This window comes from Coenobita brevimanus, chromosome 105 (assembly GCF_032717465.1).
Source record: "Coenobita brevimanus isolate Jiangsu-jjx chromosome 105, ASM3271746v2, whole genome shotgun sequence".
NCBI classification, from domain to species: domain Eukaryota; kingdom Metazoa; phylum Arthropoda; class Malacostraca; order Decapoda; family Coenobitidae; genus Coenobita; species Coenobita brevimanus.
Genome location: NC_137058.1, coordinates 4,929,386 through 5,001,474, shown reverse-complemented (window position 1 = coordinate 5,001,474; position 72,089 = coordinate 4,929,386). Strand labels below are relative to the sequence as shown.

Below are 72,089 nucleotides of genomic sequence, written 5' to 3'. Positions count from 1 at the left end.
ATCTGTCAGGGAGTTGGAAGTGACCTCCCAGTCGCGTGGGGTGAACTCGATAAAGAAGAAGAAGGTGGCCGTCGACGTCCACCGTGTGATAGGGTATAGACGTCCAAGCTCAGTTTGGATGTCCATTTTGTGCTGCACAAAACGTTCACGGGTCCCCGTGTGATACCTGCTTTACGGTCAGCATTCGGCACGAACCCTACCTCAGGTCACTTTTATCCCTTTCTTGGAGCACCCCTATCCCGTCACTGTTTTTCCAAGACGTGTGTGTGTGTGTGTGTGTGTGTGTGTGTGTGTGTGTGTGTGTGTGTGTGTGTGTGCGTGTGTTATGCCTTGGCGCCATCATGTATATTTCGCCTCGGAAACAACACGAGGCCTTATAACATTTCATCTGTCCTCGAAGCCGAGGCCCAGGACAAAGCGAGTTTTGAAGGATATGGCCAAAGTCGAAGTCGAGGACTTGGCAACGTGGCCATGAGACCGAGACCAGGCCGATTTAACACACACACACACACACACACACACATACACACATATACAGGCACCTTTACAGTCTTTCTTTCTCTCTCTCTCTCTCTCTCTCTCTCTCTCTCTCTCTCTCTCTCTCTCTCTCTCTCTCTCTAGTACATCACATAGATGAATATTTTTTTTCTAGAAACCGATAATGAAGACGGAGAAAAAAAGCGAAAATGACTTACAACAAAATATGCAGTCACCACTGTTGTTAGCTCACTGTATATTTACAGGACTGATCCAGGCATGTAAATATACGCGTTTACGTCAGTTTTGATCATATATTTCTTGTTATGAAAAAACAGTTTTGGCAAACATTACTTCCTCTAACATCTGAATCCACAAATCAAAGTTTGTCATTGGAGGAAAGTACTTTCTATAACTTTTACTATAATATACATACATATATATATATATATATATATATATATATATATATATATATATATATATATATATATATATATATATATATAGGAGAGAGAGAGAGAGAGAGAGAGAGAGAGAGAGAGAGACAGAGAGGAGTAGACTGTAGCACCAGTCGAGCAGGGCAGTAGCCCCAAGGTGGATGGAAAGCTGATGACAGGGAGAGATGGAGTTCCGGCTTCATCAGCCCCAGGGACTAGTTCCTGACCATCCCCCTTTGCTGAACTTTTTCAGTGTTTCAGTAACACAGAGAGTAGGCCAGCATGCTCTCCAATACAGTTTTCTCTAACTGTCAACATCAATCTACATGCAAAGTACACACTACACTACCTTTTCAAAATTAAAAAGAAAAATGGCGCAATATAACCATGCCTCGGAGTCCCCAGGGGGGAACCATAAATGCCCCCACCATCAGCCCCTCTCCCGGTGACGACTCAACGTGCCCCGTACCACTGTTTGACTCACTTTTTCTTCATTTCTGCAACATTCGCGGCCTTTCCTCTAACTTTCTCTCTGTTGAACACCACTTGTTCTCCTCTAAACCCCACCTTCTCTTTTTAACAGAGACTCAGTTGTCTGAGGCAACTGACAGCAAACCCTTTTCTGTATCCTCCTACTTTCTCTGTACTCATTTCAAAGCCAAAGGTGGCTGTTGTGTATATGTAAGAAACGACCTATCTTGCTCTCGTGTTCCTGAACTTGATTCTTATGAATTCTCTACTCTTTTGCTTCAGCTCTCCTGTCATTCTCTGACTAAATATATCTGCGCTGTTTACTTATCTCCGAACTCTACTGACTATGAAAAATTCTTCGACTGTCTTACTTCTACGATGGAACACATGCTATCCATTTCTCCTTTCTCTAAAATCTCCATTCCAGAAGATTTCAATGTTCACCACCAACTTGGCTCTCCTCTCCTTTCACTGATCCACCTGGTGAACAAGCCTACATCTTTTCTATCCTTAATGACCTAGGGCAGCTTGTACAACACCCTACCCGTATCCCTGACCGCCTTGGAGAGAGCTCCAACATACATGACCTCTTCCTTACAACTCATCCTTCTGCTTACGCTGTTAATCTTTTCTCTCCGTTGGGCTCCTCCAATCATAACCTGTCTTATCGCTCTGGTACGGCCTGTGGACCCTCCAAAGAAACATCGTCTGTGGCACTTTGCAGCTGCAGATTGGGAGGCCCTCAGGCAGCACTCCTTTGATTTTCCCAGGTATGATTATTGATTCCATTGCCGGGAGCCATCTGAGTGTGCATTGTGCATTACGGAGGTCACTCTCTGGGGCACGGAAGCATACATTCCTTTCTCATATCCTTTGACTAATGCAAGAAAGTGGTTTAATCACGCTCGTTGTAATGCCGTCCGCAACAAGGAGAGGACCTATAAAAGGTACCAGAACCAACCCACCCCTGAATCACATTTTTTTTTTTATGTTTCTGCCCGAGTTCATGTTAAGTCTGTTCTTCGCTGGGGTAAAAATAATGTCATCTGTACTAAATGCTCTCAACTCTCCAATTCGAATTCTTCCCGCTCCTTCTGGCACCTTGCCAAAAACCTTTCTAACAAATTTACCTCATCATCCTTCCCTCCTCTTCTCTACTCTGATGGTTCTGTAGCTATTTCTTCTACTGATTAAGCAGATCTCTTTGTTCAGACTTTCTCCTCCAACTCCACCTTAGACGATTCCGGTGCTGTTCCTCCATCACTTCCCACCTCTGACTTCCTCATGGCTGAAATTAATATTTCTTCAACCGGTGTATTTCCTGCCATCGCTGGCCTCAATACTAACAAGGCATATGGGCCTGATAGAGTCCCTCCTATTGGCCTCAAGAACTGTTCTTCTGTGCTTACACCCAGCCCAGGTAAACTCTTTCGCCTTTGTCTTTCAATTTGTACCTTCATGCTGGAAGTTTGCTCTCATTCTCTCAGTGCTCTCATTCACCAAGTGCCAGATAGATAGATATATGCATAGATATACACACACACATACCGTATATCATGATAGACGTTATAAAAGAACAGAAACGGAGGTGGGGAGGCCATGTAGCAGGAATAAGGGATAACTGATGAAGCAAGAGGCTGACTGACTGGACACCAAGAGACTGGAAGCGTGGCAGAAAAAAGCCAGACAGGAGGAGGAGAAATAAGATATAGAAATTTGCAGGGGAAATGTGGCAAAGATTGGCTCAGTCAAGGAATTCGTGGAGAAGGTTGGGAGACGCCTTGGTCCAACAGTGGACTTGTAGTGGCTGCTGCTGCTGATGATGATGATGATGATGATATACTGTATATATACACTTATATATACACACACACACACATACACACACACACACATATATATATATATATATATATATATATATATATATATATATATATATATATATATATGATGGGAGATCTGAATGCTAGAGTGGGAAATGTAGCAGTTGAAGGCGTAGTTGGTATGCATGGTGTGCATGGAAGAAATGAAAACGGGGAACGAATGATAGCGATGTGTGTTGAGCGAGAGATGGTGATTGGGAATACGCTGTTTGAGAAGAAAGATATTTATAAGTATACATGGGTGAGACAGGAGGGTGGAAGGGTTGTTGATAGAGCTTTGATGGACTATGTGGTTGTGTCTAGGAATATAATAGGAAGATTGTTGGATGTGAGAGTTCTGAGAGGGTAGGGTGGAGGTATGTCTGACCACTACCTGGTGGAGGGAAAGTTAAGAGTAGGTAAGAGATGGGTGAGAGCTAGGAGGGTTAGGTGTGGCAGGGAGGTCTTGAAAGTGAGTGAGTTGGATAAAAAAGAGAAAAAGATAGAGTATCAGGAGAAATTGAAAGATGAGTGGAACGCAGTGAAAGATTGGGAAAATGGCAGCATGGAGGAGGAATGGCAGTTGTTTAAGAGTGCTGTGGTGGGGCGTGCAGAAGAGGTGTGTGGTGTGAGACGTGTGGGTGGTGGTGTAAGAAAAGGAAGTGAATGGTGGTGCGAGGAAGTAAGTATGGCTGTGGCTGAGAAGAGACGTGCATATGAAGTGCGGCTGCAGAGGAAGGATGAGATGTCATATGAATGGTATAAGGAAAAGAGGAATAGAGCGAGAAAGGCTGTGCGTGATGCTAAAGTGGCAGCAGATGAGAGGTGGGGTAGGCGGCTGACAGAAAATTTTCAACAGAATAAGAAAATGTTTTGGAAGGAGGTGAAACGGGTGCGAAAGGGAAAGTCTGGGAAGGCAGAACAAGTAAAAGCAGAGGATGGAAGGATGTTCATTGAGATGGATGCAGTAAGGAAGAGATGGGCAGAGTATTTTGAAAGATTGTTAAATGTAGAGGAGGAAAAGGTGGCTGAGATTGTGGCGGATGGGAGGGTGCAAGGAATAAAAGTGTTGGGAGAGTTGAATGATTCTTTGATCACGAAGGAGGAAGTGGAGAAGGCAGTAAAGGAGATGAAAACAGGGAAAGCTGCAGGTATGGATGGGTGTGCTGTGGAATGCCTGAAGGGTGGTGGAGTGACTATTGTTGACTGGTTAGTAAGATTGTTGAATGTGTGCTATGAGAAAGGTATGGTGCCAATTGACTGGGCAAGTGCTTGTGTGGTCCCGTTGTATAAAGGCAAGGGTGATAAGTATGAATGTACTAGCTTTAGGGGTATAAGTCTGTTGAGTGTTGTAGGTAAGGTGTATGGTAGAGTGTTAATTATGAGAGAGAGGGTACAGAGGGAGTGATTGGTGATGAGCAGTGTGGCTTTAGGAGAGGGAGGGGATGCGTGGGTCAGGTGTTTGCTGTGAGACAAGTGTGTGAAAAGTATTTAGCGAAAGGCAAGGATGTGTTTTGGGCATTTATGGATTTAGAGAAAGCGTATGATAGAATTGATAGGGAGGCTTTGTGGACTGTTTTAAGATTGTATGGACTTGATGGTAGGTTACTAAAACGGATGAAAAGTTTTTATGTAAATAGCAGAGCGTGTGTAAGAGTGGGAAATGCTGTGAGTGATTGGTTTCCCGTGAGAGTGGGGCTGCGACAGGGATGTGTGATGTCGCCTTGGTTGTTTAATATTTACATGGATGGTGTTGTAAGGGAGGTGAATGCAAGAGTTTTAGGTGGTCTGAGTCTGGTAAATGTTGATGGTGGAGAGTGGAATCTGAAGCAGCTGCTGTTTGCAGATGATACTGCACTGGTGACTGATTCAGAGGAGAGGTTGAGACAGTTGGTAGAGGAATTTGGAAGGGTGTGTGAAAGGAGGAATTTGAAAGTAAATGAGAATAAGAGTAAAGTGATGAAGTGTACGAGGTTGATAGATGGTAGGGGGATGAATATAGTTTTGAATGGTGAGTTGCTTGAGGAGGTAGAGTGTTTTAAATATCTAGGGTCACATGTTGCTGTGGATGGAAGAATAGATGCAGAAGTGAAGTTTAGAATAAATGAAGTAGGAAAGGTGCTGGGAGGAATGAAAAAAGTGTTTAAATGTCGTTCACTTAGAATGGATGTAAAGAGAAGGCTGTATGAGGGTGTTGTGGTACCGACTGCATTATATGGGGCTGAAACATGGAATATGGGTGTAGCAGAGAGGAAAAGTTTGAATGTAATGGAGATGAGGTGTCTGAGGAGTATGTGTGGAGTGACGCGTATGGATCGGGTGCGAAATGATGAAGTGCGAAGGAGAACTGGAGTTGTTCGGGAGATGGCTGGTAGAGTTGAGCAGAGAGTGTTACGATGGTTTGGGCATATGGAGAGAATGGATAATGAGCGATTAGTGAAAAAGATAACTAGATCTGATGTGAGAGGTGTAAGGCTGAGAGGAAGACCACGAATTGGATGAATGGACAGTGTGAAGAGAGCGCTGGATGCGAGAGGGATGTCCGTTGAGCAAGGAAGAGTGGCTGTGCGTGACAGAAATGGGTGGAGAGAAATTGTGAATGAATAAGTGATGACGCAGCCCTGAGGGGATATTCTCCCGCATTTGGTCTGATCAGCTAGTCAGGTCAGGTGCGGGTAAGGGGATGGGTCTGTTATGATGTGGCAGGGGTAAACCAGTTCTGCTGTCGGGCCCTGCTGCGGATGTCACTGATTGCATTCCGCAGTTGACCCTTGTGCGGTGTGGTGCGGTGAGGATCTGTCCGTTCTCCCCTTTGGGGCTAAGATGCAAATGAATGTGTTTGAATGGATGAGTAAATGGAGAATGTGTCGTCCTGTCTCGGCTACCTCCCTTTCCTTAAGGGAAGCAGCCTAGGTATATATATATATATATATATATGTGTGTGTGTGTGTGTGTGTGTGTGTGTGTGCGGGAGTAGGTGAGAATGAGAGAGCAAAGGAAGGAGTATGTATAGTTGTGAGTAAAAGATGGAAGAAGAGCATAAGACAGTATGGATCAGTTGGGTCAAGGATTGTGTGGGTAAAGTTGAAAGTTGGAATACAAATGTGGGCGATTGTGTGTGTGTATGCGCCAACGCAAGATCGTGCTAGAAGAGTGAGAGAAGAGTTCTGGACAAATGTAGAAGTGTGCATGGAAGAGTTTGGAAGGAAAGAGAGAGTGTTTTTGATCGGTAATATCAATGGTAAAGTTGGGAATGTGAAGGTGGATGGAATAGTTGGTGAGTGGGGTGTGCCTGCTGAGATAGACGAGAATGGGAGTGCGTTAGTGGACATTTGTGCTGGGAGGGGTTGGTGATAGCCAATACCCTCTTCAGGCATAAAATGATCCACAAGTATACATGGCGAGTGATGAGAAGGGTGGGTGGTGAACTGAATGAAAGGAAGGCAATGATTCATTATGTGTGTGTGGATGAAAGGATGCGAAGATGTGTAATGGATGCAAGAGCTTATAGAGGTTGGGGGAGTGGACTTTCTGACCACTACTTGGTTGTGGCCAGAATTAGAATTCAAGTAAGATGGAGGAATAGAAGAAGGGAAAGATGAGAGGGAGGAGTAGTTGCAAGGAGAGTGGAAAGGTTACAAGAGGATGAGAAAAAGGCAGAGTATAAGAGAGAAGTGGAGGAACGATTGGGCAAATATGAATTGGAGCAGATGGGAGACGTGGAAGGTGTGTGTAGGATATTTACAGAAGAAATATGTGCAGCATGTGATGTGGTGTGTGGAAAGAAGAGAAGACGGAGGGGGGTGCAAGGAACAGTGTGGTGGACTTAAGAGGTGAGACAGGCTGTGGCACAAAAGAAGAAAGCATACAATGAATGGATGAGAAATAGGGGCGTGGAAGAAGTTGAGAGGCGGAAGAGAGAGTTATGTGTAGAAAGAAAGAGAGAGGTGAAAAGATTAGTAAGAGACAGTAAGAAGAGAGTGGATGAGGAATTTGGAAGGAATTTGAGTGTAAAGTGGAGGCACTGTAAGAAAATGTTCTGGAAAGAGGTGAAAAGAGTAAGACAGGGTGGAAATGAAGTTAGCAGGGGAGTCAAAGATAAAAATGGTAGATTACTAGTGGAGAAGGGAGAAGAAGTGAGCACATGGAGAGAACACTTTAAGGAATTGTTGAACATAGAGGATGGAAGTAATGCGAGTATAAGTGGCTGGGGAATGGCTGGGAGAAGGAGGGAGGTGAGAAGTCAGGAAGAAATAAATAGGATATAAGTTGTGGAAGCAATGAAGAAAGTTAAATCGGGGAAAGCCCCAGGAATTGATGGAGTGTTTGGTGAAATGCTGAAGCATGGGGGATAGTAGTAAATGGATGTGGAAGATGTGCAGATTGGCCTGAGAGGAAGGTAGAGTCCCGGAGGATTGGAAGTCAGGTATAATTATTCCCTTGTACAAAGGAAAAGGGGAAAAAGAAGTATGTGGTAATCATAGGGGCATTTGTCTTCTTAGTATAATAGGAAAAGTGTATGGTAGGATACTTATTGACAGAGTTAGAGAAAGAACAGAGAAATTAGTTGGAGAAGAACAGGGAGGCTTTAAGAAGGGAAGAGGTTGTGTAGATCAGATATTCATTCTTAGATCTTTAGTGGAAAAGTTTCTAGAGAAGGGAAAGAAGTTGTATGCAGCTTTCATGGATTTGGAGAAAGCATATGACAGGGTGGATAGACAAGGATTGTGGAAAGTGTTAAGAATATATGGATTAAATGGGAAGTTGTTGAATGCTGTGAAGAGTATGTACGATGGTGCGAAGGCTGCAGTGCGTGTGGATGGTGAACTAAGTGAATTTTTCTCTTTGAAAGTTGGGTTGAAACAGGGATGTGTCATGTCTCCATGGTTGTTGAATCTGTACATGGATGGGGTAATAAAAGAGGTACAAGGTAGGGTAGTGGATGTTGGAGTGGCTCTGGTGAGAGAGGATAGTGTTCGGAAACTCCCTGTACTGTTGTTTGCAGATGATACTGTGCTGTTGAGTGAAGACGAAGGGGAGCTGCAAGGCTTGGTGGATGAGTTTGGGAGAGTGTGTACGAAACGGAATCTGGAGGTGAATGTAGGGAAGAGGAATGTGATGGTCTTTGAGAGAGGTGAAGTCAGTGAATGTACAGCGAGGTTGGATGGTGAGGAATTGGAAAATGTGAGTGCGTTTAAGTACTTGGGTAGTGTGATGAGTAAGGATGGAAGTTTGGAGGGTAAAGTGCTTGAGGGGGTGCAGCAGGGAAGAGAGGTTGCTGGTTCTTTGAAAGCAGTGATAAGAAACAGGGAAGTGAGCATGGAAGTGAAAAAGTTACTACATGACAGTATTGTGATACCAACTCTAACATACGGAAGTGAAGCTTGGACGTTGTTGGAAGGACACAAGTCAAGAGTGAGAGCAGTGGAAATGAGTTATTTAAGAGGAGCCTGTGGAGTCACATGGAGAGACAGGCTGACAAATGAGGATATAAAAGAGCGTTGTGGTGTGGATGTGGATGTGATAGGAAGCGTTATGAGGAACACACTGAGGTGGTTTGGCGATGTCGAGAGGATGGAGGGTGAAAGACTGACGAAGAGAGTGTATGTGAGTGAGGTGGAGGGGGGAAGAGGGAGGGGGAGGCCGAGGATGAGATGGAGGGATGGGGTCGAGAGGTATATGACAGAGGGGGGTGTGAGTTGGGAGGAGGGCAGTGAAATGGCGGGGTACAGGGCGACTTGGAGGCGATTTGTTTGTGGCCAGCCCAAACGGGATTGAGGCGTCTGGAAATATATATATATATATATATATATATATATATATATTGTTACATAGCCTATGATTTCATCATCCTTTGTGTAATTCTAACGTACAGTATGCTGCATGTTTGATCACGAGCGTGTTCTACCTCACTCCCCCCTTCTACCCTTATAGTAGAGGAAGTCGTTCTTTCTGTTGTTCAGTGCAGGATTGTCAACTCTTTGTCCCCTATGGCTTCATTTGCACGTCCTTCTTACAAGTTGTATCAAGCTCTGCCGGCCCCTATATAATGAGCTCAGTCTCTGCATTAATTGCCACTTAGATCTACTTCTCATTTTGTTCACATCTCTGTCCTCCCCTGTACAGTTGTTATTGTTGTGAGTGCTCAGGAAGTCTCCAACCATCTAGCAGCTGTGTAATTTGAGTATAAGTGTTATTACATTTTTTCCTTGTACTGTATAGCATAAGGTGTTGATTCGTAGGCCTAGTGAAGTTTTTGTGATTGATGTGGAGTTTTTATGTTAGTCATTATTGATAATATTTTGTATCTGTAATAATATATCTTGCATTCACTGAGCATTATCCGGTTTTCTCATTTTATCAGGGCTGACTTAGATAAATTTACACTTGCTAATTTCGTGTTAATAGAGGCTATTGCAGTTAACCATATATGTAACCTTTTTGCCATTACATTATCCTTATGAGTCCTGAATGTTTAATTGTTACTTTGAGCATTAAACTTTAACTTGTAATTTTACCTAACTCTTTTGTTTTGAACCTGGAACTTTGCGGGACAGTTTTCTCTTTTCCGTAACATAAATATGGCGACCCTGCCAGGATATTCAGGATATTATCATAAGGATATTGCTTGATATTTTATGACTGTGATATATTCATGATGTCTACTATTACTACGCCTGATGAAGCCAAAGATTTTTTGTCAAATGTGCAAACAGTGTGTGATGTAGAAAACAGAACAAAGAATGAACTTAAGCTTGTTGCTCAACAATTGGGAATTGTTGTTCGCTCTCATCATTCTAAAGATCAAATTGTCGACATGATTAATGAAAGCTTGTTAAATGTAACTCCTCCAAATAAGCAAATGCAGATTGAAATAGCTAAGTTACAGCTAGCCCTGCAGGAGGCTGGTGCTAAGGAGGCTGAATTTCAGGCAAATGCTAAGGAGGCTGAATCTCAGGCTCGTATTCAGGAGGCATAGGTACAGGCTCAGGCACAAATTGAACTTCCTAGGATTCAGGCAGACCATGAGTATCGCATGAAACAAGGTGGAACTGGATCATCAAGCTCTGATGATTTTGATGTGGCTAAAAATGTTAAACTTGTCCCTCCTTTTAATGAATCTGATTTAACAAAGTATTTTCAGTTGTTTGAGAGGGTAGCTACAGGTTTTAATTGGCCCAAAAAGTATTGGCCAGTACTCCTTCAAACTGTTCTCACCGGTAAAGGCCAAGTAAGTTATGCATCTTTGCCTCAGGATCAATCTGATAATTATGATGTAGTTAAGAGCTTGATTCTTAAGGCCTATGAGCTTGTTCCTGAAGCCTATAGAGTAAAATTTAGGACAACTTGTAAGCAAGATAAGCAATCCCATGTTGAGTATGCAAAAATCAAAGAAGATCTGTTAGAGCAGTGGTTAAATTCTAAGAATGTGGATTCTGATTTTGATAAATTTAAGCAGATGATTTTGCTGGAGGACTTCAAAAGGTGTATTAATAATGATGTAAGCCTATATCTTGATGAGAGAAGAATAGATAATTTGTATGATGCTGCAGTTTTAGCTGCTGAATATGTTCTCACTCACAAGAGATATTCTAAAGAAAAAAGGAAAGCTGAGAGTAAGTACGTTGCCTCTACTCAGAGTACAGGTAACAGGAAAGAGAATAAAGATGATGTTTCACAGGAAGTAAATACCAGCTCCACCTCTAGATTTCAGAAAAGTTAATGTACTTATTGTAGTAAGCTTGGTCATACTACGGAGAAATGTTTCAGGAGACAGCGTGATGTGAACAAAAAGGAGTCTTTAAATATTCAGTCAATTGGTCTAGTGTCCACCCTTGAGAGTTCCCAGAAATCTTTAACTGAGTTAACTGAACCTGCTTTGAGGGGTAAATTAAAGTCTCATGATGAAGCTCCTCTTTTGAGCAGTAACGTGGGTGACACTCTCAAGAGTTCATGTGCTAATTTCCTGTCTGATGGTTTTGTCAGTCTTCTGGACAGTAATGACAGGAAATCAGTTAAAATATATCGTGATACAGGTGCTTGCCAATCCCTTATGCTGACCAGTGTTCTAGGCTCTAATTTTAATTCCTCTGATGAAACTGTAATCTTACAAGGTGTAGGGAATAATTACTTCTCTGTCCCTCTGTGCAGAGTGAATTTAGAGTCTGGTTTTGTTAATGGTTCCGTTATGGTTGGTTTGGTTGAGACACTCCCAATGTCAGGTGTAACTTTCTTACTTGGAAATGATATTGGTGGAAGTTAAGTGTGTCCAGCTCCTCAGTTGTCTAGTGAGCCAGTGGCTGCGACCCAGGATTGTGATGTCCCTGATGTGTTCCCTGCATGTGCTGTCACTAGGGCTAAGTCTAAAGGTACTGGTGACTTAGAGGATAATGATGATGATGATGTTATCCTAGCCGACACTTTTCTTGCTAATTTGGACCACTCACCAGATGAGGCAGTACCCCATAGTGTTGATAATTTGTCTCGTCAAGAGTTGGTTGAGTTGCAGGTTGCTGACTCTGAGTTGAAAGGTCTAGCTAACTCTGCTTGCAGTGAGGAAGAGTCAGCTGGAGCTTCGACTTGTTATTATATAAAGTCAGGAGTACTTATGAGAAAATGGAGACCCCCAACAGCATCAGCCGACTGTGAATGGGAGGTTGTACATCAAGTTGTCATCCCTCTTGTTTGTAGGCAGGATATCATTAGAGTGGCTCATGATACCAGTTTGGCAGGACACCTTGGAGTGAGGAAGACTGTGGCAAGCATTTTGAAACACTTCTACTGGCCAGCTATCTTCAGGGATGTTTCCTGGTATTGTAAGTCTTGCCACACCTGTCAAGTTGTGGGGAAGTGTAATCAGACCGAAAAGGTTGCACCTCTAGTTCCCATTCCTCCTTTTGAGGCGCCATTCACCCGTGTGTTGGTGGATATTGTGGGCCCTCTTCCTAAGACTTCTTCAGGATTTTCTTATGTGTTGACCCTGATTGATATGGCTACTCGTTATCCTGAAGACATTCCACTTAGAAATATCTCAGCAAAGAACGTGATTAAGGAAATGCTAGGGTTCTTCACAAAGTTTGGTCTACCCAAGGAGGTACAGTCAGACGGGGGAAGTAATTTCATGTCAAATGTTTTCAAGCAGTCTCTGAAAGAATTGGGCATCACCCAGATCACGTCTTCAGCTTACCATCCCCAGACCCAAGGAGCGTTGGAGAGATATCATCAAACACTCAAATCGATGCTCAAGAAATACTGTTTGGAACATCAGAAAGACTGGGATAAAGGTCTTCCATTCGTTGTATTTGCCGCAAGAGAATCTCCAAATGAATCACTGGGCTTCTCACCCTTTGAACTACTGTTTGACCATGAAGTAAGAGGACCCCTTAAGCTACTCAAGGAATGCTGGTTGTCGGAGGAAGATGACGTCAACCTGCTGGAGTATGTGATGAAGTTCAAAGAACGGCTGTCCACTGCTTTACAGATGGAGAGAGAGAATTTAGGAGCTGCTCAGGAGAAGATGAAGACTTGGTATGATAAGAAGTCCAGGTTACGCCACTTTCAGCCAGGAGATCAGGTTTTGATTCTGCTACCGGTGCATGGGCAACCTCTCAAGCCAAGTTTAGTGGTCCTTATTTCGTGGAGAAGAAACTCAGTGATGTCAACTATGTCATCGCCACACCAGATCGTAGAAAGAACAAGCAACTTTGTCACATCAACATGCTAAAGTTATATCACAGGCAGGACGAAAATAACCCAGTCTGCACTGTAGCTGTTCCACCCGAGTCTGCAAGTGAAGCTCTCCCATGCAGCATGAGCCTGAGTGATAGTTTGGGGAAGAATCCTGATATCATGAATGATCTCCAGACTAAGCTTTCTCATCTAGCTCCCGAGGAAAGGCAGGAGTTTTCGGCATTACTGCAGGAGTACCCGCAAGTGTTCCGTGCCACTCCAGGAAGAACCACTGTGTTGATGCATGATGTCGATGTTGGAGACGCAAAGCCAATTAAACTGCCTCCTTACCGTGTGAACCCAGTGAAAGTTCCTCTCATCCAGAAGGAGCTTGGCTACCTGTTGGACCACAAGATGATTGAGCCCTGTCAGAGAGAGTGGAGTTCTCCTGTCACTCTAGTCCCTAAGGCAGGTGGGTCACAGCGGCTTTGCATCGACTACAGACGTGTTAATCAGATAACCAAAACAGACACTTACCCTCTCCCTCGTGTGGAAGATGGCATAGACAAGATCGGATAGGCTAGGTACATAAGTATGTTTGATTTGTTAAAGGGATACTGGCAAGTACCTATGACTGAACGTGCTAGGGAGATCTCATGTTTTGTAACACTAGGAAAGACTTTTGCATGTCCTGTAATGCCATATGGTATGAAGAATGCACCAGCCACTTTTCAGAAGCTCATGAATATTGTAACAGAGGGTTTGGCAGGATGTGTTGTTTATATTGATGATGTATTAATCTTCAGTGACAACTGGAAAGATCACCTATGCCATGTCAGTAAATTTCTTGAGCGTTTGGTTCAGGCTAATCTTGTAGCTAATTTATCAAAGTGTGAGTTTGGTCAAGCTAAAGTTCAGTACCTTGGGTACGTAATTGGTGATGGACACGTTGTACCACCAGGAGCTAAGGTTCAGGTTATAAGTGATCTTCCCAGACCTAAAAGTAGGAAAGAGCTACAAAGATTTTTGGGAATGGTAGGTTATTACAGGAGATTTGTTCTTAACTTTTCAATTCTTGTATCACCACTTACAGACCTACTGAAAAAGGGAGTTAAATTTGTCTGGACCGATAACTGTGAATCCACTTTCAGCAAACTTAAAGCTATCCTATTAAGTCAGCCAGTGCTTGCTACTCCAAATTTTGCTAAGCCTTTTAAGATGGCTGTTGATGCAAGTGATACAGGAGCTGGGGCTGTTTTGCTGCAAGAGGATGATCAGGGTATTGAACACCCTGTATCTTATTACAGTAAGAAGTTCACGCCACCTCAAAAGAACTACTCAAATATTGAGAAAGAGCTTTTGGCCTTGATTTTGGGTTTACAGCATATTTCATTTTATTTGTGTCCTGGTTTTGACCCCATAGTCATTTATACCGATCATAACCCACTGAAATTCCTTAGTAAGCTTAAAGATAAAAATCAGAGATTGACAAGATGGAGTCTACTTCTTCAGGAGTATTCATTAGACATACAACATATCAAGGGGAAAGAAAATGTTATTGCAGATTGCTTATCTAGACTTTAGACAGATTGTTTTAGAGTAATAAGAAATTTCCTTTGTAAATTTCTTTTTCTTTGTGGGGAGGTGTTACATAGCCTATGATTTCATCATCCTTTGTGTAATTCTAACGAACAGTATGCTGCATGTTTGATCACGAGCGTGTTCTACCTCATTCCCCCCTTCTACCCTTGTAGTAGAGGAAGTCGTTCTTTCTGTTGTTCAGTGCAGGATTGTCAACTCTTTGTCCCCTATGGCTTCATTTGCGCGTCCTTCTTACAAGTTGTATCAAGCTCTGCCGGCCCCTATGTAATGAGCTCAGTCTCTGCATTAATTGCCACTTACGATCTACTCCTCATTTTGTTCACATCTCTGTCCTCCCCTGTACAGTTGTTATTATTGTGAGTGCTCAGGAAGTCTCCAACCATCTAGCAGCTGTGTAATATGAGTATAAGTGTTATTACATTTTTTCCTTGTACTGTATAGCATAAGGTGTTGATTCGTAGGCCTAGTGAAGTTTTTGTGATTGATGTGGAATTTTTATGTTAGTCATTGTTGATAATATTTTGTATCTGTAATAATATATCTTGCATTCACTGAGCATTATCCGGTTTTCTCATTTTATCAGGGCTGACTTAGATAAATTTACACTTGCTAATTTCGTGCTGAGTCCTGAATGTTTAGTTGTTAGTTTGAGGATTAAACTTTAACTTGTAATTTTACCTAACTCTTTTGTTTTGAACCTGGAACTTTGCGGGACAGTTTTGTCTGTTCCGTAACAATATATATATATATATATATATATATATATATATATATATATATATATATATATATATATATATATATATATATATATGTTCTATCGCGATCCCTAGTTTTTCTACCACCCTGGCTCGAGGGAAGTCGAAGCCAGGGCTAACGAACAGCCAGGCGAGTGGACACGGTTACTCCAGCAGTCTGATAATGGTTCACGATGGCGGAATGACTCACACACTTTATGCCCAACATGGTCGCTGATTCCTGCCATATAACCACAGTCATGTAATGTAAATGAAATATTTGTCATGAAATAAAACTGAACACGGATGAAGGCATTAATATCACTTAATGCACCCTTTCAGTACTTCTCGGCTTCCCATGCATTATGTGAGTATGGTTCCTGTTCAAACTATCGTTTTCAATGCCCATAGCACTCTCGAAGCATCAATTTAATTTAAAAACAGTGATTGGTCAGGCTGAATGAGAAGGAATTGAAAGCATCAAGAAAAATGTATGTATAATACTGACATCTGCATCATGATATATCCCCAATATTACTTGAATTAGTTGCTTCACTGTTGTAGTAATCTCATATTACGAAGCTATTTCGAGAGTACTGTGAACACTCTGAAAAGATAGTTCCAACAGGAACCGTGTTTACATGATGCATGAGAACCCGAGAAACATTCGAAGAGTGCATTAAACTATGTTAATGCCGTCTTCCTTAGTTATATTTCATGACAACTATTTCACTCATATTCCATGACTCGTTATATGGCAGGAGTCAGTGGCTATGTTGGGCTTCATGTGTGTGAGTCATTCCGCCTTCGTAGATCATTATCAGACTGCTACACTAAACGTGGCCGCTCGTCTGGCATTTCTTCAGCCCTGCTTTTGACTTTCCTCGAGCCACGGGTAAAAAAATTAGGGAGTGCTATAGTATACTGTATATCTATCTATCTATCTATATATATTTATATATATATATATACTGTATACACTTCTTTTTTTAATTCTTCAGTAAAGGATTTGGCGTTGCCCCTGGGTGGAGGACTATGGTTTTGGAGCGTGTAGCACTTTATGACTGGATGCCCTTCCTGATGTCCACTAATGACCCTTGGGTGGCCTCGAACCTCCTACGCTTCGGTCAGAGCGCTCTAACCCACTGAGCCACGGTTGCTACAACCACCTAGGTGACACCGTGACAGGAGAGCGCTACCTCTCCCGGCAAGGCAGCTTACCCGGGCGCGGCGCGAACTCACGACTCTTAGGTCTCGAATAAGGCGCTCTACCTCAGTATATATAACGTATATATATACTGGAGAGAGAGAGAGAGAGTGATTCAGCTAGGCGGTCTTTAATTTAGGGGACGACATCATTAGATAATTCTAAAAAACAATGTATCTATGGCTAAATGTCAAATTATACATAGTTTGCCTGTTACATTTAAGATGTATTAATTAGGGTGAAAGTTGAAGTGAAACCCGCGTAGGGTTTTGAAATTGTTTATCACACTTGCCTTATGTACAGTCTGGGACTTAAGTTCTAAGACTCAGCTTCAGCACGATTTTCAGCCACAGATGAAGCTTTGATCGTTTATTGAAGAGAGAGGATGGAGTCAGGAAGTAAGGGACGCGAGAATGAGGCGAAGGGGGTCTGTGGGTGGAGCCATGGCGCTCAGATTTATTGTTTTGTGTGTGTGTGTGTGTGTGTGTGTGTGTGTGTGTGTGTGTGTGTGTGTGTCGACTGCAAGGCAACGATTTATATGAAGAAAAGAAAAACAAATTGGGGTTGTGTAATTTAACAATGTTTCGTGAGTTATTCAGTTTTGATGTCACTATGCCATGCCTGTCTACCTAATATTCTGATTAAAAAGAAATTTCATTACTTTCCCTTTTACGCTGCTTCACTATGAATCTCTTACTGTAGATGAGATCAAAGACGCGATCCCAATCCTACCTAATCTCTCTCTCTCTCTCTCTCTCTCTCTCTCTCTCTCTCTCTCTCTCTCTCACACACACACACACACACACACACACACACACACACACACACACACACACACACATCACATCCCTGCCTATTGCCGTGTTAGGTGAAAGCAGCAATCACCTGTCATCTGTCTATCTACATGTCCGTCTGTCTATAACCAGAACCCTCCTTGTCGCTTTTCCTCAGCCATGTGGCTGCCCTGTCTCCAATTCACACCTTCCTCTCACTCGTATATCCGCTCATTCCCTCCATCTCATCCTTAGTCTCCCCCTCCCTCTCTCCCCGTCAGTGACATACAGTCTTCTAGACATTTTTTTTTTTTCCATCCTCTCTTCATGACCACTCCACCTCAGAATGTTTGTCTTACCTCTTTCAGTGGCACTCACTGCACCATCACAACGCTCCTTCACTTCCTCATTTGTTTCTTTGTCTCTCCACGTAACGTCACATGTTCCTCTCAAATAACTCATTTGCCCTACAGGCATTTAATCAGCTTTTTCAAATCTGCCCTAACTAGGAATTCCCTACATTGTAAGAGGAATTATATATCTATGCCAGATGTAATGAATCAAGTCTTAGGACCTGTTTATCTTACTCAACTGCCCTTACTTGGTGGTTAACATAACAGTGTTCAGTTAAGACATCTGCAGACGATCTTGAACATCGCAACTTCCAAATCAGTAACAAATGAATGTTGTAAATAGTCTTAACATAATTGGAATTTTCGGCCCACCTCAGGCCATTACAGTTGTCCTATATAGTCACCACAGACTTGATGAAAAGTCCTAGTTTCTTCTTTTCATCAGGTCTGTGCTGACTATAAAGGACAACTGTAATTCCTGATGATGGCCTGAGGTGGACCGAAAATTCGAATTATGTCAAGAGTATTTACCACATTCATTTTGTTAGTGTTCAGGTATTTTTAAAAATCTTTGACAGTCGATATGGTTCAGACGAGTCTTAAATTAATACTGCCGTCTGGTGTTAAGACGAAAACAGAAATTATTTCTATCTTCTTAAAAGCGATCGCAACGAGCCATCCAATTCTGTTGCTATTCTTATGAGAGTTAAAAGAGTCATGAACTGTGTTAGTAAAGAACTGTATTAGGTTACACTTATAGTCCTATTGAGAAATATTTTGGTATGTTATTTCTCTGCAATCCCTTTCTAATTCCAGTTTGTTCACCATGAAATGTCGTAGCATTTCATACTGTGGAATTCAGTAACAGGCAGCTCAACGGTAGACTACGAATCAAAGTGTTGGTAGACACCATCAAAGGATGGCTCTGACGTGCCCAGGCCTTAAATTATGTATAATTCCTTGTAACTCAAATATGTATTACATTGATCTTAAGCATCTAGTCTTAATGTTCATGTCTTTTATAATAAAAATATCACCTTAAGTAGCTAAAGTATAACGCTGACATGCTAAAGTATAATCAACATAAATCCCAATTTCTTCATATTTTCCTTCTTTCTTTGATCTGTCTAGCTCTAAAATGGCTGCTGGCCAAACTGATCACTTCCTTTTCCATAGAGGTGTTTCCTTCTCTACTGGGTCAGATGCACGGTAGATATTGCCCGAAAAAGGTCAAAGGTAATAGGTCGGGATTAAGCCAGCGTTTACAGTTTTGATCTGATTTAGACAAAACATGGCAGAAGGGAAAAATGTGAGCAAAAGGCAAAGTGTTTCACAGTCTCATGACACTGTCAAACTTTCAGCCTTTTTCTCGGGTATATTCGGTTTGGATTAAATTTGGTGGAAGGATTTACGGTCAAGCATAGATTAAATTGTTCAGTTTTGATAACAATGGAACAAACGATAGGGTCACAGGACAAGGTCAGCTTAAAGATTTTTTCCGATTTAAATCCAACTTAGTGGAGGGGTTCATGCTCGTGCAACAATTAAATATTTCAAATTTGAAAACATTGGACAAAGGTCAAGATCACAGAAATAAGTCAAAAGTTTGGTTACAGATCGATCGCAAGGCGTGGATCTTGTGCTCCCTCAGTGCTCCTTCTCGTTATCTTCTCTCGAAAACTTTAATCTCAAGAGACTTTCCGAAAGGAAGTGGGTTTGTTGGAGCCTTCACTAATCCTTTCATTACTATAATTATCAAAGCTGAATAATTTACAAGAGTCATTCTTACACAGAGGCGTAAAAACTTAAGAAAAAGGAGCACAAAAAGTTACTAAAATGTGTGAAGAAATTGAAATGGCAGTGAGTCAGTGCCATCGGAAAAAGGACTAGCTAATAAAACTACATGTAACCCAATCATTATACAGTATATATATATATATATATATATATATATATATATATATATATATATATATATATATATATATATATATGTGTGTGTGTGTGTGTGTGTGTGTACAGCATGGTTCGTTAATTCTTATAAAAGTATCACGACACTTTTCAGGTACAGTTTTGCAGCACCATAATGGCACATACTTTTATTATTTAAAAAATGTGGGGTTGGAATAAGGTTAGATTTAGCTGCCTCTACTTTGTTCCGATAGTTTTTGGAGCACTACCATCACTACAACTTAGTACATTTTGTTAATGATCCATATTTGTGTTCAGACATACATATATGAGAAAAAGTGAGCAGATGGAGAGAACAATTTAAGGAATTGTTGAACACAGAGAATGGAAGTAATGCGAGTACAAGTGGCTGGGGAATGGCTGGGAGAAGGAGGGAGGTGAGAAGACAGGAAGAAATCAGAAGGATAGAAGTTGTGGAAACAATGAAGAAAGTCAAAATGGAGAAAGCCCCAGGAATTGATGGACTGTGTGGTGAAATTCTGAAACATAGTGGAGAGATAGTAATAGAATGGATGTGGAAGATGTGCAGATTGGCCTGGGAGGAAGGTAGAGTCTCGGAGGATTGGAAGTCAGGTATAATTATTCTCCTGTACAAAGGAAAAGAGGAAAAAGAAATGTGTGGCAATCATAGGGGCATTTGTCTTCTTAGGGTAATAGGAAAAATATATGGTAGGATTCTTATTGACAGAATTAGGGAAATAACTGAGGAATAAGTTGGAGAAGAACAGGGAAGTTTTAGGAAGGGAGGAGGTTGTGTAGATCAGATATTCATTCTTAATCTTTCGTGGAAAAGTTTCTAGAGAAGGGGAAGAAGTTGTATGTGGCCTTTATGGATTTGGAGAAAGCATATGACAGGGTGGATATGAGGGTGCTAAGGCTGCAGTGCATGTGGATAGTAAACTGAGTGAATTTTTCCATTTGAAGGTTAGATTGAAGCAAGGATGTGTCATGTCTCAGTGGTTGTTCAATCTGTATATGGATGGGGTTATAAAAGAGATACAAGGTAGGGCAGTGGATGTTGGAGCGGCCTTAGTGAGAGAGGGCAGTGTCTGGAAACTTCCTGTACTGTTGTTTGCAGATGATACTGTGTTGTTAAGTGAAGACAAAGGGGAGCTGCAAGGCTTGGTGGATGAGTTTGGGAGAGTGTGTAAGAAGCGAAATCTAAAGGTGAATGTAGAGAAGAGTAAAGTTATGGTATCATAGAAAGGTGAAGTCAGTGAATGTACAGTGAGGTTGGATGAGAGGAAATGGAAAATGTGAGTGCGTTTAAGTGCTTGGGTAGTGTGATGAGTAAGGATGGAAGTTTAGAGGGTGAAGTGCTTGAAAGGGTACAACAAGGAAGAAACGTTGCTGGTTCCCTGATAGCAGTGATAAGAAACAGCGAAGTGAGCATGGAAGTGAAAAAGTTACTACAAGACAGTATTGTGATACCAGCTGTAACGTATGGAAGTGAAGCTTGGACCTTGTTGGAGGGACAGAAGTCAAGAGTGAGAGCTGTGGAAATGAGTTAGGCTACCTGAGAGGAGCATGTTGAGTCACATGGAGAGACAGGCTGACAAATGAGGATATAAAGGAGCGTTGTGGTGTGGATGTGGATGTGATAGGAAGCGTTAGGAGGAACATACTGGGGTGGTTTGCCCATGTGGAGAGGATGAAGGGTGAGAGACTGACGAGGAGAATGTATGTGAGTGAGGTGGAGGGGGGAAGAGGGAGGGGGAGGCCGAGGATGAGATGGAGGGATGGGGTGGAGAGAGATTTGAGAGAGGGGGTGTGTGAGTTGGGAGCAGGGCAGTGAAATGGCAGGGGACAGGACGACGTGGAGGCGATTTGTTTGTGGCCACCCCGTACGTGATTAAGGTGTTTGTCAATAGATAGATAGATAGATAGTTATTTCTTTAATCATTATGTGAACACCAGCATGAATTCCAGTCATATTGGCAATATTATCAGCCTTGACTGCGATATATGCTTATGTCTAGTCCATCACTCTTCAGATGAGTCAGGATATCTTCAGTGAACTCAGCAGCAATTTTTCCAGCAATAGAGAAAAAGCCCGAAAATGACTCTCTTACCTCAACTGTCGCCTTCAATGTGGACAAATAACTTCAGACATCTCATCAGTATGGGAAACGTCAGGAGTGCTGTCAAAAAGAATTCCAAAATACTTTGCTTTCTTGATATCAGCCGCTATTTTCTCCTTAAACATGATTCCCCAGAAGACAGATGAACTCATTCTGAATCCTTCACAACATGTTCTTTTGAAACAGGTTAATAAATTGACAGTAGCTTCACCAGTTTCGGGAAATTGCCCCTATTTCTTGATGAGAATTTCTCATTTTGACCACGAAGAGGAAGCTTCTGGTGAACAAGAAAAAAATTAACGTCAAGGAGACGATGTAGAATTTCCCTCCATTTCTTTTTCTCATTGTCGGTTGCTGTTTGATGGATTTGGTCAACAGTTCTTTTAAGTTTCAACCCTATTGACACGGTCTTCCATTTCTCCAGGCAGGAGATGTGTTCCTTGGAACACTTATGGTCAGGTATCTTTGTGTTTAGCTTTCACCATGCTTGAAACCCAGTGACAAAGCTGCATGTCCCAATTTTTTTGTCATCATGAGCAAACAGTCCGTATCAATCACAAAAAAAAAAAAAAAAATTTTTTTTTTTTTTTTTTAATGGAGAGTAAACCATCCAGGACCTTAAAACTTCACCATTTGGCAGAGCCTTATACAACCATGCAGTTGTCAACTGACGAGTCTCCCTTTATAATGTATCTCCTTGTCTATGAACTGCACTACATGGTCCATCCTTATTTTGGAAAGCTTTAATTCCTCTTTTCATAATATCTACCCTTAAGTCATCTTGAAAAGGAATTGGCCAAGAAGATATGTCAGTATACATTATCAGTTCTTCAGTCATCTCTTCTTTATCAGACTCAAATTCTTCCTCTTGTTGATATCTACTTCAGCTGGTATCTGCTTCCTCTTCATCAGTTCCACTGCTCTCGGAACTTGCATAGGACTTGTCATCTTCCATTTCTTCATCCCTTTCATTTGAATATCCTGTTAAAGATGTGTCCTTCCGATGTCCTTCTGATTCACCAGGTTTTTCACGTGTAGCACCTGATGTTGAAGGTGTCCTATACTTCACAACTGAGCCACACATGGCTTTAGTTGATTGTTCCCATGCTATCTTTGTTTTTCTTTGCTGAAGCCACTGGGGCGATTTCGCCTATATATATATATATATATATATATATATATATATATATATATATATATATATATATATATATATATATATATATATATATATAATTCTTGAACTGAAATCCTCTTAGGAGGGAGAAATAGTGAGGCCTTTATAGAGGCTTGATGATGCCCCAGCCCAAAATATGGGATGCTCAAATGTGTGTAGTGTGTTGAAGGCTTGTTGAATGTACAGTTAAACACAGAAATTGGTACCACACTTCACATCGGGGCAACGCAGCCGGTCCATCCTTACTGCGCGGCGAGTACCTGTGTTTAGCCCCGCCCACCAGTTCACACAGTCGAACTTTACGGGACAGTGTGAACCGAATCAAGACGTCTATTGAATATGATCATATGAAGGGTGACAATCTGTACCTCATAATACGGGTGAAACATATTTAATATTCGTGAAAAGGTTTACATAACTTCTATACAGACAGTAAGAGTCATTTAATTCCCGAGGAAATCCTATGTAACTACAGCGGTTAAGTGAAACAAAATGCAGCCTATATTTGTAATACTAATATTGCGTCCATCCACCTCCTTTCTCAATAACATCCCTCAGTCTGTCAGACATGGAGTATACAAGGGTGTGGATCTGTTCAGGCCTATTTCTGCAAATTTCCCACTCGGCGTTGACGTGATCTACGAGTTGCTGAGGTGTTCGCTCGTGCCTCATATTCCAGGCATTTATCATTTGAGCCCATACATGTTCAATAACATTCATATCAGCTCCTTTGCTTGGCCAGTCAAGAAGTTGAATGTTATCTTGTTCCTGAAACCACTCTTTAACATGATGAGCGGTGTGAATAGGGCACCTGTCATGCTTGAATAAAATGGGTCTCTCTGGGAAAGGATAATCTTTCTCCCTAAGAGAAGGCAAGGAGGAGGTTTGTAACGGCTCCACATATTTTGCTGCTGTAAATCGTCCATCAATGTGGAAGACGTCCCCCATGCCATGTAGTGACATCCAACCCCATACACTGCAGGTGGTGTGACCGGAAAGGGCTACCTGAACGATGTTTGCGGGGTCGTATCTGAGTAAGAAACCAATGTGTAATTATAAAATAATAGGGAATCGGTAAAGATTATATATATATATATATATATATATATATATATATATATATATATAATGTATATGTATACTGTATAGATAGATAGATAGATAGATAGATATAGCTATAGGTAGATATATATAGACACACACACACACACACACACACACAGTAAGGTAATATGTGTGCAATGAGGTTTTGAACAGAGGACACCCTCCACAGTATTATTATGAAACACATGTATAAGGAAGCTAACATATCCAATTACAAATGTCGGAAGAAACAGGCCATGATGCAAAAATGAGGACCAAATTTATAGATACTACGTAATTAGAGTCATCTTACCGTGTCTTATTTCGCCGCCAACAGTGAAGCTTGCCATGCGTGGTGGACGAAAAATATTTCTTGTCTGTGAACACAACCCGGCCCCAGAACTCCATGCCTTGCTCAGCATGACGTTGAGCAAACTCCAGCCTTCCTGCCTTGTGTCGCTCCGTCAAGATCTCCTTCGTCGCAGGAGTCCTGTGATGTATACCTGCATTATGAAGTTTGCGTCTGACGGTCATTAGCCTACTGAAACCTCCAGGTGTAGGTTATCACGAATGGCCACTGCGTTGGTTACGGGGTCTTCTACAGCCGCAGCGACAGTAACATTATCCTTCTCTGGAGAAGTTGCCCAAGGGGCACCCGACCTCGCTGAGATGAAACTATACAGAGTATACTGTATCCTTGGTTGTGCAATTTGAACTTACTCCTGGTGATACCATATCGGTTTGTTAAATTACGTATAGTAAGGCCAAAGTCGTTTGGCATATTTATATCATGATGTTTTAATAACTTTGTATCCCTTTTGCAAGAAGCATACTAAAGCCCAGTGAAGCTACAATAATTATTGCGACTTTCTGTTAGGTTTTAACATTCGTAAGCCACTATTCATAACGTTTACAGTGGCTTTAACGTGTTATCAATTAAATTACTGTTTCGTATTTTTTTAAAGCAATTATCATGTATGGTATGGTCATTATCTTTATAAATTACAGGTATTGCCACATTATAATATAAACATTTTGGAGGAGAATACCTCGTTATCCCTGCACCACGAACAGCTTAGAAGTCAGTTAACACCGCACGTAGGCAACTGCTCATCGTGCGAGATGAGGACAGCAACTGCGTGTCCCAGTGACGTTTTACCTGCTGTCAATCGGGCACATTAGCATGAATTCGTATGTATTCTCAACACCTTATCAGCAATGGTGCTGGGATACATGCAGGAAAAAAAAAAAAAAAGGAATTGACACCCGTGTCCTGCAATATAAACTCAACCAAGTCATTTAAGTTGCCACTTTCCTTCCACCTTCGTATCCTTTGCTGCACAGTCCTGGCAGATACACCAGCTTCATGAGCGATAGCCCGTATCGACAAACTTTTATCACGTAGGGTGATAATACGACTTTGCTCCAATAGATTACTGTCTCTTCGATTCATTGCGTGACAAACTAAACTCTGACCCTTCCTAGCGGTAACGGTGACGACAACACATCGGTTAAGCATCAGTGTTCCGCACAACATCCCGGTGTGTGTGTGTGTGTGTGTGTGTGTGTGTGTGTGTGTAGCTACACGTTTGTTCGTTCGTTTACAGATTTCCTGCACCTATAATGCAGGCCGGGACATACATTAGCCCGGTCAGTGGGGTATGGGCTGATTAAAGAATAATAAGGGGGGGAAGACAGGGCAAGGGGATTGCCCAGCACACACGCCCTGTCTCCTGGCTGGCTTTGTGGCGTGTGTGTGTAGCTACACAAATAGAGCGACATATACTGCTTCCCGTATCTAACAGACGTAACAGTATAAAGGAAATATAGTGTAAACAGTTTATTTCAACAAAGATACAGCTGATATACTTGAAATTACATTGGCAATTAAATAAATCGCTTCTTGTTTCTGTGTGAAGCCTTCATCGAAACACACAGTCCCATGAGTCTGGACTGTGAACTGGTGGGCGGAGTTAAATACATATACTTGCCGCACAGTAGAGATGGACAGGCTGCGTTGCCCCGATGTGAAGTGTGGTACCAATTTCTGTGTTCAGCTGTACATTTGCTGTTGGCTAATAGTTGTCACCATTCTAGCCCCCCAGACTCCTGGCTTCACCTTGGACGTTAGGCCAAAAAGTTTCCATCACGTCCTGTATTTTAACATTCACCTATTGAATAGTCAATATGACAACCTTCAAATTAAAAAAACGGTGCCAACCCTGGTCATAATCTCCACACAAAATTCATCCAGTCAGCTCGATCTATTGTCATTTCCCTTCCTTACCTTTCTCATAAACTCATTTGCCTTATCTATTGTATCCAGCTACTTTTTGCCTACCTCGCTTCTCTCCACCTTCAAACTCGCTAAGGTATACCATTTTCACAACAGTATTCACATCCATTCTCTCCAGTACCGATTTTTCTCCCCTGGGATGACTAAGACCCTAAAATATCCATAACACTGTAATTAAGGGAGTCACCAGGAGCTTGCGTGTTTACCGTCAGCTTCCACCATTGTTGAAATCATATATAGCAAAACAGCTTTGATGCTGGAGTAAGATGTCAGTAAAAGCACCTCTCACCCATTGGCGCTTACGACCGTGTACCATACCCTGTAAGATTTCGAACCCACAGTCATGAACAAACCTCCTCATGGGATTGTCTGTTCTGTTTTCTGGCAGTAATAGGGATATGCATTCAGAATGCACACGTCTACCAAGTGGAAAAAAGTTTCTTATACCACTTGGCAGAACGCACTTAACATTAACGATCTTCATGTCGCACTTATCAACCAAGTGCATGTTACGTTTGTAGTGTGTGACTGCATCTGGTTTTCGAATGCGTTCACCTGTTGCACGATCTATTTTCCGTGTATCAGCGAGATCTTTTGTGTGCACAGTTGATAACATTTGCACATCACGCTTGTCTCGCTAGCACAGGGCAGGAAGATCCGTGCTTCATTGCAACTCAATAGTGCCTATTTCTTGCTCATTACTGACCATTGGTATGCAATGTCATTTGGACCACACTGTGCCACACGACCTGGTGTTCCTGGCGAGCATGTGCAATGCCAGTTAAGGAGAGGTGTACCAATTATCTGTGCAGAGTATGTGACCTCTACCCACATAATCTTCTATATATTTTTTTTCACTACTACACCAGAAGTGCCAAGATGATTGTTATGGGGGATTTCAGTCACTGGCTTGGTGTATAATATTATATCCAAGACACCAGTCTCAGTCACACAGTACAAATTGCCTTTATGTCAAAATGATTACGTGTCGATGGGATGTACTGTCTGAAAGAAATACGGCGACGGAACAAAATGAGCGACTCATCGATCATAGCCTCTAGGAAAGACCCAATATGGCTTTTTATTTTGCCTTTGAGGTTCTCCAAAACGGGCCGAATCTTGCGCATACTGTCTGTTGCATCTGTGGTAGTGTTGTGTGTAAAATGAAGGAACTGTAGGATGTTCTGGTACTTGCCCCGAGTCATGTGTTTCCCAGATACATCGAGATTTTTTTTTTCTTAATGCGAGGAAGAAGGAACCAAAGGCCGCGGTTCCACAATTACTATTCCTTCCAAGAGAAAAACAAAATACAAGAGAGAGCCAAATTCAAGTTCCAATAATTTCGAGATGCCTGGACAAAATGCATTTAAAAGACTGGAGATCATAGGAAGCAGGAAATACAGACAGAGGAAGACAGTTCCAGAGTTGACCTGTTGCATAAATGAAGGACTGGGAGTAATGGTTAACTCTTGCATTAGAGAGTTAGACAGAAAAGGGATGAGAGTTTGCTGCTACACGGGTGCTACGCGCCCGTTGTAGAAATGGAGGAATGCATGCAGACAGTTCAGAGGAGCAGTAACCGTTGAGGTAGCGATAGAAAAGAGATAAAGATGCAACAGTGCGGCGAAGAGACAGAGGCTGAAGTGAGTCAGTAAGAGGAGAAGAGTTAATGAGATGAAAAGCCTTTGACTCCACTCTATTGAGAGGAGCTTTATGTGGGGAGCCTCCCCACACATGAGAGTTGTTCTCCACACAGGGGTGGATAAAACCTCTGTATAGTCAACAATTGTGCAGGGGTAGAGAAGGAACGGAATCGGCTTCCCACACCTAATCTCTTGGAAGCAGATTTTACAAGAGATGTAATATGATCTTTCCAAGATAAGTCCCGAGTAACTGAAATCCCAAGCATGTTCAAGGATGATGCAGGATTAAGCTGAATTTTATTAAACGTTAGTGGATATACCTGTGGAAGATTTTGTCGGGTTGATAGGTGTAAAAACTGAGTATTTGATGCATTAAAAACAACAAGATTATTTTTACCCTAGTCAGAGATACGACCCAAGTCAGACATTAGGTGTGCCATAGCCTCATCCCTTGGCTGTTGAAGTAACTGCTGAGATGGACGTTGTGGGAACCAAATGTAGTCATCAGCATGTGAGTGAATATGGTTAGACGTACAGCTTAGAAGGTCATTGAAGATTAAAAGGGAAGAGAGTTGGTGATAGGACAGAGCCCTGAGGAACACCACTCTTGATAGATCGAGGAGAAGAACGATGACCGTCTACAACAGCGGCTATAGAACGACCAGAAAGGAAGCTATAGATGAAGCACAGAGAGAAGGATAGAAACTGTAAGACGGCAGTTTGGAAATTAAAGATTTATGCCAGACTAGATCGAAAGCCTTTGAGATGTCATGTCCAATGGCAAAGCCCGAAAGGAGGATGACCAGGAGTCTGAAAGGTAGGTGAGAAGATCGTCAGTGGAGCGTCCCTGACGGAACCCATACTGACGATCAGAAACAAGGTTGTGATAGGAAAGATGCTTTAAAATTTTTCTATTAAGAATTGACTCAAAAACTTTTGAGATACAGGATGTTAAAGCAATTGGACGATAGTTAGAGAGTTGGGAATGGTCGCCATTCTTTGAGATTGGCTGAATGAGAACAAAAAGAAGGAAAGGTACAAGTTGATAGACAAGGGCGAAAGAGTTTTCCTAGGCAGGGTGTAAGTACTGAAGCACAGTTCTTCAGAACAACAGGAGGGACTCCATCAGGCCCATATACCTTATTAGTATTGAGGCCTGTGATGGCAGAAAATATATCAGCTGAAGAAATTTAAATGTCAGCCATGAGAAAGTCAGAGGGAGGAAGTGATGGAGAAACAGCACCGGAATCATCTTAGGTGGAAGTGGAGGAGAAAGTATGAGTGAAGAGATCTATTTAATCAGTAGAAGAAATAGCTACAGAGCCATCAGAGTAGAAAAGAGGAGGGAAGGATGATGAGGTAAAGTTGTTAGAAATGTTTTTGGCAAGGTGCCAGAAGGAGGGGGAAGAATTCGAGTTGGAGAGTTGAGAGCATTTAGTACAGATGAAATTATTTTTAGCACAGTGACAAACAAACTTAGCATGATTCCGGGCAGAAACATAAGCAAGATGTAATTCAGGGGTGGGTTGGCTCTAGTACCTTTTATAGGCCCTCTCCTTGTTGCGGATAGCATTAGAAGAACCGTGATTAAACCAAGGCTTTCTTGCATTAGTCAAAGGAAATGAGAATGGAATGTATGCTTCCGTGCCCGAGAGAATAACTTCCGTAATGCACAAGGCACACTCAGATGGCTCCCGGACATGGAAACAATAATCATTCCAAGGAAAATCAAAGAAGTACTGCCTGAGGGCCTCCCAATCCACGGCTCCAAAGTGCCACAGATGATGTTTCTTTGGAGGGTCCACAGGCTGTACCGGAGCGATAGGACAGGTTAAGGTGACAAGCCTGTGACCAGAGGAACCCAGCGGAGAGAAGAGATTAACAGCGTAAGCAGAAGGATTAGTTGTAAGGAAGAGGTCAAGTATGTTGGAGCTCTCTCGAAGTCGATCAGGGATACGGGTAGGGTGCTGTACAAGCTGCTGTAGGTCATTATGGATAGAAAAGATGTAGGCTTGTTCACCAGGTGGATCAGTGAAAGGAGAGGAGAGCCAAAGGTTGTGGTGAACACTGAAATCTCCTAGAATGGATATTTCAGAGAAAGGAGAAATGGATAGAATGTGTTCCATTGTCAAAGTAAGATAGTCAAAGAATTTTTGATTGTCAGTAGAATTAGGAGATAGGTAAACAGCGCAGATATATATAGTCAGAGAATGACAGGAAAGCCGAAGCCAGAGTGTAAAGAATTCAGAAGAATCGAGTTCCGGACACGAGAACAAGATAAGTCGTTGCATATATATACATAACAGCCACCTTTGGCTTTGAAATGAGTATACAGACAGTAGAAGGATACTGAAAAGGGTCTGCTGTCAGTTGCCTCAGACAGTCTCAGTTAGAAAATGAAGGTGAGGTTTAGAGAAGGAGAGGTGGTGCTCAACAGATCGAAAGTTAGAGGAAAGACCATGAATGTTGCAGATATGAAGAAGAAGAGAATCAGACACTGGTTCCAGGCAGCTTGAGTCATCACTGGGAGAGGGGCGGAAGGTGGGGGCATTTATGATCCTCCCTCCTGGTGACTCGAAGGCCACGTGTTGCACTGCCATGATTTTTTTTTAAATTTTGGAAGAGGAAGTGTAGTGTGTACTGTGCATGTAGTTTGGTGTTGATAGTTAGAGAAACTTGTATTGGAGAGCATGCTGACCTACTCTCTGTGTTACTGAGACACTGAAAAAGTTCAGCAAAGGGGGATGGTTGGGACCTAGTCCCGAGGGCTGATGAAACGGGAGCTCCAGCTCTCCCTGTCATCAGCTTTCCATCCACCTTGGGATTACTGCCATGCTCGACTGGTGCTACAGTCTACTCCTACAAGAACGTCAGTCGTCCAATATTCGACAATTGCATATTTTCTGCACCAAAGGCATCAACATCATCAGCCTCAAAAACATGTACAAGGAAGACATTGTCACATCTGTCCAAAAGCGCGTCTTGTAGGTCCCATGTTGTTCTTCGTCAATCGTATGTCTGTTGAAAAAAAAAAAAGAAACTGTTTGTCTCCGTTGCAATCTGTGACATAAAGTAAGCTACTCGTCATAAAACAGCAGAGAGAATTTGAGCACTGAACTGTTTACAATCAGTCCTGTTGTATCACACACCAGTCACTGTCGCTGAACATAAAGGTCCTCAGTGTGAAGTCATTTGTCGATGCCTATGAGCATAATGTACGGGAAGGTGATGCCTGTACCTGTGACTGCTGCCTGGAGTGTCTCTTGATCTTTTGCAGGCTGTCACGTTTCATGACAGGTTTTCTGGTCTGCCATGAAGTCAGACGGTCAGACAAGGTTTCCGGTGCTGAGGAGGATGGCCCTGGTACTGGCTCAGATGGTGCAACTGCATGGGATGGTGAGAGGTCGCGTGAGGTGGAGGGAAATGGTGGTGAGGGTGGAGTGCAGGTGGAGGAAACTGCTCCTTGCTCCTGCCACAAACTTTCCTGTGATGTGCTCGCCTCCTCCTCAGCCTATTCTCCAGCAAATAATTGCTTTCCCACCGCCTTCTTAGCTGGCGGCGCAGCAATCTTGCAGCGAGTAGGATGTGGAGCATCGTCAGTGTCGTTAGAGTCCTCGTTAACATTGTCCTACTCAGTTGTACTACTCGTCACTGTCATCATCTGAGGGGTCACCTATGCTACTTCGATGTTCGTCTTCAGACCCAATATGGTAGCCATCACTCTCCATCCTTGGGGATGAGTTCAGCCCTTATTTCAGGGGTTGTAAGGTCAAGGCGCAAGCGCACAAGTTGGTGGTGGGAGGGGATGCTGGCCTTGAGGTGAGCAAAAATCGGACTTCCACTCATGACTGTGTCACGCGCTGTATTGGCAGTTTGAGTGGTTTGGAGGGTAGAATAGGTCGGTGTCAACATCTCCGAGACCTTTGTTCCCTTTCCAAACTTGTTCACAGTTGTTTACAGATTGCACTGCATCGACATCACCGGTCACGCTGTGGTAAAGCGTCTTTCGACACTGGCGGTCATTTAGGGGTTAATTTGTTCCCCACCCAGATCAGTTGTGTGATTATGTTAAAATGTACTTAATGATTTGGAAAGTTTCTTAATAAAACTTCCCTTCGAAAATACCATTTTTAATAATCATTCGTCGGTTAATTTTTGTTCACAGTTGAGTAATTCCTTTGATGTACACGTGTCATCACATGACACAGACCAAATCAGTGTCACATCTGGGTGCTTTATTTCTGCACACGATTATACTAAATAAGCAAGGGTGATCTTTCAAGCACACTTGATTAGATAGAATTTTTCACATTTTACGACTGTTCCTTCACTGGGTCTCAACTGCTTCGTTGTCATTCATGTTTTTTTTTCCTCTCTCACCATATTTACTATTGCACAAGTTTTGTAGTCCTTCACTCAGTATATCCAAACATCTTAAAGGGATGTATCTTGAAATCTTATCTTGATCTCTAATCAATAAGTATGTGTTCCTGAGCATTATTATAGTGTAAATATATATGACCAGATTTGACCGAGAATCACGTGTGCTAATTGGTAACAGATTATAAGTGCAGGCATGGTTGAAGAGAATTAATATGAGGAGTGAGGCACGGCAGACGTGAGTTATTATGAAGAATGAGACAGGAAAAACGTAAGACTGGATGAAGGACGAGACAGAGTAAAAGTGAGATAACGCCAAGAAATGAGGAAGGCAGGGAGGTGTTAGAGAAGGAGTGGGGTATAGTGGTGTTAGGCAGGGCGGGAGAGAGGCTGAGTGGCGTGAGAGAAGACAAGACCACAGTGTGACAGGCTAACGCTTATCAAGGCAGGAGTGAAGTAGGGAGGTGTGAGGCAAGGCAGGTAGCAGGGTAATGTTAGGTAGGACAGGGGTGAAGTAAGGTGGTGGTAGGCAAGACAAGGGTAAGAAAGCGTGGTGTTTGGCAGGGCAGCGATGAGGCGAGGTGATGTTAGACAGGATAGGGGTAAGATAAGGCGGTGTTAGGCAGGGTAGAGGCAAGGTGGTGAAAGGCAGGATAGGGGTAAGATAGGGCAGTGTTAGGCAGGGCAAGGGTGTGGAAGGGTGGTATTCGGTAGGACAGGAGTGAGAAAGTTGTGTTGGAAAGTGTAAGAGGGAGGCATGGTGATGTTACGCAGGGCAAAGGTGAGGCATGATGGTGTTAGACCAGGACTGGGATGAAGTAAGGTAGTGCTAGGCAGAGCGGGAGGCAAGGAGGGTGGTTTTAGGACTGGATGAATCAGGGGCATTCGTGGATGATAAACTTGAAAATCATAGCAGTATACGAGGTTTGCTAATAAATTTCGAGGAGGTTAATCCAATGCAGATCCTGCTTCTAGATTTCAGTTTAATACACTTTCTGCTTCATTTTTCTCATTGCTCTTTCCAGTTTCAGTCCTTAGCAACCATACCTTCCTTTCACCTTCATACTCGCCCCTCCTTTTCCAACACTGTTCAATACTAATCAAATGAGAATGCTCATCTTCGAATTTATCTTCCAAAATTTTATTCTTCCTTTTACTTACTTCATCCTCATATACTCTTCCTCCCTTTCCATTTATAATTCTCTGTACTAATAAAATGATTGTCCTCTCTTGTATTTATAAGTCTCACCTTAAATTTATATCGCCCTTTTCTTTCTCAGAATTTCTTACAACTTTCCTGTTCTGCCCCGCTCTTTTCCCCTCCCCAGTCGTCATCCCTCGTCCCTCAGTGCTACCCGTCCCTTGACCTATTACGCCTCCTCTGGACACAGTAGAGCACAATGTATATTTTCTTCTATTATCAGTTTGTCTTGAGCAGCGACAGAATTGACCTTCTAAATGTCTGCAAAAGAAGGAGACTTTAAAACTGATAATTTGTAAGGTAACGGGTTATGAAAGACATAATTCACAAGCAAAACTGTATTATAATATGCATCCAGAATGTAAACATCAAGATATTACATCTATAAATCACCTATAATTCAAAATCAAATCATATATATATATAAAATAAGATCAAACAACTACGTATTCAATACAGTTACTATAATTTCGATCACTCATATAAAATAGCTGTTAAAGCATGATCACTGATAATCTGGACCTGTGGGCGGCACAGGAACGTGAAGACTCTTGGTTCCCCTTGTAGACATGTCGCTAATATTTCGCATTCCACCTGCTCACTTCACTCGGTCTTTGAAACATTACCATGAAATATTACAATCACTTGTATGTAATGTAGCCACACTAAAGGAAGACATTGTTTTATGTTTTCAGATTTATATTTTTAGCTTTGGAAGTAGGTTGTTGCCCGTACATATATGTTATCTTGTAACTGGGCTGCTCCTACAACTGCCATTATCTTACGCATAATCCTTTTGGCACTAATGGCAACAATACCGATTAAATGCGATCATGGGACAATTATGAACGAGGAGAGAAGCTGTGGACCAACTCCTAACATAGCGGGATACTGTTTTTATTAAATGATGCGTTGCATATTATTTCACACTGTTATTGCTCTGATTCCATCACCCTACAATGTTTTAACTCTATAATCCGTCTCCAGTGTAACTTTACTTGGCAGGTTCGTAGCCTATACTTCGTAACGCAAGCATCTCTCTCTCGCTGTCTCTCGCTCTCTCCAGTGTAATTCTACAAAGCCAAGAAACCATTTACAACGCTGGGTGGTAACCATATAACCAAACCATACGTGCTCTCTACGTGTCAACAAGTGGGTTGGTGGAGGGTTAGTGCCCCTCCCCGTAAAACAACTAAAAGTCAAATGGCCACCCCTTACGAGATTGTGGCGTCTGGCAATAGATAGATAGATAGGTTCATGGCTCATAACGCAAGTATTTCTCTCTCTCTCTCTCTGCAAGAGTCTGATAACATTGTGGATCCCTTTGTTTTCTCTCACCACTTGGTTCACACCCACAGTCTCTCACCACTTGGTTCACACCCACAGTATTCCAACAGTAGCATGAATATATATATATATATATATATATATATATATATATATATATATATATATATATATATATATATTGTTACATAGCCTATGATTTCATCATCCTTTGTGTAATTTTAACGCACAGTATGCTGCATGTTTGATCACGAGCGTGTTCTGCCTCAGTCCCCCCCTTCTACCGTTATAGTAGAGTAAGTCGTCCTTTCTGTTGTTCAGTGCGGGATTTTCATCTCTTTGTCCCCATGGCTTCATTTGCGCGTCCTTCTTACAAGTTGTATCAAGCTCTGCTGGCCCCTATATAATGAGCTCAGTCTCTGCATCATTGCCACTTAGATCTGCTCCTCATTTTGTTCACATCTCTGTCCTCCCCTGTACAGTTATTATTATTGTGAATTTCTCAGGAAGTCTCCAACCATCTAGCAGCTGTGTGTAATTTGAGTATAACTGTTATTGCATTTTTTCTTGTACTGTGTAGCATAAGGTTAATTCTTAGGCCTAGTGAGGTTTTTGATTAATGTTGGGTTATGTCAGTCATTTTTGATAATAGTTTGTATCTGTAATAATTTATCTGGCATTCACTGAGTATTATCTGGTATCTCATTTTATCAGGGCTGACTTAGATAAATTTACTCTTGTTAATTTCGTGTTAATAGAGGCTATTGCAGTTAACCATATATTTAACCTGTTTATTTGCCATTACATTATCCTTATGAGTCCTGAATGTTTTGTCGTTAGTTTAAGCATTAAACTTTAACTTGTAATTTTACCTAACTCTTTTGTTTTGAACCTGGAACTTTACGGGACAGTAGTGACTCTTCGTATTCTCACTTAAAGTGTACATTATCTTTCTCTGTTCCGTAACATAAATTTGGCGACCTCATATCAGGATATTCAGGATATTATCATAAGGATATTGCTTGATATTTTGTGACTGTTACTTATTAATTATGTCTACTATTACTACACTTGATGAAGCCAAAGATTTTTTGTCAAATGTGCAAACAGTGTGTGATGTAGAAAACAGAACAAAGAATGAACTTAAGCTTGTTGCTCAACAATTGGGAATTGCTGTTCGCTCTCATCATTCTAAAGATCAAATTGTTGACATGATTAATGAAAGCTTGTTTAATGTAACTCCTCCAAATGAGCAAACGCAGATTGAATTAGCTAAGTTACAGCTAGCCCTGCAGGAAGCTCAGGCTAAGGAGGCGGAGTCTCGTGCTAAGGAGGCGGAGGCCCGTTCTAAGGAGGCTGAGGCACAAGTTGAAATTGCTAGGATTCAGGCAGACCATGAGTATCGCATGAAACAAGGTGGAACTGGATCATCTAGCTCTGATGATTTTGATGTGGCTAAAAATGTTAAACTTGTCCCTCCTTTTAATGAATCTGATTTAACAAAGTATTTTCAGTTGTTTGAGAGGGTAGCTACAGGTTTTAATTGGCCCAAACAGAATTGGCCAGTACTCCTTCAAACTGTTCTCACCGGTAAAGCTCAAGTAACTTATGCATCTTTGCCTCAGGATCAATCTGATAATTATGATGTAGTTAAGAGCTTGATTCTTAAGGCCTATGAGCTTGTTCCTGAAGCCTATAGAGTAAAATTTAGGACAACTTACAAGCAAGATAAGCAATCCCATGTTGAGTATGCAAAAATCAAAGAAGATCTGTTAGAGCAGTGGTTAAATTCTAAGAATGTGGATTCTGATTTTGACAAATTTAAGCAGATGATTTTGCTGGAGGACTTCAAAAGGTGTATTTATAAAGATGTAAGCCTATATCTTGATGAGAAAAGAATAGATAATTTGTCTGATGCTGCAGTTTTAGCTGATGAGTATGTTCTCACTCACAAGAGATATTCTAGAGAAAAAGGGAAAGCTGAGAGTAAGTACGTTGCCTCTACTCAGAGTACAGGTAACAGGAAAGAGAATAAGGATGATGTTTCTCAGGAAGTAAATACCAGCTTCACCTCTAGATTTCACAAAAGTAAATGTACTTATTGTAGTAAGCTTGGTCATACTACAGAGAGATGTTTCAGGAGACAGCGTGATGTGAACAAAAAGGAGTCTTTAAATATTCAGTCAATTGGTCTAGTGTCCACTCTTGAGAGTTCCCAGAATTCTTTAACTGAGTTAACTGAACCTGCTTTGAGGGGTAACTTAAATTCTCATGATGGAGCTCCTCTTTTGAGCAGTAACGTGGGTGACACTCTCAAGAGTTCATGTGCTAATTTCCTGTCTGATGGTTTTGTCAGTCCTCTGGACAGTAATGACAGGAAATCAGTTAAAATATATCGTGATACAGGTGCTTGCCAATCCCTTATGCTGACCAGTGTTCTAGGCTCTAATGTTAATTCCTCTGATGAAACTGTAATCTTACAAGGTGTAGGGAATAATTACTTCTCTGTCCCTCTGTGCAGAGTGAATTTAGAGTCTGGTTTTGTTAATGGTTCCGTTATGGTTGGGTTGGTTGAGACACTCCCAATGTCAGGTGTAACTTTCTTACTTGGAAATGATATTGGTGGAAGTCAAGTATGTCCAGCTCCTCAGTTGTCTAGTGAGCCAGTGGCTGCGGCCCAGGATTGTGATGTCCCTGATGTGTTCCCTGCATGTGCTGTCACTAGGGCTAAGTCTAAAGTTACTGGTGATTTAGAGGATAATGATGATGATGATGTTATCCTAGCTGACACTTTTCTTGCTAATTTGGACCACTCACCAGATGAGGCAGTACCCCGTAGTGTTGATAATTTGTCTCGTCAAGAGTTGGTTGAGTTGCAGGTTGCTGACCCTGAGTTGAAAGGTCTAGCTAACTCTGCTTACAGTGAAGAAGAGTCAGCCGGTGCTTCTACTTGTTATTATGTAAAGTCAGGAGTACTTATAAGGAAGTGGAGACCCCCAACAGCATCAGCCGACTGTGAATGGGAGGTTGTACATCAAGTTGTCATCCCTCGTGTTTGTAGGCAGGATATCATTAGAGTGGCTCATGATTCCAGTTTGGCAGGACACCTTGGAGTCAGGAAGACTGTGGCATGCATTTTGAAACATTTCTTCTGGCCAGGTATCTTCAGGGATGTTTCCTGGTATTGTAAGTCTTGTCACACCTGTCAAGTTGTGGGGAAGTGTAATCAGACCGAAAAGGTTGCACCTCTAGTTCCCATTCCTCCTTTTGAGGCGCCTTTCACCCGTGTGTTGGTGGATATTGTGGGCCCTCTTCCTAAGACTTCTTCAGGATTTTCTTATGTGTTGACCCTGATTGATATGGCTACTCGTTATCCTGAAGCCATTCCACTTAGAAATATCTCAGCAAAGAACGTGGTTAAGGAAATGCTAGGGTTCTTCACAAAGTTTGGTCTGCCCAAGGAGGTACAGTCAGACCGGGGAAGTAATTTCATGTCAAACGTTTTCAACCAGTCTCTGAAAGAGTTGGGCATCACCCAGATCACGTCTTCAGCTTACCATCCCCAGACCCAAGGAGCGTTGGAGAGATATCATCAAACACTCAAATCGATGCTCAAGAAATACTGTTTGGAACATCAGAAAGACTGGGATAAAGGTCTTCCATTCGTTGTATTTGCCGCAAGAGAATCTCCAAATGAATCACTGGGCTTCTCACCTTTTGAACTACTGTTTGGCCATGAAGTAAGAGGACCCCTTAAGTTACTCAAGGAATGCTGGCTGTCGGAGGAAGATGACGTCAACCTGCTGGAGTATGTGATGAAGTTCAAAGAACGGCTGTCCACTGCTTTACAGCTGGCGAGAGAGAATTTAGGAGCTGCTCAGGAGAAGATGAAGACTTGGTATGATAAGAAGTCCAGGTTACGCCACTTTCAGCCAGGAGATCAAGTTTTGATTCTGCTACCAGTACATGGGCAACCTCTTCAAGCCAAGTTTAGTGGTCCTTCTTTCGTGGAGAAGAAACTCAGTGATGTCAACTATGTCATCGCCACACCAGATCGTAGAAAGAGCAAGCAACTATGTCACATCAACATGCTAAAGTTATATCACAGGCGGGACGAAAATAATCCAGTCTGCACTGTAGCTGTTCCACCCGAGTCTGCAAGTGAAGCTCTCCCATGCAGCATGAGCCTGAGTGATAGTTTGGGGAAGAATCCTGATATCATGAATGATCTCCAGACTAAGCTTTCTCATCTACCTCCCGAGGAAAGGCAAGAGTTTTCGGCATTACTGCAGGAGTACCCGCAAGTGTTCCGTGCCACTCCAGGAAGAACTACTGTGTTGATGCATGATGTCGATGTTGGAGACGCAAAGCCAATTAAACTGCCTCCTTACCGTGTGAACCCAGTGAAAGTTCCTCTCATCGAGAAGGAGCTTGGCTACCTGTTGGACCACATGATGATTGAGCCCTGTCAGAGGGAGTGGAGTTCTCCTGTCACTCTAGTCCCTAAGCAAGGTGGGTCACAGCGGCTTTTGCATTGACTACAGACGTGTTAATCAGATAGCCAAAACAGACACTTACCCTCTCCCTCGCGTGGAAGATTGCATAGACAAGATCGGAAAGGCTAGGTACATAAGTAAGTTTGATTTGTTAAAGGGATACTGGCAAGTACCTATGACTGAACGTGCTAGGGAGATCTCATGTTTTGTAACATTAGGAAAGACTTTTGCATGTTCTGTAATGCCATATACAGATTGTTTTAGAGTAATAAGAAATTTCCTTTGTAAATTTCTTTTTTCTTTGTGGGGAGGTGTTACATAGCCTATGATTTCATCATCCTTTGTGTAATTTTAATGCACAGTATGCTGCATGTTTGATCACGAGCGTGTTCTGCCTCAGTCCCCCCCTTCTACCGTTATAGTAGAGTAAGTCGTCCTTTCTGTTGTTCAGTGCGGGATTTTCATCTCTTTGTCCCCATGGCTTCATTTGCGCGTCCTTCTTACAAGTTGTATCAAGCTCTGCTGGCCCCTATATAATGAGCTCAGTCTCTGCATCATTGCCACTTAGATCTGCTCCTCATTTTGTTCACATCTCTGTCCTCCCCTGTACAGTTATTATTATTGTGAATTTCTCAGGAAGTCTCCAACCATCTAGCAGCTGTGGTGTAATTTGAGTATAACTGTTATTGCATTTTTTCTTGTACTGTGTAGCATAAAGTTAATTCTTAGGCCTAGTGAGGTTTTTGATTAATGTTGGGTTATGTCAGTCATTTTTGATAATAGTTTGTATCTGTAATAATTTATCTGGCATTCACTGAGTATTATCTGGTATCTCATTTTATCAGGGCTGACTTAGATAAATTTACTCTTGCTAATTTCGTGTTAATAGAGGCTATTGCAGTTAACCATATATTTAACCTGTTTATTTGCCATTACATTATCCTTATGAGTCCTGAATGTTTTGTTGTTAGTTTAAGCATTAAACTTTAACTTGTAATTTTACCTAACTCTTTTGTTTTGAACCTGGAACTTTACGGGACAGTAGTGACTCTTCGTATTCTCACTTAAAGTGTACATTATCTTTCTCTGTTCCGTAACAATATATATATATATATATATATATATATATATATTAATTAATTTATTTATTTATTTATTTATTATATAGATTACAAGGTTCACACAGATTATACAGTACACCAAATGGAACACTCAACACTCCTTCACACAAACGGAAAAACTTCTGTAACCCTCAACAAATATCAGCTCCATGAATCCCGTGATGTAATTCTTTTATCTTATTCTTGCTATCTCCTTACGCTTTTTAAACCTAGGAAATGCCCCTGGTACTGACGGGGTGAACAGAGGTCACATCTAATCTCTACAGTTCAGAGTTGACTGAAATCGTCTGGCAACAGAAAAAATTTAATAAAGACATTACCATACTGAATGACTTCTTTTGGGGGGCCAGAGATTAGAGGCAGGCCCTCAGGGACGTCGAAGTAGGATTTGTCCCCGACTGTCCTGTTACTCCCTATAATCTAGTACAAACACCAAGCAAAGACTGATATCTAAGCAACAGCTGCAACACAAGAAACTGTTGTTGGGGTTACGTTTTCAACAGTGATAAATAGTTTAAAATTACATAATAAAATCAATAACATTTCAACACATAGTTGCACGCGAAAAATACCAATTTGGCTACCTTACTACTGTACCCTCTGTAAGAAGCAGCAATACACTTACACTGTAGTGAATACATTGTAAAGTAAGAAATATTCATAAGTGCTTAAAATGATTCACCGATGTGTGTGTGTGTGTGTGTGTGTGTGTGTTTACATTAGAAGTTTATTTTATAGCAGTTCTCAGCTGACAAGTAGTGGCCTAGTGGAAGACACTGGAGACGGAAATCAAGGCTGTGTTTTATGTAATGCGGTTTTTTATTTTCCAGAGATGACCAGAAGCTTTATATTAGTATATGCTGCTTGGAAAGAAGATTGGTCTGTTGGACAATGGTAACCTATAGCTTCAGGACCTCCTATATCCCAAAAGAAGTAATATGGGACTCTCTTTTATCCTTTTAAATTTCCTTTTGTAGGTTATGGTGCGTTAGAGGTAATTTTTACTTAACACGCAATTGTACAACAGCCTCATCAAGGTACTACTTTTGGAAATTTCACCGCTACGTAAACTATAAGGAAAGTCGAGGAAGGAAACAGCTGATGAAGTAAACTGGTTCTCATGGTGGTCTTGAGTCTTCTCGTGAACCATATAACCAGTTCAGCATCCTAGGCAGAGTTGGCGAAGTACAGCTGGAACAGGGATTACAGGCATTAGACAGTATGATCAGTAACAATATTAGATTGTGTTACAGCTTTAACGCTACAGAATTAGTTAACGTTATCAGTACCAGTAAAAAAATATCAGTAGTCCATGGGTGAACTTCTCGAAAATATTTATGGTCGATTCCCTGGCATAACCATAATCTGTTATTGCCGGACGCCAATGCAAGAAGATTGCCGAGACTTCGCGTGCCTCTTGTTCCCCCTCCATTAAATAAATAAGTAAATAAATAAATAAAGATAATAATAATATTAAGAATAATATAGTTACGAAGGAAAATTGTCGTATGTTATATCTGTTTTCTGCAGGAAACACAAACTATGAAAGGAGGGTTCAGAATGTTTCCTTGTCTCCACTTCTTCCCACAGAAACAAATCTAGGCTTCGACAAGAAATAGATGGTAAATATATTTTAGAATCCGGCTCCAGAGTCCTGCACATTCCCCTTTCAGTTCCACGCCTATATGTAAGTTCCAAGTTTCAAGTAGTATCTTAAAATCCAAAAACTTTGTTTATAAATGTTCTAAGTTCCTTATTCCATAGTATTTATTCTATAAAGAGGTACAATCGAACATAAACAGAGCAATACCACGTTATTCGAAACCTGGAGCCTATTTGTAAACGCGTAAGTGGAGGGAACTGTGCATACGAAAAAAAACTCACCTGGGAATAAGGACTCACCGGGGAAAAAGAACTCACCTGGGAATAAAAACTCACCTGACGGAAAAAGAACTCACCCGGGAAAAAGAAATCTCCTGGGAAAAAGAACTTACCTGGTAAAAAGAACTCTCCTGGGGAAAACAACTCAACTAGGGAAAAGGAACTCACCTGGCGAAAAAGAAACTCACCGGTCTGGTACCGAGAGGCTGAAGAGGACGGAAGTTGTCAACCATGGGATGTCCGTGCGCGTCCTTCAGCTTGCGGAACGCCGCCATCTGTGGGGGTATAGCCACACTTCACCATTTTATTCTTGCTAACCACAGACGATTTTATGCGGCTATGAGAAACCCCAACCATTCTAAATGTTTAAAATCCTGAGTGTAACACAAACGCGCTTGACCCCTTTACTACGATGACGTCCTGTTTGTTATATTCTTGCTACCTAAGGAGACCTTTTAGTGAAGGGCTTAATGAAGACTATAACAGACATCTGTTTGAAGAGTCATTCCTATGCAGAGTACAGACATCTTGTGGCAGCAAGGATAAAACAGAAAAGACATCATTGTACTGAAGGGACTAAATGCTCCAGCACTAAAGGCAGCACAAGAGAATTTATAATGGAGAGAGTAAGGGTACCGCAGGTGTAACTGTCACAACAGTCTTTTCACATTAACCTGGCCAAGATTTTCGTCCTTTTGCAGTCTACAGTATTTCACCAAAAGCAGAACAGACAATGCTACAGCCCTACATCCTTTCCACTGCACTTCTTAGTGAGTAGTAGGATACTCGAATGTTAACCTATTGTTACAGCTAAGCATTCAGGATGGAGAGATGGCAATTTTAGGCAAAGTTTGAGCTGAAAATGTATAGGAGAATATATTTACTCTTATTTCCTCACCTGTGCAGCCGATATGTTTAGAGTGTCACTGAAGACCGTCCACACTACCGCCTCGTTGCAGGGCGGTGTGGTCAGAGAGCCTTGGTAGCGGTAGAAATTGTTCCTGTTATTGGGTAGGAAGGTCGACAGCAGCAAGGACGAAACGGTGGCCTTTTGACCTGATGGTAAAGGAACGAATATGGAAGAATTGGGCTTGTCCTTATCCTCATGAAAATGACGAAAGCATGTAATACCAAGTAATTCTCTCTCTCTCTCTCTTCTCCAACCAACCTTCTGAATGAAACAGGTGGATATAATGATATGGACAGGATGTAGTGCAACCACCCGACGAAGATGTTTGTATTAAGAAACAGTAGTAAAGAGGCTGGCAGTAAATTTAATCAGAAATACCTTACGTGATACCTTACGTGAGACACACCAGCTCTGAATTAGACTGAAAGAAGTACAAGTAGAGGTTTACATCTCACAAAGCATCAAGTTCTGTGGTAAACAAAACAACACAAAATACCACATGGCTTGGTGACGCTGGCAAGCGCTGTTATAAGTCCAGCGAGTGCTGGGTTGTCTTCCTCAGAGATGGTAAACATAACCCCCAGTACCGCCAGACCGTCCTCGTACTTAGTGGCCGTTGCTTGGTCCTTGTAACTCTTCTTGTAATGCACAAGGTGGACCTCGCACGGGTACCTGAGAGCACAGCACAAGCAGTATTATTTTCTCCTTGTCTATCTGCCACGCCCCCCCCCCCTCTCTCTCTCTCTCTCATGCTATTTTAGTCCATTAATTTAAGATTTATATCCATCTGAGAGGGAGGCACCAATCTTCTGACTATTTTATCATACTGTCTAGTCCTTTTTTTTTTATTTCTCTCCCTGTCATCATACTTGATCTTCCGCCTCCTTTACCATACTGCCTCTTCTCTTTATTTCTTTCATTTCTCCTCATGTTAACATACTTAATCTGTGTCCTTCTCTATATATCATTGTGTTTCGTCCCACGGTTTCCTTTATTTCTCCTCCTGTCATCATACTTGATCCTCTGGCTCCGTTATCAGACTGCCTCATTCCTTTGTTTCCATCATGGGGCCGAGCTAACCATTGTTCACTGATTCATCCCTGTCTCCCACGCACTATCCCATGCCGTCTCAGTGTAGTCTAAGCTCTACCTCCTTGTTTCACTTCCCTCTTGCCTGTCATCCTTCATCCTTTCCTGCTTCAAGCGCTTTATTGCCTAACAACAGCCCAACTCCGACTTGATCACTCTCTTACTACTGCCGTACCCCTTCTTCCTTACCTCTGCCTTACTCCATCCTAGTCGCTACCATTCTCCACTCTAAATACCACCATACTTCACCTTAACTACTGCCATTCTCCACACTCCACAGCTTTATTGCCTAACAACAGCCCAACTCCGACCTGATCACTTTCTTACTACTGCCGTGCTCCTTCTTCCTTACCTCTGCCTTACTCCACCCTAGTCGGTACCATACTCTCCTCTAAATATACTCCACCTTTACCACTGCCATTCTCCATACTCCACCCCAATTGCTATCATACCCCACCCTACTCATTGCCATACTCCACCCCAATTACTATCATACCCCACCCTACTCATTGCCATACTCCACCTCAACCACCGCCATACTCCGCCCTGATCACCGTTAACTCCCAACTTGCCTTTTGTGCTGGATCAAATGCTCTGAGCCAACGGAGTTATTGGAACCCCAGTGGAAGTGAAGCTGCACGAACTCATATTCGCCGTCGAGATTCCCACCACTCACATAGGGTGTGTTCGGCATGTCCACCGTGACCCTGGCTGCCAGTAAGAAAATACCTGTTAGTTTTTAATCCGAATAGCCTAATCGATTTGGGAAGCTTATTGAAGAATTTGTTGTAATTTTTTACTCAATAATTCAAAAATCTTGCCCTCTAAACCTACGTGTGTAAGGTTATTATTCTTGCTGATAAGAATGTGGATTGTAATCTGCGCGTCAGCATTTCCTGATCAGATTACGTTAGCTTACGTAAGAACCAAGTGAGAAGCTGAGAACAGCAGACTCGGTCGTGCTGCAAACATTAACAAAATTGGCCAAGGAAGCATTTTCACAGTTAGTTCATTATCGTTTGATGGAAGTGGATCTCTCACACAAATACTATGTTGTGGTTGAATGAAGTTCGATACTTCTTATTTATGAGGTAGGAATGAGCCTCCTTGGTCACTAATGAAATAAACCCTTGTATGAGACTACAATTGGCCATCAACGGAGCAGAAAAGAATTCGAGATCACTGTCAGATGAAAACAAACTGACCATAATCTTCAGAGTATGAAAACTAACCGTAATGAATAACCAAGGACACCTCAAAGGATTTCACAACCCAATGTTGAAAGAACTATACCCTTTTTACATTAACCTGGCCCAGATTTTCGTACGTTTACAGCTTCATTCGCGTAGATTACTGAAGGTAAGAGGCAATTATACGCCTATACGTCCTTTCCATAGCGCTTTCTCGTGACTAGCAACATATTTCAGTGATACTATGTTTTTGCAACTCAGCAATGAAGATACAGAGAGGGCAGTTTTAGGCCAGGTTTGAGTAAAAGCAATACAGACGTACCTGTGTCTCCATTATTAATGACTGTGACTGATGTTGGCGTATCGTCGTAGTTATGGAACTGGAAGGGCGTCGCCGTCATCGGTGTCCCGTCGTAGAGGTCAATGGGGGACTGGTGCTTACCTCCGCAACATGGGTAATTCTCTTTCCAATATTTCGGACCTGAATGGTGATACAGTAGGTCAGTAGGTGTGTGTGTGTGTGTGTGTGTGTGTGTGTGTGTGTGTGTGAGAGAGAGAGAGAGGGGGGGGGGCAGGAAAATGGGGGTCATGAGAGTTGGAAAAAGTAAGTCGGCGAAAATTTACCCATCGTAAACAATTTTATCCCCCTAAGCTGCATCGGGTCTTTCAGGTCCTTCAAAATCAATTCAGGTCACCCACTTGCACAAGAGATCGATTCAGGTCAACACAGATTGCTTTCAGGTCATGCTTCTTATCCTTTCTTTGAACTCCGTCACTGGAAAATTAATTATAAGGCTTGTGTAATGCCAGAATCTCCCATCCAGAAGTTTTATCTTGAAACACCATCACTTGTATGCCTCCACGAGCATTCCTGTTTATTCACGCACTCCAAAATGCGGCTAAAAAATACATATGTACGCTTAAACCTCACTTCACCCCCTTTAACCGACTCACGTCTCCTCCCCTGGAACCCTCTTTGCTCCTTCCGCCCAGTGAATATTCTATGATCTTGTTTGCTTGGCTGAGATGATGCAGGCGTGAACTATCTCATTTCCACATACCCTCCATGCGGGAGTGGAAGTGGGACAGCCCTCTACTCTCTGGACCTGTGCACGATCCAGATTGCCTGTTCATGACTGCGAATACTTCCCCAGACATGCTCAATCGGGCATGTGGCTCAGGACTTGGTGCTGCTGTAACTGTGAAGGTGTTTTCATAACCATCTGTTGACTTATGGAAAGCTTTCCTTTTCTTAGAGTCTCGAATATATCTTTCTAAGAACCAGACTGTCAGTCAGTTACTTGCTATTTTCGGAAACGTGGCTATCAACTCCCGTAGAATATGTATCTCCCGACTCTAGCGTTTATATTTGCTTTTTTATCACTTCCTTCTTTTAACCTTTGCAGATGACTCTCGCCAACTTTCTAAGCGTTTTCCAAGAAGGCTGTGTTACAGGAATAATAGGGTAGCTTCACTGTCTCTCATCAGAGATGGCAAATGAAATATTATATCTCCAAGCCCAGGGTAAGTCATTTCCATTCTTCTCAGTCTTCAATACACTACCTCAACTGCCATCTCACACGCAGTACAACCTACCTAGTATAGTCCTAGCTTTAAGCTCATTGCTGGCTCCAGGCTGTTTGTTGCATTTGGTCAGTTGGTTACAACCTCATTTCAACCAGACATTTGTTCATATTTGTTCCTAAGTGTTAACTTTGGGCAGTTCTTCACACATACTTTGCTACTTACCGGTGTCACCTTTGTAGCTCCAGTCGCAGTCCTCATCCCTCTCACAGTCGTCTTCCTCATCGTCCTCACACTCGCATTCCTCATCCCCCACACCTGTGAATGGGAGGCAAGAGGTACTGACATCAGTTTTTCTCTAAGGTATGATTCACGCCAGCATTGACATTCCTGTGATGCGAGTTCGGGAGGATAGTTTTTTTTTGTTTCTTTTCTGTTGTCTGAAACTAATCCATTAATGAACTTACTATACTTAGATATCTGACCCGCTACCATGATATACCGAACGTAGTTCAGAATGTACGTATGTGGTTAGGAATGTGCAACAATCAATCATGTGGTCAGAAATAATATATATTTCTCTGCTTCAAATCAACGTCGCCCACAAAAAGAAGTCCTTTGTCCTCTGCAACTTCTTAAATTATATTGAGAAACAAACCAAACACTTTATCCAACGATCCCGTGCATGTTCTGCAGAATACGTTTATCTTGGGTGATGGAGGTTTTCAGAACCAAGATGTCAGTACCACATAAGCGATTTCTGTTATTAATTTGGAAATACAGGTGCCTTCTGTTCCGCTGTGATTTTATATTTGAAACGGTAATTGTCTACTATGAATATGTAGAAATATTTTCAATCAACCTTAACAAGTAAAACAATTACCGTTTTTCTGTTAAATATATTTAGGCCTATACTGAAATAAATATATACAGCCAACATCACTTTCTACTCAGAAATAAGGAAACATTTATTAACGTTCATAAAATAAGGATCACAGCGTGGAATATCCTTTACGTTGCTCCTCTCCCCGTTGAGCATTGATTACACTTTGATGCTGTAAAATGTGTTCATCAATGTTATAAGGGACTAGACATAGGCTACTTCAAACCCCTTAAATCCAGAGGGATTCCTCAAAAACCACATATAACTGTTAGGCAGAAAAAAGGAAAAAAGGAAGTTCATGGACTGATGTGATTACGTATTCTAAACCCTACAGACTGCATCAGAATTACTTAAAACTATATAAAACATGAGCGTTGATTTGTCTTATACCTAACAGCTGTTCTCGCTGCATCTGATGATGATGATGATGATGATTGACAACTATGATGGTAATGATGATGATGGCCACCTCCAAGCTACTAGTATACAGTATATCGTACATACAAACACCACCACCATTAATAACCCGAGACACGGATCATTTACTGAACACCCACATTATCGTCACGTTATCATTGCGTCCTTGCAGTCAAAAAATGAACACCAGTAATAGGCTGCAGCAGGAACTTAGAGCTCTATATTACTTTTACTCTAACCTGGCCTAAAATTGCCTTCTCTCCGTCTTGAATGCTGAGTTATAAAAATAAAATAACACTTAAATATGACGTTAGTCACGAACCAGTGCTATGGAAAGTATGTGGAGCTGTAGTAGTATTTTTTCATCCACTGACCTAAGTGGCAGAAGCTGCAAAAGGAGGAAAATTTGGGCCAGGTTAAGGTAAAAAGAGAATGGTAACACACAAATAAACCAGAAGAGCCAGTAAAAACTTAAGTACACAAGACATTTATTATTCTAGAGAAGTGCAGAATCCAGCAAAACTGAAGCCGTGCTTTCTGATATTTTATTTTCTTCAGAGAACAGCACTTAGTATCCCAGGCATCAAAGAAGTCACTGCTTTGTATCTCACCTCTATCACTGCGGTAGAACTGAAGCGCAAAATAATTGTGCTGATACGGAATCTGAAAAGCACTAACACAGGCATGACACACTGGTAGCTTAGCGTTACACATACAAAAATAATAATAATAATAATAATAATGAATTGGCGCTATCAGTTAAATATTCTGGTGTATAAAACAAAAGACACGAAGCTTCTAGCAAATTGTGAAAAAAAAAAAAGTTCCAAACCCCACTGATCCTTACAGGAAGTAATTATCTGATGGGCTGTCATGGGTTTCATATCAGAGGCAAGCTCATTCAGTAACACAAAAGAGAGCAAAGACTATCATAAGATGAAAAAGTCATATTACACATCATGATCCGAAACGCTGTTCAATTCTGATAATTCAAAACAACCTTCGAAAGCACTGGATAATATTGGTGAATTTAGTCATAATGTCAACTTACGTGTATTTATTATGTTTGACTTCGGTGCAGGAGATTCATAACGCCGTGCCAGAGCAGACTGAGCAGGTGGAGGGAATGCGAGATAGAGTGTGGTGATGACGAGTAGTAAGAGCCTCATGTTGTGCTGCGGGTGTTGGGCTAGATAGCAATTACACCTGCGGTAGGTAAGAACAGAAGCTAACACGGGGAGAGGCAATGAACAAGGCATTTGATTTATAACATGTTACTTTCTAATCATAGGGTATCGAGAGTGGAGCTGTCGGCACCCACGACGAGAAAGACGTCGGTAATTGTGTTGACTTACAGTCCTAAATGCGAATAAAACGTGATTCCGTTTATTTGGAATTCCCCGTGTAGGGAACAAATCCTAAAGGAAATCATGACCAAGCACAAGGAATTTTATTTGTCAAAATCTTACTTAGATGTATGTAGTTATGTAGCCATAACTGACAAAACTATAATCCTTGATATTGTACAACCTTTCATTTTAAATAGGAAAACTTGTGGCCATCAATCCATCCATCATCCAATCCTATGTCGCCCCATGAGGAGCGTAGGAACCCGGGGCTAGGCGAGTTGGTCCTGACGTTTAAGACAAGAGTGACCAGCCTCACTCATCCCTGAGTGGTATTACGTGAGCAACAAACCCCAACCACCCCTTGGATATAAAGCTACACAGGCTCAGTCCGATTGGAGCACCTTAATTACCCTCTAAACCACCAGGCGCCATAATTTGGTTATATGGTTACCACCCAGCGTAGTAAATAGTTTTCTGGAGTACAGGAAACCATTTGGCTTGTCACTCAGTATTGAGTCACCCATAGGCAGAAGGAAGAGGAAAGAATGAAGGAAAAGAAGAAAGGGTGAGTGTAAAGTCACCCATGGGCAGAAAAACTTATCGCACAAAGGATAATTCTGAGAGAGGAACTATAAAAATTACCAAACAGACCAGGCACCTCTGTTCAACTCACACTTCAAATTTTTGTTGCATAAAGCTGTTTCGGGAATCACTGAACTGCCCTGTACTGTATGTGATAATGTGTGTTCACGGTTTGAGATGATATTACCTGATGTGACGCAAGTGTGTCTTGAGTACAGTATACCTGGTTTGAGACATATGTGCCTTGGGAATTGTACAGTACAATAGCATTGAGCTGATTTCGGAGAAGAGCCAGTGGAAAGAAAAAAGACTTGGAATTCATGCCAACCGGCAGTTATGTGGGGTCATTAACCAATTAGTCGACGACCAATTTCATTTATTTCTATACTCACCCTCCCTGACAACATGATGCCAGATTAACTTTTTGCCATATTTGGAGGGGCAACCAGATCCAGTGTTTCCCGAACTGTCTCTCTCACTGAGTGGTTATATAGTTTCGAAGAATGAAGTATGGCAGGTAGCAACCGTAGAGGTTTATTAGGTTCATTCGCTTCCATCGATTTCCTCAGTATCCACAGGGGCGTGTCTGAGGTGTGTATGAGGTGCGAGTAGTGTGCATCTGTTAGTGTGTCTGGGAAGTGTCTGAGGGATGTGTCCAAAGGTAAAGGACGCCATACCCTTTGGTATGTGTTGGGGTGCTGCATGCGGTTGGCGTGGGTGCGGCTGTCAAAAATGTCCTTTTTTTATGTTCGTTAGATTCGGTGTTCACTTTTTTCTTCTAGTAGTTATGGTATGCTCAACCCTCCAAAGTCCGAGATTGCTGCCAGTGGGGCTTTGTGGGTAAAGTACATTGCATACCGCCCTTCACTTACTGACTCATAGTCGTGAATCTTACATATTCCTACCTTGGAGTTCGTTTCTACTCATGTTTTGAAAATGTGCCGAACCATCAGCCCTGGGGACAATGGGCCCTAGAAGATTGAAGAAACTGACTGAATGTCAGGCAAAATTTCCCTTAAGTGAACAAAAGTTGTGGATAAGAGAGCAACTGAATTTCACTGAAATATTTATTGGTTTTATATCTATCTATATACTTATTTACATTCGATAAAATTTCAAATTATGATGCTGCACGTCCTCAAAACTAATAAAAAAGGCTGTGTTTAGCACCATACCCCCCGTTCAGGATTTGTGTTGGTATTACTTTATTACACATCGTACAGACAATACGTTTGTAGACTATGTGCTTAATCATTGGGAAGACCGTAAAGAATCAGTATTGACACATTGTACTACTTCGTGGCAAGTACAAAAACACCAAATAAGGGAGCATCAGGGTCCTTCGGTTAATTCCCTTGCTGTGATGTGGTGTGAGAGGGTGGTATGGTGTGTTGTGTGGTGTGAGAGGGTGGTATGGTGTGTTGTGTGGTGTGAGAGGGTGGCATCGTGAATTGTGATGTGAGAGGGTGGTATGGTGTGTTGTGTGATGTGAGAGGGTTGAATGCTGTTGTGTGGTGTGAGAAGGTGATATTGTGTGTTGCGTTGTGTGACAGAATGATATGGTGTGTTATGTGGTGTGAGAGGTTTGTATGGTGTGTTGTGTGGTGTGACAGGGTGGTATGAGGTCTTGTGTATTGTGAGAGGGTGATGTGGTGTTTTCTGTGGTGTGAGAAGGCAGTATTGTGTGTTGTGTGGTGCGAGAGGGTGGTATGGTGAGTTCTGTAGTGTGAGAGGATTGTATGGTGTTGTGTGTTGTGAGAGGGTGGTATGGTGTGTTGTGTGGTGTGAGAGGGTGGTATGGTGTGTTGTGTGGTGTGAGAGGGTGGTATGGTGTGTTGTGAGAGGGTGGTATGGTTTGTAGTGTGGTGTGAGAGGGTGGTATGATGTATTGTGTGTTTTTAGAGGGTGGTGTGGTGTGTTGTGTGGTGTAAGAGGGTGGTATGGTGCGTTGTGAGAGGGCGGTATGGTGTGTTGTGTGGTGTTAGAGGGTGGTATGGTGTGTTGTGAGAAGGTGGTATGGTTTGCAGTGTGAGAGGGTGGTATGGTGTGTTGTGTTGTGTGAGAGGGTGGTATGGTGTGTTGTGTGGTTTGAGAGTGTAGTATGGTGTATTGTGTGGTGTGACGGGGTTGTGTGGTGCTGTGTGGTATAAGAGGGTGGTATGGTGTGTTGTGAGAGGTTGGTATAGTGTGTTGTGTGGTATGATGTGTTGTACTCTGTGATAGGGTGATGTGGTGTGGTGTCTGCTGCGGTCTGGTCTGGCCTGGTGTGACTTCACTAAAATCTCTAAGGCCTACAGGAATTAAATAACTTCACGTCCGAAAATAGTGAGAGACAAGGCGGACAGAGCCATTCTTAGAAATATTCCCGCTTCTAATAATATTAAAATATTATATAATGCTAGAGGTGTGGTGCCAGGCAAGAGCTTCAAGTTTGTAGGTCCTGTTCGTACATGTGTCAGTTTTATTCGTTTCCGGACCTTACTGTACCATTTTTTGAAGAATTTCATTTTTGCCAATCTGTCCAGAAACCTTCATACAATCTTCTTGCCTTAAATTCCCCACCTTTTGGATTTATACTCATGGATTTGTTGACCCAGTTCTCGCCACTCATTTCCTTCACGTGGCCAATCCACTTCGCCTGACTAGTACGCATCACAGCACCAGTACATTCACTCTACAGACAGCCTCTGAATACTTTGCTTAATCTGTCAGTCAAGAGAATATTGCACATCTACCTTACCATGTTCATCTCATTTCGACCAAGCCTTTGAGTATCATTTTCCTTCAGAACTGACGTTGAACTTCCATTAAATGGCACTGAAACATAGGCACGTAGAATGTGGGTCAGAAAATAATTGTATTGCTATCAGGTGCAAAACAGTAGAGATAGACGAATTTCAAACGAACGATAGGACATGAAAATTGAAAGCTGGGAAATAAAAAGCAAGAGGGACAACTTGAGAAAAAAAGCCCAGCAGTAGGCGATAAATAGATTTTTTTTTCTTTTATTGAGGACAAAGTTTAAATAATTGAAAACAGTAATGGTGGTGAATGAGTGAGATTGTCGTTAATGGAATGGAGTAAAAAATAAACAAACAAAGGTGACGTAAACGTAGAGGACTGAAGAAGGACAATAAACTTTTGATAGCGTTTATGGACTAAAAATGAATGGCCTAAGTACTACTGATGTGAACTGAGAGGTCGCTTTGTATTCTTTTAGAACTAGTCAGGCTTTACTCCTGTAATGAGGTTGACAGTCCAAGTTTCCCCCCACTGATGAGATATCCAATACAAGATTGTAGAATGTGAGACGGTACAGAAAACGCTGTCTACCTTGGTTCCGTGTAGGTGATGACCCTGAAACAGTACACCTAGTTGCGCCTATACACCATTAGGACACCTGGGTCTCACAGACCCACAAAATATTTAAAAAAAAAAAACTTCTGTTTTATTTACTGAATCTATGACCAATCTACAACCTTTTTGGTTCAATTTACTATTCAATAATGAATATACAATTAAAATTAACATATTTAAAGCATTTTAGGCAAATTTTTGAAAAAAATCTGTACAGTTTCAGTTTACATGGACCCCATAAGAAAAGAAACGACACAATGATGCTCACACTGCTGTCAAAGCTAGTGGCGTGAAGGGTCTTCGTGGTGTGGAGAGGGCAATTCACAGGGTGAAAAAATTTGCCTCACACAATAGTAAATTTCAGCCCCCCGTATCCAGTACACCTGGGTCTCACAGACCTGACCACGACTTTAGTGTGTTATACACCAAAACAGAAGGAGACCTGGAAAACCACACAGCCACCTTTAGCATGGGCATCCAAACTTAGGAAGTTATTGGGAAGGACAGGGGTCCATGGCATATAGTAGTTGCTGAACCAGTAAGTGGCAAAAAGTGGCAGGGTCTCTCAGACCCAGGTGTACTGTTTAAGGGTTTTAACCCATTTACAATTGGGAAAATTAAATTAGACTATACATCTAGTTAATGAGATACAGATCCATCATTGATCCTGTTTACCCTTCCTGGACCTTATTTCTTTATTATAAATTCTCTGATTTCATTGCCAGACTCGTGTTTGCTCATGTTTAAGAAAAAAAAAATTACACCGTCATCTACGAAGATTCACATCATGTGTTCAAATGCAAGCCATACAACATGAATTTCATTGTAAACAAAAAATCAAGCCATCGCACCCTCAGACCAACATAAGTTTTAATGATGAATAATCTATATTACGATGATCTATTTCTGTATGTTTGTTGTGTTGTCCAACCGTTACCATAACACAGCAAAAACTGCTCATTGCAGCACAATTTCTAGCAGAGCAAGGTACTGCTAAAACGCCTTAACTTGAATAGTAAAACAGTTTCCATTCGAATCGGGTTAGTGGTTCCCGAATTATGACTCATTTCTTAAATTTGCAAAATGACTGAGAGAAAGCCTGTGTAAACTAGGCAAATGCGCTGCACTAACAAATATCCATATTTTTGCCGGTGCTGGGACCATTTTTTCAAGGTTCGAAAACAATTTTTTTTTCTTTACCAGTGGGAAGAGAATCGTCTGGTGCACATGCCATTGTAAGTTTTGGCTTCCTAAACCCATTCTATCATTTATAATGAATCACTGAAATATTCTCAAAATGAATGAGTACACGTCTGTGGAAACTAAGCAACTGCGCTGCACTAAAAAAAAAAAAAAAAAAAAAAAAAAGCAAAAAAAAAAAAAAAATCAGTGTTGCCGAAAATGTTTGGAATGACTAGAAATTAGTACATATTATCAGAGTATTATATAAAAAAATATTATTATGATGGCTAAAATGCCTTAAATTAAAGAGTACAACAATTACCAGTCCAACCGGACCACCAGTTCCCGAGCTATGACTCATTCATGAAGATAGGAAGTGACCTGACATCGAGCGGAAGCCCGCGAAGACGGCCTCTTAGCGAGTTTATATTAAATGTAATTATGACTCTAGTCACGATTGCTTTATATGTCACCGTAATTGTGAGGAAGATATTATCTTGTAGGACTAGCTAAATCGTGAATTAAATATGCAATCCCACATTTTTTTCACATCGTCTCATCACCACTTCCTATTCCTCCCTCGCTTCTGTCTGTCTGTCTATCTGTCTTAACCCCACCCCTCCTCCATCCTTAATTACACAGACGGTCACCCTAAACCCACCTTCATACACACACACACACACACACACACACCTAAGCTACGAAGAAAGACTAAATAAACTGAATCTACCAACACTACAGGAGAGAAGGAAAAGAGGTGACATGATAATGCTATATAAATGCATATCAGGAAAGGAGAAAATAGACATAAATGATTACTTAACATATGGAGAAGCATCAGCAAGAGGACACTGCAAAAAACTGCATAAGAAGAGAGGTGATAAAGACGTAAGGAAATTCAGAGTCCCCAACAGAGCAATTGATCAATGGAATGCACTACCGAATGAAATAGTGTGTGCCAAAACAATTCACAAATTTAAGGATATGTATGATAAATATGGTTTAAGACACGGGACAGTACGAGCTTGACTCATTCCTGTAAAGATATAATTAGGTAAGAATTAGGTAAGAACACACACACACACACACACACACACACACACACACACACACACACACACACACACACACACACCATCTATCTTTTTTTTTTTTTTTTTTTATGTGAGGTAGAAGGAACCAAAGGCAATGAGGTCGCAATACTGTTCCCTCCAAGAGAAAAACAAAATACAAGAGAGAGCCAAATTTAAGATCCATTCATTTCGACATGCCTGGACGCACTGCGTTTGAAAGACTGGAGATCATAGGAAGCAGGAAATACAGACAGAGGGAGACAGTTCCAGAGTTGACCTGTTGCATAAATTAAGGACTGGGAGTAACGGTTGACTCTTGCATTAGAGAGCTGGACAGAAAAGGGGTGAGAGTTTGCTGCTAGACGGGTGCTACGCGCCCATCGTAGAAGTGGAGGAATGCATGCAGACAGTTCAGAGGAACAGTGACCATTGAAGTAGCGATAGAAAAGAGATAAAGATGCAACACTGCGGCGAAGAGACAGAGGTTGAAGGGAGTCAGTATATACAATCTTGTGAATTGAGGTTGCCATAAGAGATTAGCATGCATGTCTTCCTTCTTTTTTATTTATTAATTTAACTATTAATTTATTTAGTTTTTGACAAGCCTATTGGTTTCCTGTACACCATTTACCACGCTGGGTGGTAACCATTTCACCAAATTATGGCGCCTGGTAGTTTAGTGGGTAATTAAGGCTTTCCAGTCGGATTGACCCTCTGCAGATTTATATCCAAGGGATGGTTTGGGTTTATTGCTCAGGAAATGCCACTCGAGGATGAGTGAGGCTGGTCACTCTCATCTAAAATGTCAGGGTCAACTTGCCTAGCCCCAGACTCCAACTTTCCCCATGGGGCAACATATGATCAGATTATGATGATGATGATGATAATGATAGATTTTTTTTTTAGGAGGAAGGGTGAGGGGACAGGGAGGGGAGGGGAGGCACAGTAGCATATAAAGATAACTGGCTGGTGGTAATGAACTGAGGAAAATTCAAAGGGTGGAGCCAGGAAGTTTCATCTACCTCACGTCTCGTTTCAGCAAAGTGGTGGTGTGTGTGTGTGTGTGTGTGTGTGTGTGTGTGTGTTTAAGGGAATGATAAGCTTCGAACGACAGGTATGTAATTTGAAAGTGTGTGGGAGGTGTGGAATATTGGATATCAGACGTAAAGGCATATATATATTTTTTTTCGTTGGGTTTATACTTATACTGATTATCAGATAATTATTTTTCACCTTGACCTTCGCTGAGTAAATGTTGCTGATGCGGGGAAATAAGAAAAGGGCTCACTATATAGATATTTTATCAGCATAATTATATTTACGGCCAAACTTTACCTTAACTTACTGTCGAGGACTGTCAGCCGGGGTTTGATTTGGCCGCCCCTGAGTGGCTTGGCGATGGCGATGTGAAGTGGAGGTCGTATGGGGCGGCCTACTACTGTTGTTGATCATTTTGTTATACTTTTCTTTTCAGTGTTTTTGTGATGATCAACGTTTTGACACTGTACTTTTCATCATGATGGGAACACACACACACACACACACACACACACACACACACACACACAGATATATATATATATATATATATATATATATATATATATATATATATATGCGCAAATAAATCACTTAATAAAGCATGATTCCCCTGATGATATAATCATACGGAAACTATCTATCTATCTATCTATCTACTGTATAGCCCGACGTCCTAATCCCGCAAAGGATGGCCGCAGACAAAACGCCTCCACGTCGCTCTGTCACTCACCATTTGACTACCCTTCCCCCAACTCACTCCCCCCTCCTTCACATACCTCTCAACTCCATCCTTCCACCTCATCCTCGGTCTTCCCCTCCCTCTCCCTCCCTCCACCTCACCTACATACACCCTCTTAATCAGTCTTTCATTCTCCAATCTCTCCACATGTCCAAACCACCTCAGTGTATTTCTCCTAATCTTCTCAACCACATCCACATCCACCCCACAACGTTCCTTCACTTCTTCATTCGTCAACCTGTCCCTCCATGTCACTACGCATGCTCCTCTCAAGTAACTCATTTCCACTGCTCTCACTCTTGACTTGTTCCCCTCTTGCAAGGTTCATGCCTCGCTTCCATACGTCAGGGTAGGGATCACAATACTATCATGCAGTGACTTCTTAACTTCCATACTCACCTTCCTATTTCTCATCGCTGCTTTCAGTGAATCAACAACCTTCCTTCCCTGCTGTACCCTTTCAAGCACTTCATCCCCCAAAGTTCCATCCTTACTCATCACACTACCCAAGTACTTGAATCCACTCACATTCTCCATATCCTCAGCATCCAACCTCACTGTGTATTCTGTGACTTCACTCCTCTCAAACACCATAACTTTACTCTTGTTTACATTAACTTTCAGATTCCTCTTCCTTCACACTGTCCCAAATTCATTCACCAAACCTTGCAACTCCCATTCATCTTCGCTCAACAAAACTGTATCATCAGCAGACAACACCGGAATCTTCCTAATCTCACCCCTCATTCATTAGAGCCACCCCCACATCCACTGCCCTACCTTGCACCTCCTTTACAACCCCATCCATGTATATATTAAACAGCCACACACATAGTAAATTGATATTCACCGTGAAAATTATCTGTATTAACAGCAGTAAGAGCTTTCTCTCTTTTTGCCATAACCTATAAATAAATTGCCATAACCTATATGTCAACATATATGTCAATAGAAAGGGAATGTACTGTAGGTTGACCTGGTGGAAGGGAGTGCGTTTATTTTTTTTTCGGCTAAATTCTACTCGTCCTTTCGGCCTTTTAGCTATCGTAATTACCTGTTTCAACCATACTATGATAAAGAGCAACTGTTCAGCTCTAAAACGGTACCACATTCATTAGTCTACAATGAAAAGTTTGTGTGTACAGTGGCCGATTATGTTCAAATATTGCTGCGTGACAGCGCACTCTATGTGTGCCTGGCTGAATCTTGCACAGACACAATCGGCGAAGGGTAGAAATCTCAAAGGATTAATACTACCTCTCCATAGTTCGGTTCTCGTCCTGACAAAACCACACAATATTTACAAACATAAGCCTTAATCCAAACTAAACACTTAATTATACACAAAATAATCCTTTAACTTGTCAGGTTTTCTCCTATCCCATTTCCGACAACGTAGCTGCTCCTCCACACAGTCCACTCTTCATGGAATGACTTGGTCCTCTTCCCAATTCACTTCTTCCCCTTGAAATTGCCGCCACCCTCTTGTGCTTCCGCTCCTTGGTCCTCCTTAACATCATCAGCTGTAGGTGTGCACAGTTCCTTGAAGACATCCCACCTGTACTCGTACTGTACTGGCCCATGATAATGCCACAGACTATTTACTGTACCACCTTTAAGCGAGACTTCCTGCCCACTCAAATCCGGTATCCAATCTCTGACAGGCGGTCCATCACAGTGTAGGCCCCATCACATGGGCTCTGCACCTTCGGTGACAGTCACTTCTTCTGCTAAGGATTGTATCACTAAACTTTGTCACCATCCTTGAAGCTCACCTCACTTACCCTGGCATAATACTTGAGTTACATCACTTCACCTGAAAACTTCAGAGCTCCTTGAACATGATGAAATACCTCAGCCAGTCTTTCCTGAATATGCTTTGCATAGCTGAAGGTATCTGTAGGCAGCTCTTCACCAGGTGGTCTTCCCATTAAAAGATCAACTGGCAATCACAGCTCGTGGCCCAACATCAGTTTTGCATGGGTGTAGCCAGTAGCTCATGGAATGCAGACCGATATGCTATCAGCAATTCAGGTAATTTCTGGTTTCGTTCCATCTGTCCATTTACACAGTACTTGGCCAGTTCATGTTCTAGGGTCCAGTTGAATTTCTCCACCATCCAATCTCCCTGTGGCTTTGGTGGGGTCGTCCTGCCCTTCTTGATTCCCAACAACTTGCAGCACTCATGGAACGCAGCAGACTCGAAGTTTCTACCCTGGTCTGAATGCAGATCTTATGGCATCCTAAACAACAGAATTCGTCAAACAATACCTGAGCAACAATTCTGGCTTCCTGAACGGGGATAGCATAGGCTTCTAGCCACTTTGTGAAGTAGTCCATGGCAACACATATATACCGGATTCCTCTTTGAGCGAGTGGTAGAGCTCCAACAATGTCCACTGTGACTCCATACATAGGTGCACCAACTTGGTACACATGAAGATGGATGCAACCACATTAGTTTGATCCCTTCTTGGCACAGCATACATCACAGGCCTGACACCATTGTTCGACATCCTGACAGATGCCAGTCCAATAGAACCTCTGTCACAGCAGACTTAGGGTTTCTTCACTTCCAAATGCCTACTAGTGATCATGTTATGAGACTTCTTTAAGACCTCAGACCTTATTTTCTTAGGAACTACCAACACCCAATACTTGCTGAGGCCATTAGGTGTCTCCCATTGACGCTCAGGTTGTCCGTTGCACAAACAAAGAAGGTCCCACCTACTCCAGTAGCTCTCAGTCGCAAGGCTGAACCTGAAAAAATCTTCCCAAGCTGGTTGCACAGTACCCTGCTGCTGCCATTCTAATGCTGATTGTAAATCTGTATCATTCATCTGTATCCTCTTCAGGTATACCTCAGCTGACATTGGCCACACCACATTAGTACAGCTACATTTCTTGCTAAGATCGTCTTTCTTACTACACTGCTTGCAAAGTAGATCACAAGGATGCCAGCTCAGGCTGTCAGCATTGCCATGTACCTGCCCAGGATGATGCTGCACTTTATAGTTGTTCTGAAGCAGCTTCTCGAGCCAGCATCCCAGTTGTCCTTCAGGATTCTTTAATGTCTTCAGCCACTTGGGTGTTGCATGGTCCATCCTGATGATGAGGACCCATACAAGTAGGGATGGAAGAAGTCAATGCCCTTCATCACTGCTAGTGCTCCTTATGGGTCATACACCAGTTCTGCTCTGGTGGGCTGAAGCTCTTGATGTAATATGCCACCACATACTATTTGCCGTCCTCCTTCTGTGACAGGACTCCACCAATGCCATGGTCACTAGCTTAACAGACCAGGATGAATGTTTGACCCTGAGCTGGGTATGACAACACTGGAAAGTTTGCCAACGCATGCTTGAGCTCATCGTGGGCCTCCTGAGTCACTTCTGTCCGCATAAACTTCTGTTTCTTTATTAACCACCTGTGCAGAGGCTCAGCTATCATTGCAAAGCCACTGACATAATGCCGATAGTAGATAAACAGACCCAGGAAACTCCATAGCTCCATCACACAAGTTGGAACCGGCCAGGTTTTCACAGCTGCCACCTTCTTCGGATCAGTACGGATGTCGTCCTCGCTTAAAATCTGTCCCTGGGTACTTCACTTCCTTCTGGAACAAAGAGCACTTCTTAGGGTTCAGCTTGAGGTGCGCTGTTCAGATCCTGTTGATCATCTCTGAAAGCCTCTCCAGTTTCTGGTTGAGAGTCCATCCAAACACATCATCAAGATACATGAGAGCTGTGTATCAATGCAGGCCTTCCAGTACGGTACTGTGATCATGAGTTGTTCAAAAGTAGCCATGACATTACACAGGCCTAATGGCATCACTCTGATCTACCATAAAACCTGCCTGTATGAAAGGCTGTTTTCTTCTTGTTGTTTTCTGTGAAGTTGACCTGGTGATATCCCGCGTCATGTCTAGGGTGGAGAACCACAGGGCACCTGACAGGGCATCCAGCATATCATCATTTCTTGGTAAGGGGATTGCATCCTTCACTGTCACTTCATTTAGGGCTAGATAAATTACACAGCACCTCGCTAAGCCATCCTTCTTCCTTACCAGAACAGCTGCTGAAACCCGATGACTGCTGGACGTTTCAATCACTCGTTGACTTTGAAGATTCTCTATCATCTTCTCCATTTCTTCCCACTGAACTGGGGCCATCCTTGGAGCAGGCTGTTTAATTGGGCAGTGATCCCCTGTGTTGATACAATGTTCTACCAGATTTGTGTATTTCAGGTCTTTGTCTTCGGTGGAATAGATATAAACGAACTTCACTAGCAGTTTCCTTATTTGCAGCAATTGTGAGTCAACCAGTCACTGGGAGCTCCTGGGAAACAGGTCTTGCTACTGATCTTGTAGATTCTGACCTTGTTTGACTACACTCCTTTTTCACGCCATCCACTGATGCCACTCATGGTCCACTGCCTGGCACAGTCCTACCATTTCTCCCTCGTTGATGTGTGTCTCATGGGAGAAATTCGCCACAACAACTGGCTCTTTCCTTGCATCTGTTTCCACCAAATTCCTCCCAGCCATCACTCTAGCCTTAGTCATGCACCGTCCATAGGCTCCACCACCGCTAGAGAGCTCTTAAAAGAGCCACTCACCTTGGATTATAGCAGTAGTTCTGATCTTGGAGGTATCACTGTAGCGCCGGCGCCCTCACCTCACCCCCAGAAATGGTGTCTCACTGCCATGACGGGAACCGACTTTCCTCAGACCTTGAGCTTCATGGATCAGAAGTCCAGTTCACATCCCATGGACATCAGGTAGTACAGACCAAGAAGACACTGATCCTCCATGTTGACAATGTAGGCTGGAAGCATAGCCTCTTTCCCTGTCACTTCAGTCCTGAAATTCATGGGTCCCTTCAATTCTGCGAAGTGCCCAGTTACGGCTCACGTTCGTTCTGATAACTCAGGCAGATACTGATGACGTAACATATTAGGCCTCACAAAAGTTGCTTGGAGCCTGAATCAATCACCAGGGAATACTTCTTGCTGTCTTTTCATCCGATTACTGACATACTGTCAGTTGAAGTTCTCCTGCGTTATCTCGGTGGTGGGGCTAGTTTGGAAAAACTGTCTGGTTGTTGGCTCTTAACACTGGCCTTTACAATTTTTTTACTTCTTCTCTTCTGCAGCCCTATTCATATCCTCATTTTTCTTCTTTGGACAATGAGAACTGAAGTGTCATACCTCACCATATGTCCAACACCCTTTTCTTGCAATCGTAGATTTCCTTGCACTGTTATGCTCTAACTCCTTCTTCCACTTGTAGCAAACCTCCTTCTTGTGTCCTAGTTTCTCGTTGAACCAGCAACCTCCTCTAATCTCCTGTTCCTTCTTCCACTAGTAGCATTCCTCTTTCCTGTGCCCTGGCTCCTTGCAATACCAACGACCTCCATAAAATTTCTCCGCTTCATGTACAGACGTCGGAATAAGTTCGTTTCCTTTTCCGTGTTTGTAACACTGCTCAATGGAGAGGTATCCCCACCTCCTTCCTTCCTCATAGTCCCACACTCCCACCCAGCCACCCCCACTTTTCTCTCCAACCCATAACCTCACCCGGTACCCTCCATACTCTCGCTCACAGCCAGCTAGGGGTTTCTGTATTTCATGCACCTCTCTAATTACGTGTAGTCTGAACAACTAATAAAGGAATAGTACAGTATATATCATAAACCAAGCTAGGAAAAGGTTTACTACACTGAGAGAGAGAGAGAGAGAGAGAGAGAGAGAGAGAGAGAGAGAGAGAAAATAAATCTGCTGTGATTAAATGTTGTGGTAAACTCTTTTACACACACACACACACACACACACACACACACACACACACACATTCACAAACGCACACTTTCTGTATATTTGTAGACCTATCTGTCTGTGCCTGTCTGTGTACTGACCCTCCCCCCCCCCCTCTGTCTCTCTCTGGATCCTTTGTCTCATCCCCAGTTGCCTATTCCCTCCTTCCCCTTTCTTTATGGCTAACTGCTCAGTCCCTACCTTCCTCCCTCTCTCTTTCCTTTCCTTCGTCTCTCTCTCCCTCTGTCACTCCCTCCTTACCTCACTCTTCTTTCTCCCTCCCTGTGTCACAACTTTGTCTTACTTTTTTCATGTCACATGTGTTACCTTTTTTTCTCCATTACTCTCTTCGTGTTTATTTACCCTTTACTAAATCCATTTCCTTCACAGCTTTCTTTCCCCAGTAATAACTGCATGCTTCTTTTTCTCTCTCCTCTCTCCGTCTCTCCATGTCACCTGAAATCTCTTCATTCATTCCGCTCTTCCCACTGTCCTTCCCTCACTTCCTTACTTCCTCTCCCTCCCCTTGTCTTCCCTTCTTAACATCCCCATCCTCTTTCTTGCCCTAAAATTTAACCTATTTTCTTCCCACCCTTAATCTCTACTTTCTTTCCTCAAATTTCTCTAATTTCTCTGTTTCTCTCCCTCCCTTTTTATTTGAATGTCATTCGTTCTATTCAGCCTCAATGCTTTCGTCTTATCCTGCTTAGTTCTTTCCCTGCGTCCTTGCCAGAATAACACACTTTCTTCCTCCTCCCTGTTACCTTGCCTCCTTTTCTATTTTTTCTCATTGTCGTTCTCAGTATTCCGTTCCGTAGCTCTCTTTCCCACTTTCTCCTTTTGTTATTCCTATGTCTATGTTTGCTCCAATCCCATTTTCTTTCAGCTGTCTCCCTTTGTTTCTACTTCCCTGTTTCCAGGCCTTTCTATACACATCTCCCTTTTCTCTTTCCCTTTCACACTGCTTGTATCCCATTTCACCTCTCACTGTCTCTTCTTCTTACTCTCTGTCTCTTAACTCTCATTGTTCTCTCCTTGCCTCTCCCCTTTTTATTTTCTCTGTAACGCCCTCTCATTTCTCATTTTTCCACTCGCTCTCCCTCTCCGCCTGTTGCTCCCTGTCTTCTCTCTCTCTCTCTCTCTCTCTCTCTCTCTCTCTCACACACACACACACACAGTGTAGTAAACCTTTTCCTAACTTGGTTTATGATAAATACCGTACTATTCCTTTATTAGTTGTTCAGTCTACACGTAATTAGAGAGGTGCTTGAAGTACAGAAACCCCTAGCTGGCTGTGAGCGAGAGTATGGAGGGTACCGGGTGGGGTTATGGGGTCGGAGAGAAAAGTGGGGGGGTTGGGTGGGAGTGTGGGACTATGAGGAAAGGAGGAGGAGGGGATACTTCTCCGTCGAGCAGTGTTACAAACACTTTAGTCCACTGAAAATGAAACGAACTTATTCCGACGTCTGTACCTCTCCCTTTCTTGCTCTAAATCCTGCACTATATCCTAACTGTAACCTGAATATACTGAACCTGATGTACGTCTCAAATTCCAGTGCCCTGGCTAGTGCTTCTTTCATGCTTCTTTGTTGTACCTGCATCACTTGCGCTTTAAAGGCTGAACTATGAAGAGCATAAATGAACTGGTCCCTCAGAAGAATAGCGAACGTCTCAGGTGGTGCTCCAGGGTGAATCTAACATATTCCAAACTAGGAGTTCATTCTCTACTCATGTTTTGATAATGTGCCAAACAATCAGCCTGTGGACAATGGACCCTACAGAGTTAAAGAAACTGACTGGTTGTCAGGCAAAAGTTCTCTTAAATGAACAAAATTTGACGATAAGAAAAAACTGAAGTTCAGTGAAATATATAGTTACCATCTATCTATCTATCAATATACTTATTTACATTCGACAAAACTTCTAATTATGATGCTGCAAGCCATTACAAATAATAAAAAAAGCTGTGTTCAGCACCGTGCAACCAGTTCCGTATTTATAATGTTGTTACTGTATTACATGTCATGCAGACAATACTTTTGTGGACTATGTGGGTAATCATTGCGACGACCGTAAAGAATCAGCATTGACGCATTGTACTACTTTATTGTAAGTACAAAAACACCAAATCAAGGAGCTTCAAAGTCCATTGGTTAACGTCCTTGCTATGGTGTGTTGTGGGAGAACGATGTGTAGTGTGATGGAAAAGGATGGCATGGTGTGTTGTGTGGAGTGAGAGGGTTGAATGGTGTAGTGTGGTGTAAAAGGGTGGTGTGGTATGTTGTGTGGCATGAGTGGGTGGTATGGTGTGTTATGTGGTGTGAGAAGTTTGTATGGTGTTTTTTTTTGGTGTGAGAGGTGGTATGGTGTGTTGTGTGGTGTGAGAGGGTGGTATGGTGTGTTGTGTGGAGTGGGAGGGTAGTATGGTGTGTAATGTGGTGTGAGAGGGTTGTATGGTGTTGTGTGGTGTGAAAGGGTGGTATGATGTGTTGTGTGATGTGAGAGGGTTGTTTGGTGTTCTGTGGTGTGAGAGGGATGTATGGTGTGTTGTTAGAGAGTGGTATGGTGTGTTGTTAGAGAGTGGTATGGTGTCTTGTGAGAGAGTGGTATGATATATTGTGTTGTGTGATGTATTGTGCTGTGTGAGAGGGTGGTATGATGTGTTGTGTGCTGAAAGAGTGTGGTATGATGTGTTTTGTGGTGTGAGAGGGTTGAATGGTGTTGTGTGCTGTAAGACGGTGGTATGGTGTGTTATGTGGTATCAGAGGGTGGTATGGTGTGTTTTTTTTTTGTGAGAGGTTTGTATGGTGTGTTGTGTGGTGTGAGAGGCCAGTATGGTGTGTTGTGTGGTGTGAGAGGGTAGTATGGTGTCTTGTGTGGTGTGAGAGTGTTGTATGGTGACGTGTTGTTTCAAAGGATGTTAGGGAGTGTTGTGAGAGAGTGGTATGATGTGTTGTCTTATGTGAAAGTGTGGTATGATGTGTTTTGCGAGAGGGTGGTATGGTGTGTTGTGTGGTGTAAGAGGGTGCTTTGGTGTGTTGTTAGAGGGTGGTATGATGTGTTGTGTGGTGTGAGAGGGTGGTATGGTGTGTTGTGTGCTATGAGAGTGTGGTATGATGTGTTTAATGGTGTGAGAGGATTGAATGGCGTTGTGTGCTGTAAGAGGGCGGTATCGTGTATTGTGTGGTTTGAGAGGGTGGTATGGTGTGTTATGTTTCGTGAGAGGTTTGTGTGGTGTGTTGTGTGGTGTGAGAGGGTAGTATAGTGTGTTGTGTGGTGTGAGAGGGTAGTATGGTGTGTTGTGTGGTGTGAGAAGGTGGTATGGTGTGTTGTGTGGTGTGAGAGGGTAGTGTGGTGTGTTGTGTGGTGTGAGAGGGTAGTATGGTGTGTTGTGTGGTGTGAGAGGGTAGTATGGTGTGTTGTGTGGTGTAAGAGGGCAGTACGGTATGTTGCGTGGTGTGAGAGGATGGTATGGTGTGATGTGTGATGTAAGAGGGTAGTATAGAGATGTGCTGTTTCAGAGGGTGTTAGGGTGTGTTGTGTAATGTGATGTGTTGTGCGGTGTGAGTTGGTGGTACTGTGTGTTGTGAGAGGTTGGTATGATCTGTTGTGTGGTGTGAGAGTGCGGTATGATGTGTTGTGTTTTGTGAAAGGGTGGTATGGTGTGTTGTGAGAGGGTGGTATGATGTGTTGTGTGGTGTAAGAGGGTATTATGGTGTATTATGAGAGAGTGGTTTGGTGTCTTGTGTTGTGTGATGTATTGCGCGGTGTGAATGGGTGGTATGGTGTGTTGTAAGAGGATGGTATGGTGAGTAGTGTGGTGTGAAAGTGTGGTATGGTGTTTTCTGTGTTGTGAGAGTGTGGTATGGTGGTTTATGTGGTGTAAGAGGGTGCTAAGGTGTGTTGTGAGTGGGTGGTATCTTGTGTGGTGTAAGAGGGTGATATGGTGTGTCATGTGGCGTAAGAGGGTGGTATTGTGTGTGGTGTGGTGTGATAGGGTGGTATGATGTGTTGTGTGGTGTAAGAGGGTGGTATGGTGTGTTGTAAGAGGGTGGTACGGTGTGTCGTGTGATGAGAGGGGATGGTATGGTATGTTGTGAGCTGTGACAATATTGTGTCCTATGTTTTGTGATGTGAGATGATTGATCAGCAAGAGTGGCACAGTAAGTAGTACACTGTACCCTGTACACTATATTGCAACTTCGCTAAAATTCATTATACCTTAATCTGTTAAAAAAAAAAAAAAAAAAAAAGTTTTATAAGGCTGGTAAGTGTTGAAATATAGCTTAATCTACAGGTATACTGAATTTTGCAAAACATTTGATTGATGAAATGATATTGTATCGAAATAAACTACGATTAAGTGTCGATTACGATTTCTTTGAAAAAAAAAAAAAAAAACTAATCGATTACGATTGCTTGAAAATGTAATGGACTATAACTGACTATGACTGCAGACTACCACTGCTCTACGTCTATGTGTGACATCCAGTCAATCTTACTGTGCTTTGAGAGGTCTCTATTAATTAAAGTTAAATAACGTGTGACTCTAAAATCATCTTCGCATCCGTTACACTACCATGTAGCCTTCTGTATATGAAAGTCCTTTCTTACATGAGGGCAGACTTAACGCTACCTGTCTTCTCCCCCACCTCTCATCAACCCTTGATCCCTGATTTCTCCCCAGTCTCCCAAAACGAAAAGCTGGATCAGCCTTAGATTAATGACCGTTACCTGTGCGTGTCTGGAGAGTTACTGCTGCTAACTGAAGCGCAACCAGGAGCATACTTGAATATGACTCACGCGCTATGATTCATGACGTAATGATGACGAAGTAAAGCTGCATGTTTGCAAGTGTTCTGTCCTAATGAGGCTCAGGTAAATAACATGGACACCATGTAGTTCAAGTGAGTTAATTAAAGGCAAATATCAATTGCCTGATCGCAGCCGAAACTAACAAGAAAAAGTGAGAGGAACACCATACATGTAAGCACAGAAACTGGCAGGAAATAGTCGATAAGAAAACTTAAAGTACCGTAGTGAAATCTGGTAGCATACCACAATAATTTTGTTCAGTAAGTGTTTCACTGATCACTGAGTGGGATGTCTCACACAAACCTTTTCCGATATAGCCTGTTCCTGAAAATCTGAATCACAGCTATATCACCAGGTACACTTACTTTACTCATTCGCAACTCCAGTTCCAAAAAATTTCCTTCCTGTCTTCCCTTTATCTTGACATTCTTCTCTTTTCCTGAGGAATTTATATACATTTTGTGCCCTGACACCAACACTGCACTGCATAATTCAGGTGTGGCCTTATTAAAGCAACACAACTACGGTACACTCCTACTTTGGATATCCTGTTACTCACATTTCTAGAAATATATGCTGGCACGTTACTTGCCCTATTTCCGACACTAATACTCTATTGTTTACAGTTTAAGCCTTTGCTTTATAAATCTTCTCTTACATTCTGGTATACCACTTTCTGCTTATCACATTTGCAGTTAAAATCGCCAATAGGTCTGCCGATAATACACTGGCCAATCTTCTAAACATTTGCGAAACGTCAAATTTCCTCTGATGGTTGCCATGCTAATATCACGTTCTATGATTCTGTGTCCAGCAAATTTACTAATGCCACTCATGATTCCTTGGCTTGAAAAAATAATATATATATATATATATATATATATATAGATAGATAGATAGATAGAAAGATATATCATCATCAGCCGTTGAGGTCCACTGCAGGACCGGCCTATCTCTACCGAAGCAGGGACGGTACAACCAGTGTATCTCTACCCAGTGACTTAGTCTGTCTGGTAGAGACTGTATGTAGGGTGAGAAGTGCTTGTGAGAGTGATTGTAGTGTTGCAGTGGCTTTGGATGTGTGTGTAGTCTGTGAACCAAGTGTAATCGGCCCCCCTTAAGCCGATGGGTGCTTGCACCCATCGGCTAGTATGCGACACTTGTTCAAGCACAGCATCCCTTGTGTCCGCCAAAGTAGCAAGTGGCTTGGTGAACGTTTCCCAAAGTTTTTACAACTCTGACGGGAGGCGAACCCGCGATCACCAGCGTGCGAAACGCACACTCTACTACTGTACCACAGAGGCTCCATATATATATATATATATATATATATATATATATATATATATATATATATATATATATATATATATATATATATATATTTGTAGCAGCCGTAGCTCAGTGGGTTGTGCTCCGCTCTGGCCGAAGGGTCGGAGGATCAAATCCACCTAAGGGTCATTGGTAGACATCAGGAAGGGCATCCGGTCATAAAATGCTACATGCTCCAGTCCAAAAGTCCTCTACCCAGAGGCAACGCCTTAGCCCTTCGGGGATACCTGGCGTAAAACCAAATTATTATTATATATATATATATAAGGGATGATGGAGCATCTTCAAAGTCAAGGAATGATAGAAACGTCCAGCACTCCTTGGATGTCAGTAACTGTTCTTGTCAGGAAGAAGGATGGCTCAGCGAGGTGCTATGTGAATTATCGAGCTCTAAATAAAGTGACGGTGAAGGATGCGTACCCCTTACCAAGAAATGATGACATGCTGGATGATCTGTCAGGTGCCCAGTGGTTCTCCACCCAAGACATGAATGCAAGATATCACCAGTTCAACGTCGCAGAAAACGACAAGGAGAAAACAGCCTTTCGTACAGGCAGGTTTTACAGCAGTTCAAAGCGGTGCCTGTGTAATGCCCTGCCTACTTTTGAGTAACTCATGGACAGAGTACTGGAAGGCCTGCATTGGTATCAAGCTCTCATCTAACTTGATGATGTGACTGTGATTGGACGGACCTTCGATCAGGAATTGGAGAGGCTTTCAGAGGTGTTCAACGGGATCTGAACAGCGCACCTCAAGCTGAACAGTAAGAGGTCTGTTTGTTCCAGAAGGAAGTGAAGTACCCAGGGACACATTTTAGGCAAGGACGGCGTACGCACTGATCTGAAGATGGTGGCAGCTGTGAAAACCTGACCGGTTCCAACTTGTGTGATGGAGCTATGGAGTTTCCTGGGTTTGTGTACCTACTACCGACGTTCTGTCAAGGGCTTTGAACGATAGTTGTCTGAACAAGTTGTTCATAAAGAGACTGAAGTTTATGTTGACTGCAGTGACTCAGGAGGCCTACAATGAACTCAGGCATGCGTTGGCAAGCTCTCCACTGTTGCCGTACCCAGATCAGTCAACCATTCATCCTCGACTGTGACCATGGCATTGGTGGAGTCCTGTCACGGAAGAAGGATGGCAAACAGTATGCGGTGGCACGTTACAGCAAGAAGCTCAGCCCAGCGGAGAACTACTGTATGACCCATAAGGAGTTCTTGGCAATGATGAAGGGCCTTGACTTCTTCCATCCCTACTTGTATGGGTCCTACTTCATCATCAGGATGGACTTGCAGCACTCAAGTGGCTGATGACATTAAAGAATTCTGAAAGATAACTGGCATGCAGGCTCGGGAAGCTGGTTCAGAAGAAGTATAAAGTGCAGCACCATCCTGGACAGGTACATGGCAATGCTGTCAGTCAGAGGCGGCAGCCATGTGAGCTAGTTTGCAACAGTGTACTAGGAAAGAAGATCTTAGCAAGAAATGTAGCCGTACTGTTGTGGTATTGCCAGTGTCAGCTGAAGAAAATCTGAAGAGGATGCGGATGAAGGATAGAGATTTAGAACCAGTGCTACAATGGCTTCAGCAAGGTACAATGCGACCATCTTGGGAAGAGGTTTCCAGGTTCAGCCTTGCAACTACGAGCGACTGGAGTCAGTGGGACGTTCTTTGTTTGAACAACGGAGTACTGGAGCATCAATGGGAGACAGCCGATGGCATCAGTATGTATTGGCAGCTAAGGGTTCCTAAGAAAATGAGTTCTGAGGTTCTAGAAGGGTCTCATAACTGGATAACTAGTGGGCGTCTGGGGAAATGGACCATTATAATATAGATTATTCACCATGAAAACTTATGATGGTCTGAGGCTGCGATGGCTTTAGTTTTTCTTTATAATGAAATTCATGCTGTATGGCTTGCATTTGAACAACACTATCTCAAGTTGTGAATCTTCATATATGCCAGTGTTCAATTTTTTCTTATATATACTGTAGGTAAAGATGAGTCGGGTAGTGAAATCTGAGTATTTACAATAAAGAAATAAAGTCCAGGAAGGGTAAACAGGATTAATGATGGATTTGTATCTCATTAACTAGATGTATAGTTTAATTTACTTTTCGCAACTGTAAATGAGTTTAAGATCTGCATCATCTATACGAGACCACGGCTGACAGCGCTTTGTGTACCATCTGTCATTCTACAGTCATGTATTGGATATCTCATCAGTGAGGGAAATCTTGGACTGTCAGCCTCATTAAAGGAGTAAAGGCTGACAGATCTGAAAGAATATAAAGAGACCTCTCACTTCACATCAGTAATACATAAGCCATACCTTTTTTATTCCATAGACCCTACCATAGGTTTATCCTCCTTCTTCAGTCCTATAAGTTTTCATTATCTTTACTTGTTTATTTTTACTCCATTCCATTAACGACAATCTTATTCATTCACCACCATTACTGTTTTCAATTACTTATCCTTTCTCCTCAAATAAAAATAAAAAATCCATCTTTTTATCATCTGCTGCTGCGCTTTGTTTCTCAAGTTGTCCCACTTGCTTTTCACTTCACCAGCTTTCGCTT

The 72,089-nt window shown here is 42.2% G+C and overlaps 1 protein-coding gene across 1 annotated transcript; it reads right to left on the bottom strand.

The window, feature by feature from the left end:
* Nucleotides 1-41,395: 41,395 nt before the first annotated feature.
* Nucleotides 41,396-60,063, bottom strand: LOC145416338 (putative carbonic anhydrase 3). Its single transcript, XM_080285337.1, has 9 exons — nt 59,904-60,063; nt 47,150-47,242; nt 46,462-46,599; nt 45,723-45,842; nt 44,783-44,921; nt 43,618-43,793; nt 43,110-43,267; nt 42,400-42,486; nt 41,396-41,521 (listed from the first exon to the last, which is right to left on the bottom strand). The coding sequence occupies exons 1-9, from the start codon at nt 60,061-60,063 to the stop codon at nt 41,498-41,500; spliced, it is 1,095 nt and encodes a 364-aa protein (XP_080141463.1). The 3' UTR covers nt 41,396-41,497.
* Nucleotides 60,064-72,089: the final 12,026 nt, after the last annotated feature.

What these genes read in the sequence shown, in the direction of transcription:
- LOC145416338 (XM_080285337.1), bottom strand. Translation starts at nt 60,063, where the DNA reads ATGTCGAACAATGGTGTCAGGCCTGTGATGTATGCTGTGCCAAGAAGG. An exon ending in CTCGCTCAAAGAGGAATCCG is followed by an intron (nt 47,243 to 59,903) that starts GTATATATGTGT and finishes TCCCATTCACAG; the next exon opens with GTGTGGGGGATGAGGAATGC. An exon ending in CAGCGTCACCAAGCCATGTG is followed by an intron (nt 43,268 to 43,617) that starts GTATTTTGTGTT and finishes CTTTACCATCAG; the next exon opens with GTCAAAAGGCCACCGTTTCG.